At 41.9% G+C, this 68297-nt stretch overlaps 8 protein-coding genes, 2 long non-coding RNA genes and 1 pseudogene across 19 annotated transcripts; 7 read left to right on the top strand and 4 right to left on the bottom strand.

The window, feature by feature from the left end:
• Positions 1 to 13982: 13982 nt before the first annotated feature.
• On the bottom strand, positions 13983 to 18825 carry LOC139768096 (uncharacterized). The gene is made up of 8 exons (XM_071697934.1): positions 18683 to 18825; positions 18196 to 18359; positions 17097 to 17392; positions 15912 to 16637; positions 15069 to 15461; positions 14656 to 14830; positions 14268 to 14376; positions 13983 to 14074 (listed from the first exon to the last, which is right to left on the bottom strand). Exons 3-8 carry the CDS (start codon positions 17120 to 17122, stop codon positions 13998 to 14000), a joined length of 1506 nt encoding a protein of 501 aa, XP_071554035.1. The 5' UTR covers positions 17123 to 17392; positions 18196 to 18359; positions 18683 to 18825; the 3' UTR covers positions 13983 to 13997.
• LOC139768097 (uncharacterized) lies at positions 14083 to 15179 on the top strand. 2 transcript variants are annotated; one of them, XR_011717275.1, is made up of 4 exons: positions 14083 to 14204; positions 14276 to 14355; positions 14667 to 14803; positions 15093 to 15179. It is a non-coding gene; the product is annotated as an uncharacterized lncRNA (long non-coding RNA). The 2 variants fall into 2 exon arrangements; XR_011717276.1 differs by having other exon boundaries at positions 14276 to 14398.
• A 164-nt stretch (positions 18826 to 18989) lies between the features above and the next one.
• Positions 18990 to 20704, top strand: LOC139768094 (transmembrane protein 115). The gene is made up of 4 exons (XM_071697930.1): positions 18990 to 19573; positions 19867 to 20122; positions 20184 to 20360; positions 20476 to 20704. The coding sequence occupies exons 1-4, from the start codon at positions 19123 to 19125 to the stop codon at positions 20678 to 20680; spliced, it is 1089 nt and encodes a 362-aa protein (XP_071554031.1). The 5' UTR covers positions 18990 to 19122; the 3' UTR covers positions 20681 to 20704.
• A 626-nt stretch (positions 20705 to 21330) lies between these two features.
• Positions 21331 to 23643, top strand: LOC139768183 (uncharacterized; annotated as a pseudogene).
• Positions 22938 to 28314, bottom strand: Hakai (uncharacterized). 2 transcript variants are annotated; one of them, XM_071697929.1, is made up of 5 exons: positions 28163 to 28314; positions 27596 to 27699; positions 26657 to 26968; positions 26059 to 26247; positions 22938 to 25579 (listed from the first exon to the last, which is right to left on the bottom strand). In XM_071697929.1, the coding sequence occupies exons 2-5, from the start codon at positions 27695 to 27697 to the stop codon at positions 24788 to 24790; spliced, it is 1395 nt and encodes a 464-aa protein (XP_071554030.1). In that variant the 5' UTR covers positions 27698 to 27699; positions 28163 to 28314; the 3' UTR covers positions 22938 to 24787. The 2 variants fall into 2 exon arrangements, with proteins under 2 accessions (XP_071554030.1, XP_071554029.1); XM_071697928.1 differs by lacking the exon at positions 28163 to 28314 and adding an exon at positions 27965 to 28144.
• A 1366-nt stretch (positions 28315 to 29680) lies between these two features.
• Ctl1 (choline transporter-like protein 1) lies at positions 29681 to 35869 on the top strand. Its single transcript, XM_071697921.1, has 12 exons — positions 29681 to 29931; positions 30558 to 30700; positions 30793 to 31184; positions 31270 to 31359; positions 32042 to 32181; positions 32336 to 32522; positions 32598 to 32729; positions 32815 to 32959; positions 33048 to 33188; positions 33298 to 33457; positions 33620 to 33841; positions 33953 to 35869. The coding sequence occupies exons 1-12, from the start codon at positions 29821 to 29823 to the stop codon at positions 34106 to 34108; spliced, it is 2019 nt and encodes a 672-aa protein (XP_071554022.1). The 5' UTR covers positions 29681 to 29820; the 3' UTR covers positions 34109 to 35869.
• Positions 35870 to 36136: 267 nt separating this feature from the next.
• On the bottom strand, positions 36137 to 38112 carry LOC139768087 (ribosome biogenesis protein BRX1 homolog). Of its 2 annotated transcripts, none has more exons than XM_071697923.1 (4): positions 38003 to 38112; positions 37103 to 37379; positions 36611 to 36966; positions 36137 to 36505 (listed from the first exon to the last, which is right to left on the bottom strand). In XM_071697923.1, the coding sequence occupies exons 2-4, from the start codon at positions 37305 to 37307 to the stop codon at positions 36188 to 36190; spliced, it is 879 nt and encodes a 292-aa protein (XP_071554024.1). In that variant the 5' UTR covers positions 37308 to 37379; positions 38003 to 38112; the 3' UTR covers positions 36137 to 36187. The 2 variants fall into 2 exon arrangements, with proteins under 2 accessions (XP_071554024.1, XP_071554023.1); XM_071697922.1 differs by lacking the exon at positions 38003 to 38112 and adding an exon at positions 37641 to 37860.
• A 97-nt stretch (positions 38113 to 38209) lies between these two features.
• LOC139768084 (uncharacterized) lies at positions 38210 to 41525 on the top strand. Its single transcript, XM_071697919.1, has 4 exons — positions 38210 to 39070; positions 39151 to 39733; positions 39861 to 40181; positions 40290 to 41525. The coding sequence occupies exons 1-4, from the start codon at positions 38210 to 38212 to the stop codon at positions 41294 to 41296; spliced, it is 2772 nt and encodes a 923-aa protein (XP_071554020.1). The 3' UTR covers positions 41297 to 41525.
• Positions 41526 to 41994: 469 nt separating this feature from the next.
• Trio (trio Rho guanine nucleotide exchange factor) lies at positions 41995 to 62493 on the top strand. 6 transcript variants are annotated; one of them, XM_071697915.1, is made up of 28 exons: positions 42006 to 42236; positions 43732 to 44022; positions 44118 to 44231; positions 44335 to 44659; positions 44742 to 45400; positions 46051 to 46146; positions 46588 to 46766; positions 46832 to 46979; positions 47081 to 47272; positions 47392 to 49410; positions 49489 to 49680; positions 49767 to 50030; positions 50366 to 50722; positions 54083 to 54638; positions 54959 to 55031; positions 55144 to 55600; positions 55699 to 55794; positions 55865 to 56202; positions 56284 to 56443; positions 56521 to 56748; positions 56832 to 57020; positions 57138 to 57373; positions 59266 to 59527; positions 60309 to 60849; positions 60924 to 61467; positions 61533 to 61871; positions 61990 to 62182; positions 62297 to 62493. In XM_071697915.1, the coding sequence occupies exons 2-28, from the start codon at positions 43759 to 43761 to the stop codon at positions 62402 to 62404; spliced, it is 9129 nt and encodes a 3042-aa protein (XP_071554016.1). In that variant the 5' UTR covers positions 42006 to 42236; positions 43732 to 43758; the 3' UTR covers positions 62405 to 62493. The 6 variants fall into 6 exon arrangements, with proteins under 6 accessions (XP_071554019.1, XP_071554018.1, XP_071554016.1 ...); XM_071697913.1 differs by lacking the exon at positions 46051 to 46146 and adding an exon at positions 45577 to 45684; XM_071697914.1 differs by lacking the exons at positions 42006 to 42236; positions 46051 to 46146 and adding exons at positions 42938 to 43062; positions 45577 to 45684.
• LOC139768089 (uncharacterized) lies at positions 50341 to 52223 on the bottom strand. Its single transcript, XR_011717274.1, has 2 exons — positions 51717 to 52223; positions 50341 to 50714 (listed from the first exon to the last, which is right to left on the bottom strand). It is a non-coding gene; the product is annotated as an uncharacterized lncRNA (long non-coding RNA).
• Positions 62494 to 63088: 595 nt separating the features above from the next.
• On the top strand, positions 63089 to 64839 carry LOC139768088 (probable ATP-dependent RNA helicase DHX37). 2 transcript variants are annotated; one of them, XM_071697925.1, is made up of 5 exons: positions 63089 to 63309; positions 63386 to 63587; positions 63651 to 63862; positions 63942 to 64039; positions 64703 to 64839. In XM_071697925.1, the coding sequence occupies exons 3-5, from the start codon at positions 63660 to 63662 to the stop codon at positions 64765 to 64767; spliced, it is 366 nt and encodes a 121-aa protein (XP_071554026.1). In that variant the 5' UTR covers positions 63089 to 63309; positions 63386 to 63587; positions 63651 to 63659; the 3' UTR covers positions 64768 to 64839. The 2 variants fall into 2 exon arrangements, with proteins under 2 accessions (XP_071554026.1, XP_071554025.1); XM_071697924.1 differs by having other exon boundaries at positions 64688 to 64839.
• The last annotated feature ends 3458 nt before the right edge of the window (positions 64840 to 68297 follow it).

Below are 68297 nucleotides of genomic sequence, written 5' to 3'. Positions count from 1 at the left end.
TTATCGCTCACATCATTATTGTCCAATTAAATATTGCTTCCGCGTATAATCAATTACGTCGACGCTCATACATATAACAGTGTTACATGTGCAATTGCAAATATTGAACCTAAATGTCTTATCAATGTGTCTCGTTTTTTTTTTTTAACGATATATCTTTCGAATGAACGCGGAGGGCAAATCTCGGCGATCTTAAATCTTTATACCGCGCGCACCGAATATAATCCCCATAACAGTGGTACCCGCGTTTTTGCCGGAGGCGTCGGGGGTTACTAAAAGGCACACTCCAATGTTTGACCAAGCTGTGCAAATATAAACGAACATCGTGTACATCCGGACACAAGAGGAGCGCAATTCGGGAGCCCCGCGCGCTCCCAGCCTCACCCTCGGTTGGCAAACATTTTAACAGGATTAGAGCACACTTACGCGGGCTAATCTGGCCAAATAGTCCTTTGGGAAACCGCACGCTTTAAGTAGCTGTCACGGAGTTGTTGATCTAAATGTGATCTACGATCGATCGCGGACATTTCCCGAAATCCCGGCCCGGGCGACCGTTCTTAAGAAGTCCAAAGTTCCGAAATCAATTGTAAAATCCTGAAGAATCCGTCGATAAATTATCTTGATAAATAATTTATATATCAATTATTTCTATTTAGCGTTGCAATCGTTTAGCTTGAGAGCTAAGCTCGAAAAAAAATTCAAATATCTAGCTCGTCAGCCATATTCGTGCTTAACAAATACCGGCAATTTAAAATCCAGAGCCGATCTCGCGGATAATGTACGAATGTTACGATCGTATTACGTACCGCGCATTGCATAATGGATAATTAATTTACACGCATAATCACGCGAGTTACGTAACCCTTCCACCCGCGATACGGTTATAATTATGAAAGCCCCGTACGTACGTACGGGGCGTGCGCGCGATACCTACGTATCGCATTTTAATTAATGCAACGCAACGCACAACGCACCCCCGGTGACAGCTCCTATTAATTTTGTTCATTAATTTCGGAATATGTTTTTCCTCTTTCTCTCTGCCGCGCGCGCGCGCGCGCGCGCGTATTTATTTTCGTCGCCGAGGGAATTGGTCCTCTTGCCTCGACGTCGAACGCGAAAAATAATACGGTCCGCTCGACAACGCACACGCGCGCGTCTACAACGTAGCCCCCGGTCCGGTCTCCTCCCTCCCTCCTTCCCCCCTCCCCCCCGTACCCCCTCCGCACTAAACACACGCGAAAACGATACGCGCGTCGGGACGCTGACGAAAAACTGTTGTTGTAGATGGCCGTGTTGCGCGAATGCAAAATATGTAAATGGAACTTCTGCGGAATTGACAAGCCGCAACCTCTTGGACCTCCTGTCAGTATCCCACTCTCCCGGTTCGCGCACCGTTCATTATACATTCAAAATATTGTCTTTGCATACATGCGCTCGCCGTGCAACAGCGTGTCGCACGGAAGAGGAAAAAAAGAGAGGAGAGAGAGAGAGAGAGGGAGAGAGGGAGAGAGAGGGGAGAGGGAAAAAAGGAGAAAAAAGTCCGCGCCGCGACTACGTGTTTGCTTAGAGACGCGGTAGTGTCAGCTCTCGTGATATGCCCTTTTGTGACAGACGTCCCTACCGAAGGCGCGATTATATTTGCGTATATGCATACGAAAATATTTGCACTTTCTACGACACCAACTCTTGCCGGGGTTCATACGTCGTTTTATATGACTGTAAGTATGTATAGGAGGGTTTTTTTTATCGATTTTCAAACATGCGTACATTGGCAGACTTAAGAATAGTTCGTAAAATATCTAATTAAAAAACTTAGCGATTCGGATATTAATCATCTCGAGGAATTCGTCTTAACTCGTCCAACATTGTATCTAAACTGAATAATACAATGTTCCGTCAATCGTTTTGAAGTTGTAATTCTAAATTTCACTTTTCTACTTATTTATCATTCATCTTATTGCTGTATATTATTCACTGCATTTCACTGCTTCTACCCTTTTATTATTTATCACCGGGGAAAAGTGACGTTCTCGCAAGCTGTCGGGGGGTAGATTCACGCCGTGACACCGTACTATTACGCAACTGTGTTCGCGACCGTCTGCAACGTCATAAGAACCTCACGCATTGTCGCGTGATGAATATAATGGCTATTAATGGAATATCTCACCGCCATTCGCAGCTAACTCTCTCTCACCACGTCCCGTCTATCTCTTTCTCCTCGTGCTATTGGAGAACACACACACGCCCGCCGTCTCGCCGCACTCGTAGATGTCCATTAATCACGGACATAAGCAGGCGACTAATTGTCGGCTTTCGGGGCGAGAGGACTAGACAGCGGCGGATGCTAGATAGAGAGGCGTAAAATCGCGTCCTTTTATCGGACGGAGGGCGGCACGCACCCCTTGCGCGCACGCCAGGATTCTCTCTCTCCCTCCGATTGATTCAATCGCGTCGCATGATCACGCTGCGTGAAAGCGATCCCGTGGATCCCGCGAGCCTGCGGATGTGACTCGCCGGTTTTTCCTCCGATCGTTTGTTATTCCGTCGCCGTATGCGCTTCCCACCGATTTCGATCGTCACCGTTTATCCGCGCGTCAGTTGCTTTGTAGAGTTGTCTTGTATTATGTAAGAGTAACATATCCTGGCTTTATAATTGTCTTAATTTAACTGTCGAGTACCACGCAGCGCTGTTCGCTTTCCCTGTCGCAGCCAGAGCCTAAGGGTGCATTTATGTTGGAGCGCAGTGATAAACGATAAGAAGAGAGCGATACTAGTGAAGCAGCGAGAATAAATGCATTGATTTATATGTAATTTATATGTATGTTATATGTAATTCATATGTGATTTATATGTGTTTATATTATATTACATATAAATCAATGTATTTATTCTCGCTGCTTCGCTAGTATCGCCGCTCTTATTCTTTATCACTGCCCCAACATAAACGCACTCTAAGATACGCTTATAGCTTCTACCGCAATTCTCAAAACTTGATTAGGCTTTACAATCGCAGTATACTCTTTTTCCACTTATTAAAAATTGATTTAAAAAGTGTACATATAGTACATTTTATTTTTATTTATCATGCTTTATGATGGCACTTTCCGATGTGGAACAGGAAATGCGCGGATGCGCTGCTTGACACTTTTCGCACAGAGTTTTACGATCACCTTCGGTACTCAAACGGTTAAAGATGTTTCAGCAATACCTGCCTTACGATTTTTTCAAGATTTTATATGTAGAGAAGGTATGGCAAGCCGGATTTAAGTTAATGCATAAAATGTTAATGACAAACTCTCTATGTATCTGATTTTTATCAAATCTCACGTTCGCAATAGCCAAATGAAAATATTTGCTGAGAGCGGTCTCTCGTGCCGACTAAAGCGATTAAAAAAATCGCGCGACGGCTCGTGGTATTTCGCAGGGGAACGGTAACCCTGCGGCAACGATGCGACGATTCGCATCCGTAGCGAGTTGACATAAAGGCGCGACGTATCTATAGGCACGAATCAAACGACAGCGCGCGTAAGTCGGCTCCTCTGATAATCAATCATCGCACGCCTATTCGCGGGACAGAGAAACGATCTGTCATCCACTTTCGTCTCGTTAGGTCGGTCCATTCTGCCGGAATCGCTTCACGGCATCGTCCCAGCTCTATTTAGCCAGACGAGGAGAAAATTCGCACTTTTCCGATAATGCAGTTTTGAAACTTTGTCAAATTCCAATGTACGTAAACGCTTGCGTTTCTACAGTCTATACACGCATATCTGTATAAATAATGCTTCAGGAATTTATTAATGAAAGTTGAAATAATCTTTTCACATCGTAACTCTTGAATTTTTCATCTTAATACTTTGTCGAATTCAAGCGAGCATCTTCCTCGATATTGGAAACATATGTTAATGATGGCACAATTAAACATTGATCGCCAATGGCAGATCGCACATGTAGAGCTGTGGCTGGTCATTTGATGTTAAATTGTCACGTTGCTATTACAATATCTCCTTAAACTTAAAAAAAGCCTTAGAAATAAGAAATTAATTTTTTACATCAGTGGATATTGATGAAAAGATATAAAATTAAGGAAGCACTACAAGTTTAACAAATGGTGTAAGTGGTTTGAAAAAAATTCTGTCAAAATCTTTGAATCAAAGTGCATTGAAAATGAATCACTCGAATAATAGTGATAAATATATTATCAGAAAGTAATTGAGGAAAAATTAGCCCTACAAAATAAGAGATTTGTGCAATCGCGATCAAAGTATGATCGGCGACTGTGATTAGTGAAAGACTCGGCATTTAAAATTACGTCAGGAAATATCGTTTTAATAGAGGCGCGCTACATATATATGCAAAACACGACCGTGAACTCGCGCTGCGCGTGTATGCGAATGTATTGTCGATCAGGAAACGGCACCAGGATCTATGCACCATTATGCGACAAATTCACCGAGCGATTCGCCTGGTTGCACATCCCGACGCGTCCAATAGTGTATCGACGCTAATGACGTTGATTCGTTCTACTTCGCGCCGCTGGCACTATAGTTACGCATTATTATCCGCCCGGATTCTTCCCAGACATCGATCGATCTGCAGACGATCGTTGCTCGGCAGCTGGCGACGAAAATTTCGCAACCATTGAAGGAAGCGACAAGCGCCAGAAGGTGACGCATTCCGCGTCCAAATATAATCAATTTATTTACGAAGATGCTGACATTAGAAATATGTCGCACTCCCGCGGAAGTTTTCCCGTTTCTGCGGCGATCAGTCACAATTACGAATGTATGACTTTCGTATAAGCCGGGAGTATAAAATGTAGAAGAGAGAGATCAAAGTTAACCATCCAGCTTGCCAGACACATAAATTAAACGCGCGACAAGACAAATCTCTGTCGGAACAACTCTCGAAAATCTCGAGGCATCGTATTCTGCTGCTGCAATTGCAATAACTATCCATTATATATGTATAGAACAAGTTACTCTCGAACTCTCATGCGCACTGCATATATGTATACATATGCCGTACTCTCTAGATACAGTTGAAACATTTTGATTTTGATTTCGTAATCGCGCATATTAAACTCGCGACCTCGATCTCGGGACAATTCGCGAAGAAATATTCGCTCGAACGGCTGGCGAACGATAAGGAGGGATATCTCCCTAAATGGTCACGGTATAAAGAGGAGCACCATACGAATCCGATTTGTATAATACGGCGAGGGGGGCGGCAAACGTCGAGATCCCGTCCCACGTTGCCGGGTTAACCCCCGAAAAGTTCGCGCTTAATATTATTAAATTAAAGGACAATGGCTGGCTGCGCCACGCCGCGGCACGCGACATTTAAGCGATTTTAATAACATTTCACGGGGATTTTTTTAATAATATGATAATAAAGCGAAATGGAAGAAAACGCTCGACCGATTATTATCATCCTCTGTCATGGGGAATCTCCATCCACTCGCTCGCGCTTCTCCGCATCCATCTGCCTCTCCATTTGCCCCTTCCTCTCCCCCTCCCCCCCCTCGCCGCGTCCCTGTCCTTCTTTTACCCTCCTCGCCCCCGTTTATACATCGACCGAACCTGCCGTTCTGCTTTTCACCCCTACGAATGGCGGAAGTTTCTATTTCACTTTCGTTTTAATATCCAATGACGAGGAGACTTCGAATTGTATCCGTGATTATATATTGCTTATAGACGTGTACTTAATAAAACTAAATAATTATGTTTTTATTCTTCGTTCTCTCTCTTCCAATGAGTACCTAATAATAAGATAAAATTAACAAAACTAATAATTTTATGTGTCTTCTTATTTTTTTCAAAGATACAAATGTGCAAGAGAGCGCATTATTCAGATGTCAGATTGCAATTGTGATGAGAACATGATGGCGTATTCTTTCGAAATTGCTCGAGCGCGTTTTCTTCATCTGCTCTCCTCAATCACGGCGGCTCGCGTTTCATGGTTTCCCGACGCTTTGTACGACATAAAAGAGTGACACTTCGAGAGAGAGAGAGAGAGAGAGAGAGAGAGAGAGAGAGAGAGAGAGAGAGAGAGAGAGAGAGAGAGAAAATACGGCAACTATTATGGTTTAAAGAATAGGGATATTTCACGCTCGGTAAAGCACAGTCCATCGCGACCCCGAAACCCGCCCTTCCCAGTCCCCCGACAATAGGTTTGGTCCGACTAGGTGCCCCAAGTGTCAACTCGCTCTTGTTTCGTATGGGTGGTCTTGTCGTCTCGCCCGATACTTTCCACTACTTTTGTCGAGTAGGTTTACAGTCAACCCGAGAAAGGGTTGACTTCGGAGCTGCCAAGTAGCTGCCAAGTATTTTTGTAGCGCCCATTTTCACCCCGTTGCCACTGTCGCTCGTATTCTTCGCGAAACAAATTATTTGTAGTAAAATATGAATAAATAGATAAACGGCAAGCGATGCGATTTATGGTAACTGATATGAGAAAAAACACGATTCTCTCCCCTTTTATTTTAAATTTATAACGTTTGGAGAGAGCAAGATTCAAAAAAGAGAAACTCACGAAGGTTTAACACAAAATTACGTAACATATATTTATCTCATAAAGGCATCATTTTCCCGGTTATTAGGCAAGGAATTTCCGGATGGTGCTATGGGATGTAGATAGAACGTCGAACGCGCGCGAAGCCCATTATCATTAGCGGGGGCCGACGCGGGGCCCCGTCCGTGTGGGCCGTAGAATGCGCGATGTACAGTGCAGCGAAGCAGATAGAGCTGCAAAATATTAATCTCTCTTGTCGGGGCGAATGTATTTTTCAAAATTTCCGCGCGCCGTTCTATTAATGCTCCAATAGTTAATGCGGGACCATTAGTCAAACGTCGAGGCTCGTCGTGCACACGAAAAGAGAAATTTCGATTTTAAATCGCTACATTTATCATGCAAGCAGGCGCATATGACACCGTTCTGATTTTATTTTACTTCTCTCTTTCGTTCTCTCTCTCTCTCCCTCTCTTCCTCTCTTTCTGTTTGTAACCTTCACCGCGCAACCCCTTTTTTCGCAACGACTGCCGACATGTACCCGTTACCAGTTTACCGGGGCTATTTTCGCTTACCAGTCAGGTAATAATTTCGCATTACCATTATATATTTTCCGAGATTATGCCCGTTCATGAATAAAAATACGTTGTATTAATCATAAAATTAAAATAATTAAATCAAAATTTTGAAGTTAAATATTCAGAGCTGCGAGGTAAAAAATATTAAGAACATTAGAATATATAAAACGCAAAAAACAATTAAAAAACTCTCTTTAAAACAAAAAATGCGCTAAAATCAAAACAGTTCAACTTTCAACGTGTGTTCTTTATTATGTCCATTGACTATTCACTATTAACTGTAAAATTATAAATTGCAAAAGATAGATAGAGAGATAAGAAGAAATAAGAAACATTTAAAAAAATATTAAAATATATTAGACATAAAAAGAATTAATATAGAAAAAAATAATCCTTAAACTAAAAAAGAATTTAACACATTTAGCACATTTTAGCTTATATCTTCTATTTAGAATATTTTTTTATATTATGATTTTATAAGTAAATTTATTATATACATTTACTGTGAAATAAGAGAAATGAAATATGGCAATCAATTTGATATTTCGGGTTGATGTGAATTTATCGAACGGTTAAAATGTAAGTCACAAACAAGTATCTAAGTGGTGCCTGCTAAAAGTTTGCCAAACCATAAAGAGGGACCATTTCGTATATATATAAAGGTATATATATTTTGCAAAAGCGTCAAAGCTACCTAATCTAAAACCCATACTTGTCCCATAAAATACGCTTCCATTGATCTATCCTCGTAAACACGCTATCAGAAAATAATAAAAACGCGGAGGAAAATGGGTCCGACTCCGAACCCGAAGCCGTAACACTGCCGCTCGGGTCCGCTCGTAAATTTCGAATCACGAAGTCGTAATCGTCTATTTATTTCGGCTTTGGAGAGACGATTGAAATATGACGAGCGAGTATTCGTCTAGGACCTAGGAGAGTCTCTTTGCTGAGATGAGAAATTTGTACGAGATATCATTTCGCATTTGCAGCAAGCTAACTGAATCATACTCAAAATTGAGTTTGTATCGCAAGAAAAATAAGGAAAATAAGGCAAACGATGATAAATCTTGTGTATTTTTCTGAGAAATAAATTATGGCGATGGCGGATGAATTTAATGAAAGTTAAAATTTCTGACAGACAAATCTGGCAAGCTGGAGAACGAGCAGGATCAATTGTTAGAAATATGTCGAGTTGTCACTGATAATGACGACGCTAAACAGCGAAGGATCTGGATGATACCTTCATAATAACGTAATAGACGTGCTTATGATTCGACAATGAGAATCAATTGATCTGTTACGTTATAATTTGCACATATCGAAATTTAGCGGCGCGTGCAAGCGCGCCGTGAATATTCATGATTCGCGTGCGGATCATGAAACGTATAAACGAAATCAAGAACGCTAAACGGGAACACCCGGGCGCGTAAACGCATCGGCGTGCGTTAGCGTGTGCTAGAACGGAACGCAGAGGAGAGAGAGTTTAACCGAAAAGAAGGGAGGCAGGGCCGAGCTACCCTTCGGCGGCGGTCCGACGATAGTAACCGTGCGTTGTTTAACTGGGCGTAACCCCCAAAAGATCATCTTACAAGTGTGCGCGAGCGTATATAGTGGCACAACAAGACGGGGTACGCGGCAAGGAAGGAAGAACGGGAGGAAAACGGGCAAGGGGAGCGGAGGGAGAAACGAAACGGCGCTGATTTATTTATCGAATCATAAATTAGCGGGGTCACACAATGCGACACGACGCGAGAGCGCGACTATCTTTCTCTCGTCGGTCCGAGGAGGGATCCGAGGGCCGAGGGCGTAAACGTAACGCGTGTTTGCGTTGCGTGCTCGACCGGAAACGCGATTTATACCATGCAAATTAAACGCGCGCACGCTGCACGTATATCCGGGGCCCCCGTCCTGCGCGCTTCGTCATATTATTATAAACCTTTCTGTTATTATACCGTATCGCTCGTCGATCGCTTCAGCGAGAAGATCGGGAACGGCGAACGGTGGCCCGGTGCAAATATCGTGGTGGCTCGACCGATTCTGATTTTCATCGACGGCATCAGCTTCCTCTCTCGAAGCCCCCTCGCTTCGTAATTTAATCCTAAAATACGCAAAAGTGTTTCCGAGAAATTGTGCGTGCGATTTGTTTGGTATTTGATTTAACCGTCAGCCGCGTGGAATCGTCGCGATCCTATTTGTTATTCACGATCGCTAAATTGAAAATCGATAGTCTCACATGGTTCCTGATCTTGTATAATCCGATTCTAAATTTTACTTTATCGAATACTGCTGAAAAAGAGCGTTAAATAAAATTTTGTTTTATTTAGCACGTAAAATGGCAATAGTACTGTAGTATAAATAGCAATAATGCATTTCTTGTTGCACCTTCCTCTCGCATGTATAAATCAGGGCGTTAAATAAATTAACGTGACCAAGGCAGGCGTGATTCTCCCCGGGCTCGTTATTAATTCGATTTAAATACCGCCGATTCGACAAGCGTCGTTTCGTAGATTGAAATTCGCTACCCCTTCAGCACTGTCCCGAACGGATGGCAATGTATTCTAAATGCACGCGGGAGATTCTTTACGGTAGCGTCCACGTGTCAGTGCAATTAGACACACGGGATAAGATCACCGCGCCACCCTCCACCACGTACGCCATCCCACGAGATCTGGCCGGAGCCGGTTCACTTTTCTAACCGCAAACAGACTGCCATTTCGCACAGTTTTAACTCTAGCTTTATTCTATTGCGCGATAGCATCTTGTTTATTTTGCACTACGATACTTTTCTTTTTATTGATTTTAATAATAAATTGCATAAAAAAGCATTGAACGTTTTGGATCTTCGAACAGACAAAAATATCGCGGAACGTTGACGCAAGCGGGAAGCTGCAAAATAGCTGGTCCATATAGCGACGTCGCTACAATTGACGGCAAGTCCTGGTCACACGGAGAATGTTGCAAGACGATCGTTAGTCTTTCAGAATCGAGTTGTTGTAAACGCGAAAGAGCTGCGGTAAAACATTATTTCAACGGTTTATTATATCAAAGAGCACAGCGATACACTGTTAAATATTAAAGGATGAAATTTAAACCAATATCTTGAGTTAAATAACATTTCGTTATTTTTAACTACCATGCATGTATAGAAATTTATTACTTTAACAGTATTATTTTAAAACAAAACAATATTATTTTAATTTCATTGGTTTAATTAAATTAACGACGAAATTAATATTGAATAGGAGCAATGGCGACCTATAGAAATGGCTAAAATGATTCAAATTGAGTATAATTCGACACTATGAATTTAACAGTGTACGCAAAGACATATCGCGTACCACTCGGTACGGACGTCAATGCGGACGATCGCAGTATATCTTCCCGTGGAGAAAATTTATATCAGTTTTTTTTTCTTTCTTCCTCTAAGTTGCGCGCATATTTGCGTTGTGCGTCGATTTTATGAGGCCCGAAACATGCCCACTTTCCCCGCCAATCGAAAACGTATCATGGGAATACACGACGGCTCGTCTACCTGCCGTTCCACACAAAAATGGCTAATTCATAACGCGCTATTAATAACGCGCCGCTTTTAACACATCGTCGAAGAATGCCCCGTTTACCGTAGGTATGTTGTGACAGCGTTTGGGGCCCCGCTTTGGGGTCCGGCGTTTGTTCGGCGCTCGTTCTCCCCTAAAAAGGTACTCTCCGTCACAGAGAGACGCCGAAAGACGACCGACGCGTCCTACTTTGACAAATGAGACGATATCAATCTCGGACGTTATACGCCACCGAGATCCACACAGAAGCGAGATACTCGCGTATCGTTGCCGCCGCGATTTTACTGCTGTTACGCGCATGTCCAAATGCGCGGTAATTAATTATACACTCGCCCCGCGACGTAGAGACTGGAACTCATATCACGCATCAACTGTACCGTGTTTTATTCGCGCTGTACGTTAATTAGGAGCAGTCAGACGCATTGCAATAAATTAAAGTTACTTTTGCATATGGAGCGACCAAATTAAGGGAACTTTTATACATATGAAACGAGCGAGCGTTACACATGTTATAGAAACAATATTAGATTTAATATTAAATGACTCTCATGTAAAAAAATTATAAAACGTGATATTTTCATAGAATTATACAAAGACGTTAAATTTTACAAAATATATGCCGCCTTTATTTTAATTAATTTTAAAAATATTTGTTACATTAATACGAAGTAAATCTCAATTTCGAATCATTTCGCGTAATTTTATATTATATAAAAAGAGTAAAAATGCTAAAAAGTAATTCCTCCCTCATTTGTAAAAAATCCTGACAGATATTGCGGCCGATTGCATGGTGAAAACGCTATACAATTTTTTTCAAGCTGCAGGATGCCATCGATTGAAGACCATTTCAAAGGTCAATATCGAATTATTGAATTTGCAATTTATTGATTATTTCTCCGCGTAGATGCTTATTGATATTGACTTATTAATGATGCAAGTGAAATTAATGAGGCAGAAATTTAATTAAATTACGCTTAACACCGACCGATTTATCTAGTTTTAAAACACATGAATTCACATGTAACTCAATTTTGAAGTTTACAAAGCTGTGTTGGGGGTTACAAGAATAATTTTTAATTCTTTAAAATAGAATTCCAACTACCTGAGTCATCTCGGGTAGTAAATTTTAAAATATCTCTGAATTTAAGTAAAAATACAGCAATTCAAGACTTAGAGAACTTAAGAGACAATCGTGGACTCAAAATCGTGGACTCAAAATCGAAAGAGAGGAAGAGAGAAGGAAAGAGAGAGAGAGAGAATATATAAAGATAAGGCCGCCGGGAACGACAAAACGGGACGGAAATACGCGAAAGGCGGGGGCGACATCGGGAATTGAAAAATAGCGCCTTGGGCCGCTGTCGCTCACAGTGATGGCCCCGTGACAGCCAATGTAACGCACGAATTAACGAAATAATTGATTTTCATACCGGTTCGAAATAAGCGCGCCACGCGGCGCACAAAAGACCCGGGCCGAATCGGCGGCCGTCAAACGGAAAGAGATATTTTGCCGATTTCGGGGTGCACCGAGTGGTGGTGCATCGCCTGCACCGTCGCCGCGGTGGCGGAAAAAAAATTGCGGCTAGCGTTTTTTTAAATTCCCGTTGGTCCCGTCGGCCCCACACGGCCCGGGGCCAATTTAAATACACCGGTTTACATTGGTAAATTGGCATAGACTCCCGGGTGACGCGCGGCGAAAAAAATCGGGAATTGTTCCGGATTGTAGTGTAAATATTCTTGTAGTGTAAATATTCGGCGGTCCCGTGTAATCGTCGGACGAACGTCCTGGTGACGTATCTCTCCGAAAGGAAACTGACTGGGAAATCAAAATCGCTCGCACAAAAGAATCTTTATGATACCATAAACGAATTTTTATGACATCATAAGTGAATCTTTATGATATTGAATAAATCATATATGAAAAAGCAACATGAGAAAAGCAAATCGTTAATTTTTCCCGAAAAGACGCATGAAGACTTTATCCGGCCCGGAACGAGGTCGATAAATAAATTTGTGGCTTGCCTTGAAAAAAGTCGACGCGAAAATTTGGGTCGCACGTCAAACGTGCTTCTCATAAATTTTATAGAAGGCAATATTTGACGCACAATCCAGCTCTGTAGATTCTACAAGAAAGGCTGGTAAAAAGATTATAGTATTCGCTATATCTGTCACAGTAAAAAAGAAAGAGATCACTTATGCTACTTATACACTTTTCTTCAGACTTAACGTGTTATTGTTCCCATAATTGTACCTATATCGAAAACGTAGGGCGACAAAGCGGTGTTCGCCGGTTGGACGGCGCGCCGCGTAAGTCGTTGTGTCTCGTAATGTTAATGGGAAAAGCGAAAAACATTATTCGTAGCCGGGCGAGGTATAATGTAAGCGCGGCGCGTTCTATGCGGATAGGAAGGGCGCCGGCAGCGCGCGCGCGCTCGCGCGCGCGGCAGATAGAAGGAAAAGAGCGCGAGGACTGCGAGGAGAGAAAGAGAGCGGGACAGAGACGAGAGCGGAGAGAGAACAGATTTATATTTGAAATTAGATTAAGCTTCTGCGCCTGAAAGCTATATAAACGCCCCTCCGCCTGCGCCTTCCTCCGCGCACAAATCCACCGCGCCGGAGAGAGACTCAATAAACCAACCACTCACTCTTTCCTCCTCCTTCCTCGTCTCCTGCCTCGTTCTCTGTTTTGCAAACCCGCGAACGTACCCTTCGTTGCCCGCCTCCTGTCGTCCTTTTTCTTCCAAAACGCGCGGCCTCTCTCAGCCTCTACTCCTTCCGCGCGTCGCGAATCTTTTCCTGCTTCCCGCTTTTCCTGCCCCGAGAAACCCCCTTCCTTATTTTCACATGTATCCAGTTTAACTCCGCAATCGGTCCCTGACGAGTCATTTTGTGCAATTCACTCTGGCAGAGAGGCTCAATAAACCGAGTACATTATTCTCTTTTCTTCTTGGCATAAAGAGCAACCGTTTCACTCTTCCTCCCACTTCTTTCCGACCTCCTTGTTTCTCTCTTGACTCGCAACTCGGTTCCTCTCGCACGGTTCAGATTTTATACTTTCCTCTCGCGACTTATTACCGAATAAACGGATTGAATATCAAGAACAATGACGTCGCTTTGAGTATTCGACCACAAAGTTTATTCGCCAAAAACGCTCACCAAAAAATATCGTGTGCGTGCGAAGAAATGTACAAAATGTTACGGCGCCACACAAAGGTGAACGTCTTAATACGCATTAAGCTCCCCCACGCATGACTTTATAACTGTCGTAAAGAAATAGAAGCGCATAAAGAAACGTCATAACTATACTTGAATGCCTTCACATGTGTACGACCGATATTCGACAGTCGAGCTCACGGGCTCACAAGGGAGTCTGCAGTACGCCGGCTCCCACGCCATAACCGTATCCTTGCGGTCCGAAATTACGGACGTAACATTCTGTGCAATTCATGGAAAAAGCTCAATTAACATGGGCACAATCTTAACTGGCCATGATAATATTATTCAATTGAAGAGAGTCAAGCAAAAAGGGTACGAAAAGCATAAAACATAAAAAGCTCGAGAAAAGGTATTTATCTCTCCTCAACAATCTCGGAATCTCTGTACTTTTCTATAATTTGATAATACCAACGTTTACAGTAAATTTCGCCGCTATTCTCCTGATAAGTCAACGGTTCCAGCGGCTTTCGGCAACAAAAGCAACTGAAGCAAATGTTATGGTACGGTACTCCGGAGGCGATCTTGGAAAGGAATAAATTACACGTAAAAATATCTAATATTCCCCCTTAAAATCTTTTTCTGTTTTCTGTTACACATCGCAACTTATTGTGTCACAGTAAAACTATTTCTTTTACATTTCTATCCATTGGATAAACAATATCACAGTAGTAGTATACATTTTCGTGTATGTTTTGTATACATGTGTTGGCCCAAATATTTTTTGAACGATATAACTTGACGATATAAAATGACATGATCTCGATTTCAAAGCGCTGTCTCTTTAACAATATTGTACTTACCTGCATCTCAGCCTGGTAGACCTTTCTTCCGCATCGCCGACAGTCAAGGCCGCCACCGAGGCACTCACATGGCAATCTTAGCCGGCAGCAGGCTCCGTTGGTACCGCATTTCGCTCCGTCATTGACGCCGCAGCATCCGCTACTTATGGTAGACAGATATCTTGGGCCACACGACCTGTAACATAAATCAAAATCAATCTTAGCATAATCAAAACACGATGACAAATTCTTATCAACAGCGTAATTCTTGTTCTTATTTTTCTCATCCTCTTTCTGTTTTTATCATCATCCAACAAATTGCAATTTAAGTTATGACATAAAAAGTACCAAAGAGTTAAGGACAATTTAAGAAAAAAACTTTGGTCGAAAAAATATTGTGAGACACCCTGTATAGAAGCCTACAACATTCGCACCTTCTACAGTTATTGGGTCCGCAGGTGCAGCAGCAGCCTCTATAGTCGCTGATCGAACAAGGGAACGGCGACGGATAACGCGGAGCGCAAGGTGATCTCCCGCGCGAGGAATGAGCCGGCGAGTTACAGATCCTCGGCGACGGCGTGCAGATCTGACCGGGTTTCCCGCAGCCGCCGCAACAACCGCCACCGCCACAACTTCGGACATCCGTCGTGCACGGAGGCGGCTCGCACCTGGCCGCCTTCTTGCAGACTCGGGGACAACGACAACAGGAACGCGATGGCACAACGCACCCTATTCTGGCTCTGTCCGGACTAGGCGCGCATGATTCATTCGGCTCCGGTGCGAGTCTTCCGCAACAGCAACCGTAATCCTGCGAACTCCTCCAGACCCTGCACCGCGTGGAAATGTTATACTGTCAATCTCGGTTAAAAGAAATCTTTATAATAATGTTCGATATGCGACGTTTACCTGAATACTTTCAATATAGTTATTAAATATAGTTATTAAATTATTTCAATATAGTTATTAAGGCTGCGGTCCACTTGACGCTACAAATTCTTTGGAGCATTTTTCTTCTCCTTCTTTCTTCATTGGAAGAAAAGAGAAGAGGAATGCTTCGAAGTATTTGTAGCGTCAAGTGGACCGCAGCCTAAATTGACCTATGTGTGCTGCAAGTTCTTTTTCAAATGCCACATAAATATTTGCAAGTTCAATCTATTGACTCGTCGTAACTCTTTTTTTGACTGGCGGTATTAATCTAGCAAAACGCTCGCAGAGAGATTATGAGTAACGAATATCGAAATTTCGATGTTCTAGCACAACAATGATAGTTCACCCACTTTTCGCGTGCTCCGCAGCAGCATCCGCCGCAGCCTCCTCGCATGCGATACTCGTCACGGCCGAGCAAGTCTACATTCTTGTGGATGGAGTTTGATAGATTCTCGTTCCACACGGTATCGTCTTCGTCGTTTCTTGCTTTACTTCCGGCAAGGCGATCCGTCGGACAGACGTCACCATTGCCGACCCATTCCCCCCGCGTGCGTTCATCGCTCTCGACTGTCTGCTCGCCGATATTTCCCGACTGCGAACTCTGGCCTTTGTCGCTGTTGAAAGTGCAACCCGATACTCCGCAACGGTCCTCCGCGTAATTGTCGATCCTCGGTGTGCTTTCCGAGTATCCGTCGTCGCTCTTGCAAGTTGACGCGTCGTCTGCCTGCCAAATGTCGTAGAACGTCTCTCGCTCCGCCTTATTCTCGATCTCTCTGTCGTTATCGCGACACGTGCTCGTTAGATCGTCATCCTGCATGACTGTCGTGCGGTGACAACGATCATCGTCGCAGTCGGTCCCGATGACGGTGGCGTCGCTGAAGGAGACCCGTCTGCGAAAAGGCGCGCAGCGATTTGCCGTTAACGGCCGCGACGGGCACAAGCACTTCCGTCTCGACGAGGACGCGATATCCGGAGTATCAGCGACGGCGGCGGCGGCGGCGGTCCTAGACTCGCGGCAAGAGGAAGAGGACTCGCAGGCGGATACGATCACCCTCGTCCGATTCTCGCCCGTGGTACTAGAAATATCTGTGCTCACAATCCTCAATTCTATCTCATTCGGCCGCCCACCACGATTGTGATGCGAGCAGTTACGTATATAGATACTACGCACAGGTGTGAATGACAATCAGGCGCAATCGATTAAAATTATTCTCGCAACGTTATATAAATGAAGTAGCATTCAAAAAGTTAACGCATGGAAAAACGATAACGAGGACATATACCTTCAACACCTTGTCCATTCTTTTTATTCCTTTTTATAGTCGTGTTCGATGCAAATTATAATTTTATTTGAGAAATAAAAGTAAAAACTACCCTTGTTCGGTTAAAAGCTCTATCTCGAATGCTGCAGGGTGTCTCATAATTTATAATCTTAATTCAATCGTCACGAATATCTCCGTTCAATGGAATATCGTACATTCAATCAATCCAAATACTATCTTGAGATAATTAAGACTGCAAACTTAACTTTTTACCTCAATTGATTTCGAGGACTGCTCATTCCTCTGGTGAAATCCGTATTTTGCGGTCAATCGTGCGTCATTCTGCGATCGTTCCCGTCGCTGCTGTCCTCCGTAGGAATCATTTACTTCAATTTACTCCAAATTTTCTTGCTACGTTCCCGATCTCTGCTCCGGTTTCCGGATAACTCTCGTCGATTATCTCGCAGTTGTTCACGTTATTATTCGCGGTAGCTGGTAGTGACTCCGCAGACGGGCCGGTTTAAAGCCGGCATAACTTTTGCCTCATAGATGATTGACGATTAAACGACCTGTGCATAAAGAAGCATATTCTATTTTAACCTTGCATAAATTACTTTGCCAAAAGAATCGTTTTATTTACTCTGTTTTTTCTCCTTATCTTAACATATTTTTAAATAGAGAAGGAATGGTTAATATATTTCTAATATTCTTCTAATAATTATATGTTTTGTTGTATTTTTTAGAGATTTTAATTTGGCTCGTGTACACGAATTGAGTTTTTTATAAACGTGGAATACTGGATGATTGTAACAAACATTACAGCTGAAAATAGCATTACACGTTGCCGTTGTTGCGTTACTCTTTATATTCGATACAATTCTTCGTTTTCTATTTCATATTTCATATATAATTTAAATTTTGTGCGTATAAATTATACAATACATTTTATATAATTTACTTAAATTACAGCTTCTACCTTTCTGCTTTCATATTTAATTATTTGATCACAGTAAGTGAAAAATAAATAATCTGGTATATAAAATTTAATGTAAATAGATTTATATAACAATCTAATATTAAAATTTACTCTACCAGATTGTGTGCCGCTAATTAACTAATTTTCTACAAATACAAATCGGTAGCGTTTATTATCGCGACACACAATGCATTCTGTATTATACCTGTACGTCGTTCGTTCCCAACATTGTCCCCGGGAAATGTACTGCTTTTGCAACAATCGTTTTTCTCTCGAGATGACTTTCGTGCATCACATTAAGTATCTCGAGCGCGACGATCCGATAGTCACGACAGTGACTCGCGAATTCGAACTGTTGTTTGCGCGCGGACGGATTCCGAGATGGCGATAACTTACGGAGCAAATCGACGAATCCAGGAGGATGACGTCACGGTGAGAAAATGCGCGCAATATTTTTTGCGAAAGGAACACCCCGCCGTGAGTCGCCACCCTACGGCTGTGGACAAGCTTCCGGCATTTACCTACGGGCGGTCATATTCATTTGCGATGATTAATCCAGCCTAGATAGTGATATAATCAAATTATACTAACAACAAGATGTTATAAACTGAATTAAATAAACATATCAAATAAGTTATGCCCAAACATGTAAAAGTTATAAATATGTGAGAGGCTCAGAATAATCAAATATTTGACGTTTGATATTAATTATATACATATATTTATAGCGTATGTATGTTTGTTTGTATTATAATACTCATAGTTCATTTCTTATAATGACAATTCGTCAAAAACGAATTTAAGGGTTAAGTTAATCGCGCAAAATCATTGCTCTATCAAAACTTCAACATTGAAATGGCATAATTAGACGAAAAGAACTTACTACAACCGTGCTTACTCGATACCTCCCGCGATTTTAGCAAAATCCCCAATTTCGGGCGCGATCAAGCGTCAACGCGTCTCCGTGCAACAAAATGCGGCTCTGTACAAATCATGGCTGATTGGCGCGGGGCTATTACCGCTATTACAATTTTTGAACTTTGAACTCCTTCGCTGTCCTTTGATTCGTGCGTTTCTCTCGATCTCGACGGTGGTAGATATCGAGTGATCGATATCGTGCGCGAGAGATGCACGGACAGTTTTCCGAGTTGTCGTCGTCACGCGCGACCTAATCGGGCCTATCGGGCCAATGTCAGTTTGGTGTGGACAGCGACGCGAGCGGCGGACTGGCCGAGTCGAGTGGCAGCTTTTCTCCTCTCTTCCAGGGGGGAGGCGCGAGAAAAGAGAGGTTAGGGCGGTTAGGCTTGCTGCTTGCTCGCGGCGATGGCGGCGATAACGGGCCTGGGTAGGAACATCCCCTACTTGCGGCAACAGGCCGCGGCCCTGCTCGGCAACACCAGCACCAGCGTGAAGTTCATCTGCGTGGTGGTGCTGTTCTCCTACTGCCTGTCCTTCTCCGCGGAGGCGGTGCGCATCCTGAGCGTGACGCCAGGTTACCTGCTGCCGCCGGTCTTCTGGTTCTGGACGGCCTTCACCTTCTGCTTCCTCGAGATACACTTCTGGGAGGTATGCGTCGACGTCGTCACCGTTGGCCTCTGCGGCAAGCTGATCGAGCCCCTATGGGGCGCCTTCGAGATGATGACGTTCTTCGCCGTCGTAAACTTCGGCGTCGCCGTCCTCTCGGCGCTCTTCTACCTGTTTCTCTACATGTGCACCAACAACCCGGACCTGCTCTTCAACATACACATACACGGCTTGACCGGCTACATCGCAGGTACTCTTCTCCTTTTGGCTGATTACATAAAAATCGTGGTTGACTTGGTTCGTCGTTCGGTACATTGTTATAAGCGAGTTATGGAACAGAGTTTTTGTTGATTAATTCATACCATTGATACAATTTGGTTTTTGAGATATTTTTTTTATCATTTGTGCGTGTAAAATATTCCCGAATCGTGTCCTTTCTGAAAAGATCTTCTTTGCGAGGAGATTTCTCTTTAAAAATAGAATTTCTTGGACATACAGCTTTGATACAGCTTTAGTCGTACAAAGAATTGTTTTATTTCGCAGGAGTCGCAGTGGCGGTGAAGCAAATAATGCCAGATCATATCTTAATCAAGACACCTATTGGAAAGATCACAAATAGAAATATACCCTTAATGGTATGGATCGTGGGATTGATATTGTGGCTCGTTGGGTTACTAGAAGGCACTCATCCCACCATGTTTCTCAGCGGATTGTTGATATCTTGGACATATCTGAGATTTTATCAAAAGCACAACAATGGTACTCGAGGAGACATGGCGGACAATTTTACATTTGCAAGGTGCGATTTCCGTAATTTGGATTATCTTATCCGATCATCTTATTTGGGACTTCTCTTGCAGTTTTTTTCCAAATGTCTTGCAACCACCGATAGCAGTAGTGAGTAACACCATACACGGATTTTTCGTGCGTACCGGAATATGCCGGAAAGTAGTTAGAAGATTCGACATGTCCAACACACCGCCTGGCTTGGTTATCAATCTTCCTGGTATCGATCCTCACGATAGCGAACGACGCCGGTGAGTACAGTTACGTTATTAGATAAAACGTGAATGTCGGAGCTCGATTTTCAATGAGTAACATTTTGCAAGTCGTATGCTACTCTCATCTTTCCGTTCGATGTCTACTTTACAGGCAAATAGCGTTGAAAGCACTGAGCGAGAGATTAAGCAGAGATCACGCGAAACCTTGGCAACCGGACAGGGCTAAGAAACACTCGCCAGTGCCTCCCGCGGTTTCCATACCGATACCCGAGTCCACCACACCCAAACCGCTCGCATCTCCACTCATTCCACAAGTCAATGTCAATATACATAATCATCCCTCTAGCAGTACGTGATTATACGAGACTGACTGATTTCAATAGGTTTATAAATTACACTGAAAAGCTTCTAAACACAACTGTAAGACGCAGGCTTTAATATGGCTATAGTCAATAATGGGTGCAACTCCTATTTTTTTTATCATATATCTGTAAATAGAATGTTATCACTATGATTTAAGCACTAAAATTGATCTTTTTTTTGTGGAGTGAAAACTAATGTAGGATTCAATTCATTAACTATTTATTTATACACAGTAAATTATTTATTTATTCTTATGATAATGACACATGTTAAAATTTCATTGAAAACTTTCATGTTATAACAAAATATCACAGAAAAAAACTTCTACATTAAATAGCTTATATTATCTGAAAAGGAGACTTCAATGCCAGCAATTACTATTTGTATGCAAGTGTGAATTGCAAGTTTCATCTTTTGTTACTCCTACTCAGAAAGAGTTGATTTTAATTTTAACTTATTGAACAATAAGTGGGGTAACCGCGGCCAATAGCAAATTAGAAGCCAAACAGAAACAGTTAATCGACGAATCTCTAAATGTGAAGCGAAAGAAAAACTTAAGGAGCGAGAAAAGAGCCATCAAAAGAAAGCGAATATTAGAAGATAAGGATAATGAATGGGAAACCGAATCGGAAGAGTCAATTAACGAACCCTTAATAGGTTCGCGAGGATCCTCCTCATCGACGATGAGTGCATAAAACTATTTCAGGATCCTCCGTGTACACCGGAGAAAATTCGAGACCGGCCAGTCTCGAATTGCTTATGAAGAAATTCTTCACAACTACGAATCACCGATTATAGGTTCCTACAGAAGAAAAAGATCGCATTTAATATCAAAAAAGAATGATATCATACTGCAAGATACACTGCTGCCGGTAAATTCACTAACAACGGAAGTACGAAGTTTAGAAGAGACAGGCGAAGATGAAACAATATTCCAAAACAATGCACAAACACATGTTTCATTACGGAATCCAGAAAAAATCTCGAAACAAAAACCTGAAAACTTTAGTTCTCATATACAATTGTCGACAACAACGAACAATTTGCGTCGGGATCAACCTGTCAAAACATATCCTGGGAAAACATCTCGGCATTCAGTATCTTTTCCGTGGTCACCAATTAACGATTTTAACCGAAAACTTCCTAACTTGCTTTCTAATCTTCCTAGGAAGACTCCTCCTAGATCGATTCCTCCAGGAATGACATGCATCAGTGGATATTGGGACAAAACTTTACGAAAATGGATAAGGTATGAAGAAAGTTCTTCTCAGAATAAAAATGGCAAATGCAAAACAAAGATCAACAAAAGAAACACGAAAAAAATTACACGGAAACAAAAATATAATGTATATAATACAACTAAAGACGAAATAGACCAGGAGTTCGAAACCGGTGGTCGAGATGGTAAGCGAATGACTTTTCGTGAATTTTGTCGCAAATAAAAAAAATGTCATGCATCAGTGGATCGTGTCGGCCTAGTGCCTCCGATTGGAAAGAAATTAATATACTGCTCTAATAAAGTGTCTTTTGCTATAAAATATCGTTGCACGTAACAAATTATGGGATATTGTACTCTTTATTGATTAGCATGCCATATTAATGCCAGTTTAAAAAGAATAATCTTTAAAAGATCTTTAAAAGATTTTTAACAACATGTGGGAAAGAGAAAAATCAAGATTAATATCTTATGATGCTATTTTCCAAGAAACGGAATAATTCTTTGTTACACTAAAGATTAGGTATGTAAAAATTAATGACATGAGAATTTTAATATCTCCAAAAAGACAACCTCATAGGTTTGTAGTGCCATATGATTAGAGCACACTGTTCCATCAAAAAGTCCGATAATGATTTAATAGTAACATGTAATAATTAGATGCTTTCAGTGTAGTACATACAGCGACATAATTCAGAAAAACATTGAAATTGAAGAAAGTGAAAATTTATAATCTTAATTTAAAATAAATTTTGTACTAAATACTTGAAAATACGGAAGAGATAGGGGATTATCTCAATGTTTAACTTATACATATATATATATTGAAATCAGCTAGTTATAAAGATATGCAGAGAAAGTTCTGTATCTTTACATTTCAATTAAAACATATATACATATATATATTTTTCCAATAAAATGTTCTAAATCGTTATAATCGACATAGAATGTAACATTCGTTTACTTTCTTATATCAGCTCTATTTTTTTTTTTTTTTAGTTTTTGGTGTTATACATGATGTATAAAAATTTCAGTTTATGTTGCATAATTTTATTTTGTACAGGATCATTTATTTTATGTAAATTGCGTATTTAATGTTATAAAATGTATAACATTCTTCATTCATTCATAGATACATTCGTATATACATAAACGGGAGTGCGTGACGAGGGTGGAAGATAGTTTTAATAATAGTAATTGTAACGAATAACGAGGTATCTTGTATATAAAATTTCACGATTACACAGACGAATGTAAATATAATAAAGATTGATGTAAAACGTAAAGGGAACAAGATATTAAAAAGGGGGCAGTGATTATATGTATAGCAATATTGCTATATATAATCATTCCATTATATATATAATGGAATGATATTAAGAGCTATTTTTATGTATGATGTGAATAAAATTTTGGAAGTATGTGGTTGTATGTGTTTTGAGCAATTTTGGCCGTCTATTTAACGCAATGTTATTGACGAATCTTTTAAGTACTTTTAAGTACTTTTATTATGAGTATTTAGTCAATTAATATTTATTACTGTCTGAAAAATGGAAGGCCAAAATTAGTTTAGTGTGAGAATGAGTATTTGTTGAATTCACAGGAAGTATGTTTTAAGAATCTAATGTAATTATTACATGCATATGTACATGTTATATATATATATATATATATCATTAATTTTGTACATAAGTTACAATCGTTACAATCTGTACAATATTAAATTCTACCGACAAAATACCTCTATTGGCTTCATTACCAATACACTTTACAATTAATATAGTCGAAAGGAAAAAACTCAGAGGTTTGAGAAATTTTTAATAATCTGTAAATATATTCCAAATATTGGAACAATTAAAACACTTCAAAACAATTCATAAATCTTTTATCAAGAGATATGATCTCATTATTAACGTCTTGTATCAAATATACAAATATATTATAAACTTCTTTCAATAATTTTCTTAAAATGATAAATGGGTGTATTTTTCGTTTATCTTTATGATGAAAAAGGCCAGCAGATAGAACGTAATAAATACCGATGTGTCTAGTTATATTAGCAAAATATCCAGAAATCCCGATAAAGTTATGATAAAAAACTAAATCAGTTTTATTGCAAAATTAAAATAATGTCGTTTACCATAAAACGCATAAAACAAATTGATAATTATATAATACATATAAAATAATATAGAACATATGTTGTATAAGCATCTGATGCTTGAGCTATATCGTTGTATCATTGAAGCTGCATATATATGTATATATGTATACACATCTGCGAAAAATTGTAGATTCTCGAAATTTTTAAATGACACAATTATAGCTTTAAGTTTAAACACTTATATAACATATGCTCTATGATAAGAGACATTTCAATTTTGCAATATATTTATAATGTAGAGTCATTCAAATAATATATAATGATATAAATATTGAAATACAAAAATAACTGATATTGTCTATATGTATATACACACACACACATAGGCGTGATAATAGAAAAAATGTCATTTCTATAATTCAATATTCACCGTTATCTATAAATCATTGTACATTATAAATATATTAGGAAATTACATACATTTCTATATAATTTCCAAATTTTTCTTCATAAAGGAATTATTAAAGCTCAAAGCACGTTTATTATAAATATAACTGTTCTTTTTTTTTCTTTTTTCTTTCCACTTTATTGGGATTATCAGATCCCTTTAAAAGAGCACAGCATTAACAAAATCAAATCAATATTGAGTTTATTTTTGAAACCTATTACTTATTTCAACGGGAACATATTTTTCCACTTAGAAATATATATGAGACAGGATTGAGAATCAAACTCACGTCTTTCACGTCTTTACCACTGAGCCAGCGACACTCGTCTTTTTTATCTATAAAACTGCTGTTGATGTTGTGACCATTGTGGCTGCGGCGGCGGTGGCGGTTGTTGCTGAGAATGCTGAGACGGTGGTGGACCGTATTGAGGGTCCTGTATATAACCAGTAGGCGATGGTCGTATGGAGGTCGGTGCCGACGATACGTACTGTTGCTGCTGCGGCGGCGGCGGTGGCGGCACATAGGACACCTGAGTGGGATGCTGCGGCTGTGGATAGTACTGTTGTGTCGGCTGTGACACCGGTGGTGGCACATTATAACCGCCGTAATTGACTGGCGGTGGTGGCGGCGGAGGCGGGGGCGGTGGCGTCGAATAATAATGATGACTCTGTTGCGCGTGAAGATCGTGCGTGGCTAGAGACGCCGTATCCTGGATCGGCACAGTGATGAGATTGGTCCGCATCGGGGCGTTACTCGAAGGCGGCGGTGGCGGCGCAGTACTTTGCGTGTAACTTTGCATTGACATCATCGCTTGCTGCTGCTGCTGCTGCTGCTGCTGCTGCTGCTGCTGCTGTTGCTGCTGTTGCTGCTGCCTGTGCTGTTGCCGATGTTGCTCTAACGTTGGCTGACTCACCAGTGAATTCACACGAGGATCGTTACCCATGATCGGTTGAACCATGTGAGATTGCACGGATTTAAGCCGCGTGTTCTGCATCTGAACGGAGGACACCTTTGTTAGCTGCGACTCCATCTCTGATTTGGTGTGTACATATTGCGGAGGATCGACCTGCATCCCTTGGACCGGTTGGGGTGGTGCCGATATATGCCGATGATTAATATGAGCCTATACAACAAATTAAATTTTAATTACACTTCTTCTGATATAACATTATTATATCTAATATAACATTATTATTAAAAATATAACATTCTTGTTATACGAAGAAAGATTGTTTCTAGAGCTGCGGTCCACTTGATACAATAAATGCTTCGCAAATTGACCGTAGCCTAAGATAGTTAAATGATAAATAAAGAATCATCTTTTTGGAGTTTGAATTGATTCAGCGCGACTTTCGGATTTGCTACGAGCAGCTCTAATAATTTACCTATTAATTCTCGTATTTTGTTTCGAGTTACAAATAGTGCTCTGCTGTGTTACAAAGATTGTTGATTCTTTGAATCTTCTTCGTCGCGAGTAAATACAAAAAATTTTGAATGTAACAATATTTTCAAGTTCAAATTTTACATCGTTAATTATTAATTATGTATTATATACAAACATTCCTGTGCGTTTAATGTGCAATTTTATCGATATTCATTTACCTGTAAATCCCGTTGGCTAAGATACGTCCTCCTGCATCCAGCATTTCCGTATCTTGTTCCGCCATGTGTACACATGAATACAGTACCCAGACCGGTTTGCTCCACTCTAGATACCTTCTCCATGCAACGAGGACAGACTTTGTCCTCTCTCTTAGCACAAGACAGGCAGAAAACATGTTTGCAAGGTATCTGAAAAGTATATTAAATACAGATGCATTAGGACCAATAATTAGGAACTATTAGGGGTTAATTTAACGAGAAATATGGGATGGTTCCGCGTGAGAGCGATCGACTCATAATTGACGGCTTCCGGATTTGATCCCGATCCTCATCCCATATAACTCGGTGTGAAGATTGCAAGTAAAGGAGTAGCGAATGGTTATTTTATTAGGGAACACATCCGTTAAGCCCCTTGCACAATAGGCGATAGCGATAGCGACAGCGACAAGGTTGCCGATAAAGCTATACCTTTGTCGGCAACTTTATCCCTGTCGCTATCGCCTATTGTGCAAGGGGCTTTAATCATATTTCAATAAGATTTAATGCAAGAAATATAAATTCCTTAGTAATATAAATACCACTTTAATGACAAACATACCATACGGCCATAGATGAGAATAGGCTTCAAACATTTGTCACAGCAATGTATCATAGGATTTAATACTTTCTCTCCTATAAGATTCACTCGATGGTCCCATCTCAGACGCAGCATCGGCTCAGGTGGACCACGGTTGATAGTCGTGAAAGTCGGTGCTTCCAGCTGTGATATATCAGCCTCCAAGTCAAACTGTTGCTCGAGAGAGGGTTGCTGAGCCACGGGAGGTTCATGTTCGTCCTGCTCGCCACCAACTGTTTCCACGGAGTTGTCCTCTGCTTGCTGTGGAGTGTCTTCATCATCGCTTTCGATAACCTACAAGTAATTTCAATGCATCAATATTATACAATATCGAATTATTGTTGGTACAACATTGAATTTGATTGAAAACGTAATGCCTATTATTTATTATGTAAATCCATTTAAAAAAGTCGGCTGTATGGAAAAACAATATCGACAAGAGAAAAGAGACCTATTCCTTGAACAAGAAACTCAATTCTGTAAGCAAAGAAATCTGTTTTGCGACTGGCTCCGTGATATTATCATTTGTATAATTTTTTGAAGTCATTACGTTGACATGTACTGATCTTTGGGAGAGCGAGCGTGGCGTAGCAGACAGCGCACTGGTCTGCTAAACCAAAGATCTCAGGTTCGAATCCAGTCCTGGTAGAACCAAAATAAACAAATTGTGTATCGCTCGTCTCTCCTCCTCGACGGAATGGCAGCCCGTCAGGAGTATCCCTAACCCCCTCTATCTTGCCGTTCGGATTCGGCGTTCAACTGTAGGTCCCATGTGCTTGTGTACAACTTGTGTGCGCACCACAAGCACACTGACTTTGGGGGAGGCCTAGGTCCGACTCGGACTGTTGCGCCATTGAAATGAATGAATACTGATCTTTGGGCGCAACATATTTTTTACAGTATATTTTAAGACTGATTTACCTTAACTGGCTTCTTGGATCTTCCTCTGGTCCGACCCCGGGTACGTCCACGAGCTCGACCGCGAGATCTGCCCCTCATTCTCTTACTTCCATTCTCTTCCATCGCTGAAATCAATATATTATACTTGATTCCATTGTTATCAGATTGCTATATGCTTTAATATCACAACGGATCAATTTTTTTTTTTTACAAATACAATGTTCAACTTCCATAAAAATTCATCGTTAGAAATAGAAGGGGATAGTCACTAATAATTTATTCGTGCATCATTTATAGCTAATCAACGAAACGCAAGTAATCTACACACACAAATTTTCAACGATTAGAAGTAACGCTTGGAAATTTTAAATTGAGAACGATGGAATGTACATTCGGAATCTGAGTCAGAAATAATTTTCATGTCGCCGATCTAGCTTCTCCTCGGAAAAGAATCGAATTCCTGGGCACGGTAATCGTGCCTCGAGCGAAACGTTTAGGTTACGTTCCAGACGGTTATCCGGGCGCTTCTCGAGGACAAAGGCGACGTTTCGTGGTAGGGCGAGACCGACTGTAAATGGCGATACTCACAACTGGAGTTTGACGATTAAACGGGTGGGTTTGTTTCGCCTAGAGCCGCCAAATAACAATGTTTTCACAACATGCCGTCGGCGATCCGTGCGGCCGAACGGCGCGATCAGTGTTGATAGATTGGGCCGCCTTTCTCGCGCATGAGCATCGAACGTGACGAACGGCACCGAAGTACTTTAATTCAAAATATAACAGCCACCCTCATTGTTAGAAAGTAATAGTGCATTACTAACAACGTATCGATTTCCATTTTCTGACAAAAATATACTTTGCGTTTTTGGAATTTCCATTACATTAATAAAATATTTAAAAAATATACATGATTAATTACGTTATTATTGTTAAACTAAAATATCATTATTACTATTAAATTAAAACCAATGTTATTTATAACATAAATCAACAATGTGGTGATTAGTCAAGTCAATGCTTATTTTGTTCAATATACATTTGTTGGGATAATCACCAAGCAAATTAATTAACTGCCTCCTTCCTCTTCTTCCTTGGATATCTGTCTCTGGTCGGGACGTGCGGCATTACACGCTTTCCTCTAATCCTTTCAACTTTTATTCTTCAATTAACCTTTCATAAGCGTTGTAAATTAAAAAAAAACAATGTTATTTATAACATAAATTAACAAACAAAGAATTAGTGATACTTAATTAAGTCAATACTTATTTTGTTTAATATATGTACATTCGTTCGGCGAGAACCGGCAAGCAAATTAGCTGCCTTCTTCCTCTTCTACCTTGAATATCTGTCTCTGATGGGACATATAGTATTACGTTTATTCCTAATCCTTTTGACGCTTATTCTTCAATCAACCTCTTTTAAAAACGTGAGAATAAATCTGCCGATTATGTCAGCTTCGCTTCTACAAGAAGCCCAAGTCTCAATAATTATCTCCTTTAAAAACCCATTACAATCATTACATCGTTGCGCCTGTCAGCCCGTCACCGTTGCGTCGCGCATGCGCAAGACAGAGAAAACTCCGACAATCAAACTGACAGCGACGGCCATTCATTGAAATGTTTATCCCCATGTGACGTGTGCGTTCGTTGCCGTGGAAACGATACTACGCCGGAACGCGGCCCGCAGGGCCGTCCGCGGCGACTACGGCGCCCGCCACAAGGAGATAATAAAACTGGAGTTTTCCACTTCCGATCTTATATTCTTTACGCGTTGTTCAATTCAGCTTTGCGGCGAACTCCGATTAATCTAATCGGCGATTAACTCGTCCAGTTACACTTGCAATACTTAATTAGTTAATAAAATTATTAATTCTTTGACGCATGAAAGAAGAAATTAGATTAAACTAGGAACTCCCAGCCCTTTTTTATCAAGAGGGCCGCTATTATAATATTAAAATCTTTATAATGACCGTGGGAACTCCTAGATTAGACGGACAGCGAACTATATATATATATATATATTCAGAAATTTCGCCGATTTCTGCCGGTCGAATCAGCCGGATTCAGCCGCAGTCTTGGGAGGGGCTCCTTTACGACCGACGCCTAACGGCTACGGCACTGGGCGTTGTACTCCACGGTCACGGTGAATCAAAAGGGACGCGCGGCGGCAACAATAACCGACTCCGCGGGGACAAGTGCCTTAGCTGCTCGAACGTGGTGGTGCAGTGGTGGTAACAGACGGAAAGGATGTCCTGCTGCGCCGGTAGCAAGAACGAGGAGCGGGCCGAGCCGACGCGAGTGCGGGGATGCACGGACGTCGTTTGGCTCTGCCTCTTCATAGCGTTCTGGTTTCTCATGGTACACAGTTGACGCTACATACGCCTAATATGCCACGCATTCGTTTCTGCTTCTTTTCTTCTTCACGTAGAGGAGACGCATCTGCAGCCTGAGCCTTCTGATTTGTTTTTTTTAGACCAGCTAGGTCTATCGAGACTAGATTCTGCAAAGCGTTTATTACAAATTTATCAACGGAAATGCAGAATTTTTGACATATAAGATAGCAGAGTGCTGGCAGAAATTTGCCAACAAAATAGGACAGTGGAAATCAAGTAGATTTTAACGTATATTTGCTTAACAGATCAGAAAATCTGCATTCAACAGATTCTGTTGTCAGTCTGCTGTTACATTATGTCAACAATGCCCGTCATTGGAACACAAGCTTCCTGTAAACAGTCTGAGCCTAATTTGCTGCAATTTCTGCTTGAATTTGCTGGCAAACTGCTGACGTTAATGTTTACTCATTGGATGTAGTTGTCATCAAAATCAGAGATAATTGAAAGTGACTTTTGATGATGTGTGACAGTTTAGCATTCTTAAATTGTAGTTTCATTTAGAAAGAGGCACTTTTCTTATTGCGATTTTTGGCTTTTATAAATAAACCTTTTGGAGTTCACAATTTAACGCGATAATTTATTTACCTACAGATCTTGATTGCTGCCTTTGCTATAGTCTACGGCAATCCTTTGCGGCTCATAAATGGATACGACAGTTTCGGGAACACATGCGGCATGAAGAATCCAAAGTTTGGCAGCATGGAGCTTTCCGGGCAAGACACCAGCGACAAGCCGTCAGTGTCTCATACATTTCCTCCTAATTTATCCAGAGCATCTATTCCTGCAACAATACCTCTGAAAATGCATATTATGTCACATTCCACAGATACTTATTCTTCCTGGATATAAAGAATGTCACGCAGTCATTGAAGATTTGCGTGAAGAAATGCCCCGACAGAATTTTGTCCAAAATGGAGGACATCTGTAAATTTTACAAAGAGACGGGATCGCAGCTGTGCCACGATAGGCCGGGCAGTAATTTCAGCGCGTGCAACAGCGAGAGTAGTATATTCAAGAACGGATCTTGCCCTGAGCGACCGGTTTATCCCAGCACGCCCGTTTTGAATCGGTGTATCCCTAGGGCGGTGAAGGAAATGAGCGAGACGGTAATCTCAAATTTATACGGCTTAATCAACTCGTGGGATGTTATCGAACAGGTTTTGGGAGACATATATAAAACCTGGAGGCAAATTCTGGCGTTATCTTTTCTCGCCTGTGGTAGGAATCTAGCATATTATTGCATGACAATGGATATATACAAACTGTATACAGGGTATATACTTACTTAATCTTTTTCTTCCAGTTTTATCTCTCTTTACAATAGCCATCTTTCATTTATTGGCAAGTATTGTAACGTGGATTATAATCGTACTTGTAACCATTGCTAGCATAGGTGAGTTACATTTTAGAAAAATATTAATATAATCTGACTCTCTCTTTCTTTTCGATAAATATATATACATTCATAAATTAAGCATGTAAATGAATAATGCTTGCAGCAACAATGTTGTGAATAAATACATCAATAGATAATATGTGCGCTTTTCGCAGAAAGGAATTGAAGAATTAAAGCGAGAAAGAGGTTTATCAAGATAATATTTTTACAAATTATTATAAAATTTTATAGTAAATTGCTTAAATATTGTATACCTATTGCTGATTGTTGGTTAAACAAATATAGAAGTAAATTTAGCTATCCACTTAAACTTGGAAATTCACATGTAGTGCTTAGAGAATTTGATACTTTGCAATAGCTTTGATTACAATATAACGTTATTAATTTTACTATTCTCTAGTTTGGAGAATGTACACATAGATGCTACATATATATATATATATATATATATATATATATATATAGACATATTTATATCTGTATCTTTATAATGTAAAAAATTAGTTTGTGGAATATAAATTGATGTAAAACTTAGTTTACAAATTATGAGATTATTGTAAAAATAGCTATTTATGTATTTACCTTTTTTTAGATTACTTATATATTTACACACATGTAAATTATCATGTACATAAAAATTGTCATACAAATTTTATTACAAAAAAGTATTATATTATAGCTGGCACGATTCTTTTATGGCTGACATATGTTGATATTAAGAAAACCTTGGACAAAACTGATCCAAATGAACTTCTCGAAGAAGCTGTCAGAAATGAAAGAGCATTTCTCGCATTTTCCATTATCGCTACTATTATCACTGTAAGTGTGACATTTTATAATAAAAAAAGAAAGATATATATGTATGTAAGATATACATATTTATTTATATTTTATTGTAAATAATAATAAAATAATAGAATTTTCTCTCTCTCTCTCTCTCTCTCTGTTATAATAATCTTTTTTTATTTTGCAGGTTATTTTATTATTTCTTTCATGTATATTACGCAAACGCATCAGCTTTATGGCGGTACTATTTAAAGAAAGTGCAAAATGTTTAAAAGAATTACCTGGTTTATTTTTCCAACCAATCTTAACATTTATATCTTTGATACTATTTTTTGCCTTCTGGGTATTTGTAATTCTTTGTCTTGCAACAGCAAGTAGGTATTTTATAGTATTTAAAGGAAACAAGCTTATTTTATGACCAAAAATAAATTCTCTATGCTTTTTTATAGATTATCCTGAGACAAAATCAGTGCAAATGTACAAAAATACTATATTTGATCCTGTAAACTTAAGCCTGATTGGTGACAAGGCTCCATTAATTGAGGAGAAAAAAATTGATTTTTCTCTTGACTCTTTCAAAAGTAATGTGTCTTGACATATATACACATGTATGTGTTTTATAATTTACACAGATAGTCAAATAAAATAGATTATTAAACATTTCAGCTTTTACTCTCGTGGAATACGTTGATGCGACTTGGGTGAAATACATGTGGTGGGTGTATCTTATAGGGCTAATATGGATATCAGAATTTATTGTTGGATGTCAAGTCATGGTAATATCGGGTTCTGTTGCCCACTGGTATTTTAGGTAATATTTTACAACATATTGATGTAGAATTATGTAAGACTCTTTTTTTTTTACTTACACTTTAATAATGATCAATTTCTTTTATTAGAGGTAAAAACAGCAGCTCATATCCAGTATGTTCATCCATAGGACATTTAGTCTGCTATCATATGGGCTCTGTGGCGTGTGGGTCACTTTTGATAACCATTTTTAAATTGCCAAGATTGATTTTAACGTATCTGCACGCCAAGTAAGTTTCTCCATAAAAAAAGATCCAAGTAATGATGCTCTTGCTTCCCACCAAGGATCTTTCGATCATTGATTAGATTCTTGAGTACACACCATCTTTTATTTTACAGATTCGAAAAAACTAAGGAAACGTCCCCATGCGCTCAGTGTGGTTTAAAAGCCTGTATTTGCTGTTTCTACTGTCTAGAGAAATTCATTCGATATATGAATCACAATGCGTACACCGTTGTTGCTATAGAGGGTACCCACTTTTGTAATGCGGCCAGAATAGTACGTTCTAGTATTAAAGATTTTATATTTATAGAGAGTAGAAAGAAATTAACAGATATAATACTCTCTTTATAATAGAATAATATACACATTTTATCAATATAATGAGATGTTTATAAATTTTTTTATATTTGTAAATTTATTTATTTATTTTTTTTCCAGGCTTTTACAACACTCGTCAGTAATGCTCTTCAAATAGCAGTGATCAATGGATTCGGCGATTTTATATTGTTCCTGGGAAAGTGTTTCGTTACAGCTGCAACCGGAAGCGTCGCATTACTTTTCATGAGACAAGATCCTGAGCTACATTTTTACGCTATTCCGATTTTTATCGTTTGCGTTTTTTCATTTTTCATTGCTCATTGTATAATTTCCCTTTACGAGGTGAGTCAAATACATACATAAACATGATATGTTTGTCGACACATTTTCTTATGTATACGAGAATAATTTATCAACTAAGATCTTTTATAATAAATTAATTTGTTATTGTAGACTGTTATCGACACGCTGTTCTTATGTGTATGCGAGGATAAGAATTTAAACGGTGAAAATGGAAAGTGGCGTCAGTCTGCGTTAGCACAAATCGGAGCCTCTAGCAGCAATACAAACGGACAACAGTCTCACGAAATGACACCGATGAACGAATAAGTATCTGATACTTTAGACGTATCTTTTTTATACACATTTTTTTTAATATGATAGAATACTTTTGCATTTTATCACTCGTATACATCTAATAAGGACTAATAAGAGTACATTCCTTTCGACATTCACGCGTGCAATATTTATATTGCTATACAAATAACTTTACAAAAATCTGTCTCGAAAGTTATTTTTATAATGCTTAGAGATATTTAAATCATGTGAAGATATGATCGTTCATAACATATTTTTAATATATCACGAAATATATATGGATAACAATAATATAAAGCGAAATATATCTAATACTTTCATCAAATTGTGCATAATTTCATAATATTGTAATTTGTATTATAATATTTTCTTCTCATGATGTTTAAAGTATGAACGTTCATCTCTTAAGACTACAGGTCTTCTTTTGCGACAAGCCAGAATTTTCTGAATTATTGTTATACTTTTGCTATCTCAAAGATGTTTAGGCAATCTTGATTCGCACGCAAAAATCGTGCGTGCGAATCAATAGTAAATGACTTACTATTTGATAATGTGAATGAGTTATGCTTATAAAATGAGGACTAATACGGCGTCAATTAGTTGCTCACTTTGAGATTTCCAATCAGCTTGTACTTAGCGCCAACTTTTGATTTAACTGCCAGACTTTAAGATACTAAATAATATCTTATAATAATCACTAGAATCATTGAAAAAGAGATTAGACTACGATTATATTTTATAAGAATTTTTCACTTTATGGAATGTATGTTTCATTCGATACTGAATATCGAATTGATGAACAAAGTATAGATTAGATTTATATCTTTTCTAAACTTTGTATCATCAAAGTGCCATTGCACAAGCTGAAAACTCTGTGTCTTAAGAATAATTGTTGTAATAAGAAAATAAGAACTAATATTTTTAGATTTTAAGTGCACATACAAAAGAAGCAAGTGCAAGTCAATGTTATAAAGAAAGTACAATTATTACAAGGCAATATGCATTTGAATGCACCTAACAATAAGTGCAATTATGTGTAGTTCAAGGAATTTTCTACATGTAAGATGTGGATTATCCATCATGCTGATGAAAGCAAAATTGCTCATCTGCTCATCGCAAATGGAAAATCTATTTTCGAAACTTTACACAACTATCATTCCTTCCAGACATTTTTTAAAAATAAAGAAATTTACAAAAATAAAAAAAATTCACACCTAGATAATAAGAGGCTTTCATATTTTGATGTACAAAATATTTTAAGCTATTTTAATAAAATGTATTAAGCAGGTACTTGTATGAGATAAACTAAAAATATATATGTATATCACTAAGTTTCTAAGATATATTTAAAATACTTTAGATTCATACATGAATTTGTGTTAATAAACATGGTATATTAATAACAAAGTACAAAATAATATGATTCAACATATTCTAAATATTCAACGGTATTAATATTTTACATCATCGATATTAAGCAACTGTACTAATACTCTCTCTCTCTGAGGAAGTTTATTTTTCTCCAATATTATACATAAGATACATGGTCGTGATTGAAGAAAAATTTTTAGTTTTGAATTGTTTAATTATCAAGTATCTGAAGGATTTGCGGGAACAGTACTTTTCAAGAAGAGAAAATTTAAAGTTTATTATATTTTACAATACTTAATAATTTTGTGTGTGTGTGTGTGAATAATATACTACAAAATTTTTCAGTTAATCTTCATGAAATTATACAATATTATATGAATAAAGTAAAAACTGGGAAAATTTTTCATTTGTATTATTCTCTTATAATGAATAACAAGACATAGAGATAGACCTAAGACATTATTTCTTCCTTCATAACAGAAATTTTAACAGATATCAATATTTCGCAATTAATATTAAACACATTTGTTTCATAAATAGATCTTACATAAAATTAATTAAAAATAAGATTTCTGTTATTTTAAAATTATTTTAAATTTTACTTAATTCATTTAATTATAGATATTAAATAATTCCGCAATATATTCAAGAAAACGCAATACATTCTCATTTATTTTATCATATATGTACTTTATTAGCAATATTACAAAATCATAACATTTATTTCATTTTCTTTTTTTTCAAGCCTTTTGATTTTACAGATTTTGCTTTTTTAACTTTTTTAACTTTTTTAGCTACCACAGGCTTCTTTTTTATCTTTTTTACCTTGTTTTTTACAGGCTTTTCCAAGTTCTCATTTTTATCATCCTCAAATTTTTCTTCCATTTCTATTGCTTTCTCCATTATATCACCCTTAAATATCTCATCTGTGGGATTAAATGCGTATGATAACTCAGGTTTAGTTGCCTGTTGTACCATTTTCTGCTCAACTCTGTTTTTATACTTATTAGCAGCCTTTTTTGTCAATGATTGTCGAAACTGAAAATGTTCAAATTATAAAAAGATATAATATTTTACAGGTAATAATAAAAACAAGTCAATCATAATGCATTCAACAAATATAAAATATAAATGTTGAATTACCTTGGCAGGGGAAATATAATGAGGATTATCCCACAAAGTGTCACTGCCGAAACTTCCACTAAATATCTTGACTGGATTCAAGACAAACCTTGGGCCAATTTCGGCTAATGCACCGTCCTCTGTTAAAATTTGAAAATTTCGGAACCATATCCTGTTATCCAGAATGCTGAACGTGTATACATGATCGAAGAACGGTTGACTTTTAGGGTGATGATTCGGCACACCAAAGATCTGCGTCAGCAACTCTTTCAAGAGACAGTATTGCGCGTGTGTGGTAAAATTTTCATCAAATGACAATAACGGCCGAGTCCCTTTCAAACAGTTTCCTGTCATCTTCAGCTCTCCCATTGTATAAACTGCAAACAAAAAATGAGTCAAGTACAATTATCATACAATATTCTTTAAAATCTATCTACACACATTTCAGTAATGCTAACAATTCATACACAATATTTAAGTAACTTAAATAATAATAAGTTATACATAATTTACCATTTTCTACAAGAAATTTTGCGCTTGGGCCAGTGGGAACATTAGCGAACCACACATAAAGATCTCGCTTCATTCGACCTTCAAACAGGACAGCCTTATTGCAATTCTTCACCTCGCACATTTCGTTCACCACCTGCAAGTTCTTGGTACGTTCCATCTTGCATTCTGGACGGTGATGCGGCATCAGTCTCTTCAAGTCCTCCATTAGATGTCGATGCCTATGATTGATACCCCGAGTGGCGAACACCAATACCCGTTGTCTGTTGACCCATTTCGCCTGTAGGAAAAAATTATTATTTAAATTTTCTTCGTCATTGATAAACCAATCTGTACAAGTTTACACAAATATAATAAAGATTGTAGAAAACAAGAGACAAATTGCAAATCTTAAATTGTTCCTTTTGAACCGTAATTCAACAGATTTGATTGAACATGCTGCTTAAAAGAATTGTTGATATATTTTACAAGATATAATTTTGTTCATTTAAAAGCGCACAATGTTAAAATTATATTGAAAAATAACGTATAGGTTAAGAACCTTTTTAGTGGCAGGTTCATCTGACATTATCTTTTTCGGTTTTTTAGCTTCTTTCTCCACATTTTCCTTCTGCTTCCTCTTTAACGTTTTCGTCATTATAAGAATGAACGAAATAAATAGCAACGAGCACAATAAAATAAAATAATGGTTACTTGACTGCAAAATGAGGGGATTCAAAAGTACAGCTACGCGCTACACGTGTTTCGTGAGTTTCGTCATGTTGCACAGAGCCGCCAACCGTTTAACAAAAAAAAGCGGCTCGGTGATGCTTTAAAATGATTGGTTCTTGCCTTCAGTTCTTCGCTGGATCCAAGCGAAGAAACCAATAAAATAACAAAGAAATGGAATTTCTAACCTCCTACCTCCTATTTGGCCCGTGTATCTTCGCTAAATGCGACTGTTGACCACTCGCTCGTTTTTCTTCGCTCAACATCATTTTGTCTGGTTTTGCCCTGTGCAATTAATCCCGCCACTGCCCGCAGCTGTAATAAATGTGAATATTAATATAAGACATATACGATATTGCAAAACAGATGGTAAACAATGTACTTGTCGTTTTAGGTTAGATTATGGGTAGACACTGCTGCGTCTTAGGATGTTCCACGGGGGTGAATCTACCCTCTCACACCTTCCCCAAAGACGTCATTATGATGAACAAGTGGAAAAGGGCGGTTTATTCTGAGAGAATACGAGATTTGACCAACGAGCAATTAAGAAAGTGCGTCGTATGCTACAGGCACTTTGCCGATACCGATTACGAGGCGATGTACAGATTGCGAAGGTTGAAACCTGGCGTTGTACCGTCCTTACACCTGCCAAATAGTAGTAGTAATAACACTGAAACAAATAATAATAATGGCACTGAGATAAATAATGATAATAATATTGAGATTACTGTGAGTACGATAAAATCCGAGAGCTTAATGGATACGAGCGTGACTGATCAAGTTGAAGAAATTGAGATAATAGAAATAATAGAAGAGCATCCCGTGGTAGAAGTTAAAGTAGAACAAAGTACTCCAATAAATAATAGTACTCCAATAGACAATAGTACTTCAATAAGTAATAGTGCTCCAATAATCAATAGTACTCCAATAAATAATAGTACTCCGACAAATGAAGATTCTTTAGAATCGGAGCCTTCCTCGCCGAAAAATTCAACGCCCAGTTTGTTAGACCTGCATACTTTACTGCACGGAAAGTACTTTCATAAATTTACGCCAAAAATGTGGAAGTTGTACAAGTTGTCATGTATATTAAGAAAGAAGCAAGAGGTCGTTATAAAGAGGCAGTTGTCGTTTCGTGAACGTATAAAGCAAGCTAAGCAATATAGCAAAAGTGCCGCTATAGAGAAGCTACTGTCTTCATTAACACCGGTCCAACAAACGTTTCTTCAAATGCAAATAAGAGCAACAAAATATGCCCCTAGGGTACGTAAGTAGAATATTATATTATAGTGTAATGAGACGATATATAAACTTATGACTGATTGATCTAATTTTATCTGCAGGATAGACATTTCACGCTGGACGAAAAGATTGCAGCTTTGTCTATCATGAAACAATCTAGTAAATGTTACCAATACTTGACGCAAGTTTTCAATCTGCCCAGCGTACAAACATTACGATCTATACTTCAGAAAGTTAACGTTCATCCGGGCCGAATTAACTTTATAAATCGACAACTGAAAAGACAAGTAGGACTGATGAAGGAGAGAGACAAAGTGTGTCTTTTAATGTGGGACGAGATGCTGTTGCAACTCCATGTGGACTACGACACGAAGAAGAAGCATATTGTTGGTTTTGAAGATTTCGGCATGAAGAGGAGAGCGCGATTCGCCGATCATGCGTTAATTTTTATGGTACGCGGCGTGCAAAGTGGATGGAAGTTCCCGCTGGCGTATTACTTTTGTGACGGTGCGACAAAAGCTGATCAACTCGCCGAATGGATCAAAGATGTTGCCAAAATTGTACTTGACAGTGGATTGCATTTAGTCGCCTTTATGTGCAATGACGGAAAGAGGAATCTCATGGCTATAAATAAGCTGAAATTGGAATCGGCGAGGCTAAAAAAGAAACGAAAACAATTATATTGTAAGTGCGCTTTTTATCAAATGATTATTACCTACGAAGATTATAGCTACATTTCTTATGCAATTACTATTTTATTAAATTATGTATATAATTACTATATTAAATATAATATCCTACATCTCTTTAGATGGTTATATAACAATAAAAAAGCAAGACATAATCCCATTATTTGATCCGCCACATCTCATCAAAGGCATACGCAACAATTTATTAAATAATGATCTCGAGTTTGACTGTGAGGAAGGAGAAGAACGAAAATTTGCGTCGTGGGAGATCATCGAACAAGCGTATCACATGGACTTGACTCACAGCATGTATCGATTAATGCCGAAAATTACTGCGGAGCACATAATAAAAAGTAAAATGAAGAAAAAGAAAGTTAAGAACGCCGCGCAGGTCTTAAGTACGACGATGGGTGGTTTCATACACCACCATACCAAATTAGAAGGTATTTGTGCAAACTTAATATTAAGACTAGAGCCCAATGTAATTATTACGTACTTGATTATATGATTATTAAGACTATTGAGTTATTTTTTTATATATTCTTTTGTAGGATACGTGAATACGATCTACGGACCATTAAAGATGCCGGAAAAGAAGGGACGGGATACGGCGGAGATAATACTTTTCTTCGACCGATTGTTCGATTCTGTAAACGGGCACACGTTGAAGCCGGAGAAACCGTTAAGAGTTGCCATTTCGCACAACAGTCCGCACTTTCCGTTTTGGGAGAGGGCGGTAAAGCGGCTGCAGAGAATGCGGTTTGTCGATCGAAGGAACAAGAATCAATTGAGAGATTCGGATATTTTGAAAAATTGGGTCTCCACCATCAGGGGATTGCGCAAATTGTGGATAATTTTGAAAGCGTACGAATTCAAATGCTTGAAGCCGCGAATTTTGAACCAGGACTGCCTTCGACATTTCTTCGGGCAGATCAGGTCCTTCGGCATGAGGAATACCAATCCCACGTGCATGGAGTTCGAGAGTTCCTTTAAAACGCTGTTAATCAACAATCTGACGTCACCTCGCACCGTGGAGAATACCAGCGAGAATAAAATAGACGGGTCGTTGTTGTTCACGTTGAAAGAGTTTATCTGCAAGGAGGGCGAATGCAACGACAATTCGTCGGAAGATCTGCGAACGTTAGACCTGGAGAGGCCTTCGGACGCGACGCGCGAATACCTGAGCATCTGCAATTCTATCGCAGCGAAAATCCTACACGATTCACGTATCGAAGGATGCGACACGTGCAAAAATCTCCTGACAGACGTCACGAAGTCTGAATTAGTTAGCAGCGATGATTTGACGAGGACGTTTGAAAGTGCCGACGACATATTAAGGCCAAATATGAGCAACGTTTGTTACGCGCATCACACGGCGCTGATGTTGGAAACCGAATTGTATACGCAATTGGATTTACGCTGGTTGAACTGTCCGCGGCACGGTGCCCTGCTCAAAAAGTTGTTAGTATCGTTTGCAGTTGTATTTTACATCGAGAAGTGGTGCAATAGTATAAATGACATTTTAACGGAGAAAGACCATGACGATTCGTCGAAATAGGGAAACAGAACAAAATGTGCCTATGTAAAATATAAAATCAAAGTGGTATTCATATTCATATTCGTAGTCAGATCTTATACTTTAAGATCGTCTCAAGTTTACCTTCAGACGCTGTACGACTCGTTTTATCGGCTACAAAGTATCTAAAAAAAAATGAAGATCTTATATATAAGATCTGATTATGAATACCGGCCAAAGTGGATTTTAATATAATAAAATATAATTTATATCTGTTTTGTGTTTTCGATTGTACCGTTATCATAATAATATATCTTTTGTAGAAATCTGTGCTTCGATCAAATTTAAATTCAGAAAATCGCGCTTTTTTTTTATCTCTCGATTTTTACCCCTATATGAAATTTCATATATGGAATTTCAAATTGCATTAACTCCGACCAATCGGGTATCAACGATTCCAACTAAGTTTGGAAGTGAGCTTACACCTTATCAAGTCGTAAAGATACGTATGTATTTATATAAATTATAAAATTAATATTATGTTATGAATTAAATTCTAAAAATCACGCAATGATAAGGCCAATAATCACCCTGTTGGTGAAAAAAAAATCCAAGTTTGTTCGCGTTCGTTCGCGCTCGTTCGCGCGATCCGGATTCGCCTTAACGTGGCGTGCAAATCTTGCGGACGCGTCGTAAAGTCTAGTAACGCCTCGCGGAGAGTCGCGCGACTCGTGCCGTCACTGCCGTCCCCCTCAGTCCCCCTCGGGCCAGTATTGGTGAGCGAAGCTGTTGGAGACTCGTGTCGTTCGAACATGGCAGCGGTGATCTCGGAACTCGACTCGCGTGACGGTCGCCCGTGATTCATCGGACGCCGATGAAACGACAATATGAACGGTAGGCCGGCGCGGCGGAGTGATACGTGCCCGCTGACACGGAACCGACGGGGAACAAGGACGCCGGGGTCGGCGAGCTTTTCGCCGAGGTGAGTCCCCCCTCGCTTTTTGCACGAGTTTCTTCCGTTTACCACGCGCCGCGGAAAAAAAGTTCTCGCGAGTCGCGAGACTTGGCGATTCGCTCAAGCGGTCAAATATAAAAAAGCGAAACGGCTAAAAGTTAGCGTAAAGGCGCGAGTTAAACGTCAATTCGCCGCGGCGTGTCGACCGCGGTCGCCGGGACGTCGGCGTCGGGAGAGCGACGGGGATCGAAAACGCCTCGAGTCGCGCGCGGAGTGAGTGCCGATATATCCATGACAGGCCGCTATATCTCCGATGGGGTGAGACGACGATTGATTGTCCACTTCTCACTCTCTCTCCCCCGTGACGTTCCATTGTCGGTCGCGCGCCCGTCACGCGGGGCTCGTTCGCCGCCTTCCCCTCCGTGCTCCGTACCGTTAGCCTTCCCACGGGTGGTGGGTGCGAGTCACACGAGGAGAAGCGCCGTCCGAGAACGATAGTATTTTGACAGAGGGGCAGAGGGGAGAGAGAGGAGGAAGAAAAGAAGAGTAGAAAGGGGTTCGCGCGAGGAGGAGGTGGAGGAAAAGGTGGGGGGGGGGAGGACGGGAGGGGGAAGACGACTCGCGAGGGATGGATACGCGGTTACGTGCTTATTCCGATACGCGTGTATCAACGTCGCGTGCGCAACTCCCACGCCGCAAACAACGGTTTTTCTCTCTCTCTCTCTCTCTCTCTCTCTCTCTCTCTCTCGCGTCTCGCATTCCGCTCTCGTGTCGGTCGGGCCGGACTCCGGCGAGCTTCCCGATTAGGGAGCAGTCGCCAGTGACCGGGAATGGGATGCGGCGACCCTAATCGGTACCATTATATTTATATGCGCGCGCGTACGTGCGTGTGCTGGCGTGTATATTTATGTCCGTGCACGCGGAAGTGTGTATGCGTGCGTGCGTATGCGCGCGCGCATGCACACACACGTGCACTTGTGTATATGTGTGTGTATGCGTGTGTATATAATGACCTTGAATTTGACTATTTCATTGAATGCATTTATGGAGCGGAGTCACCCCTTCCTCGCATTGTCTCCTTAGGAGGCTAAATGCAGACGAATTTATTCGAGTCTCTCTCTCTCTCTCTCTTTACGATATCTGAAGCCGAGCCAGACTTTATAATTGTACTGTTACATCTACTGTTATTTTTATCAAGGCGTGTAAATTTAAAACTGTTTAAAAACAATTACAATATTTTCACATTGGCCACGTTCAGCAGAACGTTTATTTTACAACCTTTGGAAGTTTTCTGAGCTCAGATTGGATTATTCTTTAGATCTAGAGGAATAATCCAATCTGGGAAAACTTCCAACAGTTGCAAATTAAACGTTCTGCTGAACGTGGCCATTGTCTTGCATTATTGATCAATTTGTCCGTGTGATACTCTTAATTTGCAATGCGATCGTTGCATCGTACGTTACGAGGATGATAATGGGAGCCTGTCTCACAAACTGTCTGTTTTGTTTCTTGACGGAAGCAGATCATGATCATTTAATGAAAAGCGAGGATGATGGATGGTACACGAGCGGCAGAGGTATTGCCGTTGCTGCAAGAACGTTTGGCAATACTACCGGGCGGACGGGATCGCAGGGGGGGACCTGTGCTCCTGTTTCCGAGCACGCCGAGGCGCGAGCGTGCGAAACCCGAGGATTACAGACGTCTCCTGCAGTATCTGTTTGCCATTCCGAGCGATGAGGCCAGGGGTCTGCGGTTCACCGTGATAGTGGATATGCGTGGTACAACATGGGACTCAGTCAAGCCTATTTTGAAGGTAACACCCTTTTCTCGATGTTCTCGCTTAAATGTCGCTTGCCTCTTAATACGCGAATATCGGGCACAAAATTAATCTGCATTAATATCCTTCAGGTGTTACACGAGCATTTTCATCGTACAGTTCACGTAGCTTTTCTTATTAAACCGGAGAACTTTTGGCAGAAACAGAGGACCTCGTTGGGTAAGCAGAAGAAATATAATTTTGAGGTGAGTGGATTATAGAAATTTATGTTTGTATCTAATTCTAATTATGCTTGGACTAACTTAGATGTTTGCAAAGTTATCAATCTGTGAAATACATTAATTTCAGATTAATACAATCAGCTTAGAGGCTCTTGTAAAAGTTATAGATCCTTCTCAGCTCACGGCAGATTTAGATGGATCCTTACAATACGATCATGCTCAATGGATCGATACCAGATTAGTTGTAGAGGATTTTACGTGGCAGGCGGCGGATCTTCTCGATCGATTGGACGACTTGCAAGAGGATCTCAGTCGAAATGACTTTGCTGACGATGTTGCGGGTGCTAAGCACGGAATTGATCTGCATAACGAGATGAAAAAGAAAATCATGAAAGTCCCGGTGGAGGATATCGAAGTTGTTGGGCAACGCCTGCTTCAGCGATTTAACAATAGTTAGCTAACACTTGCCTAACGCTAAACTTTCTTTATTATGTAATATAAACGTATTGTAAATGCGTGTAAACGTGTTTCCAGGTGCAACGGCAACCGGCGGGGAAGGAGGAAGTATTGACAATGGCGCGGCAAGTTGCACAGACTCCGACGGACGAGCCCTGGCTACCCTGGTTATTCAGCATTTGGATTCCGTGCATGCCGCGCAACAGCATCTGTTACAACTGTGGCACATCAAGAAGATGAAATTGGATCAGTGCTTTCAGCTGCGACTGTTCGAACAGGATTGCGAGAAGATGTTCGATTGGATTTGTCACAACCGAGAGGCGTTTCTCGCCAGCTACGTGGAGATCGGCCGCTCGTATCAATTGGCCAAGAATCTGCAGGAGGAACACAAACATTTTACAATGAGCTCGATGAACGTTTACGTGAACATAAATAAGATCCTCACGATGGCTGGCAAATTGCTGGAGACGCAGCATTACGCGGCTGGGCACGTGCGAGCGGTGGCGGGACGTCTGGATCGAGCTTGGAAGGAGTTCGCCGCGGGTCTCGATGAACGTACCGCGGTACTTAGTTTAAGTGTAGTGTTTCACCATAAAGCGGAACAGTATGTCGATAACGTGGCTGGTTGGAGTCAAGCGTGCGAGATTAGCAATCTGCCCAGTGAAATTCCAGCGCTTGAAACTCACATTCGCCAACATCAGACTCTTTACGAAGCCATGTGTCAGGCGTATACGGAGGTAAATTTTGTCCTATTCGTAGCCATAAGCTTTTACCATCATTCAACACGACCGATTTCATCGTGATATGTTTGGAATGGACAATATTGTTTTTGCGTTATTGTAAATCAATCCGACTTTCATTTCTTCATACATTTCTTTTCATTTACACTGTAAGTATATCTGATATTTAACAGGTTTACAATGCATATCAAGCGTTATTGAGCGGCCTGGGTTCAATGCTGCAAGTATGTCATAATGTGAGCGCCCATTCTTCAGGGTCGGATACATTCCGCGTCGATTATGTACGAGAAATTCAATTTTTAAAAGCTTTTTGGCGATGGAATCCGTTGCTCGCTTGGTACTTGGGTGCTATTGGAAATATCTATCCGCAAATTTTCTGCCAATGATTAACATTTAAAGTAATTTCCTTATAACCCAGGCGTCTCAGTATTCTCGAACAGATTTTTTTTGTATAGTCGCACGTTTATTTGTCCGTTACCGATATTTGTTACTTTACCAGTATTCGTCATCCTATTGTTGTTTTCTCGACTTTGATTCAAAGTTAATTTACGTTAGGTATCCCATCATACATATAAAGCCATATATTCGAAATGAACGTTGTATATACGAATGTTTCTTAAGCGGGATTGGGGAAAATTCTTATTTAGGTGCATAGTACCAGTAAGAAGCTTCTTTACCAACTGGATCATCTTGTGCAAGTCTGTAATCAACCGCAAGGAATTGACCATGTCGCCAGAAAACATGTACGTTAATTGGTGTTTAAAGGAACCGTTATTGTTGTTTTTCCTTTTTGTCAAAGCCTTCCTCGTGATTACATCCCTGTGTTTAATTTTTTTTAGAAAACAAAGCTTAATTTATATGTATTAAGCTTTTCAAAAAAATGTTTATAATTGAGCGAGATAGTAAGTGCTTTTATCATCCTTTTTTTCCAACTGTTCTTTGCATGGGATAAAAAGGAGGGATTATTCTGTACATGCTATTCAGAGGGAATAAGAATGATATAGAGAAACATGCTTGCTTGTGCTGTAATGATATTATATAACTTTGTATAAAAAGCTCATTAAAATAATGATATCTAGTGATACTGATCGGGATGCATGCAGCATTGTTCAATTAACTAATAATTTATCTTTCAGACCGATTTCCGTATCGTTAATTCACGTTTTGATATCTGATTTATACAGAGCCAAGATGGACACAGTATTGACAGTCATACCGGCACGAGTGGTAATCCAGCAGCTGATTACAGCGAAGGTGCATCTCACGTATTAGCCGTCATTCATCAGATTCTCGGTCATCATAGAGCATTAGAAGCCCGTTGGCACGCTCGCAAAGTCAAGTTGCATCAACGGCTCGCATTAAAGTACGAAAGTAGCAAAGCTCGCGTACGGTTGTATCGATAATAACGCATGTAATTATGATTTCCAGATTATTTCAAGAAGATGTGAAACAAGTTCTCGACTGGCTGACGAACCACGGCGAAGTCTTCATTAGGAAAAACACAGGCGTAGGTCGTAATCTGCAGAAAGCACGCGTCTATCAAAAAAGCCACGAACATTTTGAAAATGTTGCTCAGGTGATTTTTTAATACATTTATATACATTTAATATATAATCTGTTACTTTACACATAGTTATATGTTTTCATGAATGTACTTAACGCTTCTTTCGTTTGCAGAACACTTACACAAATGCGACGAAACTTTTGACTGCCGCTGAAGAACTTGCTCACACGGGGGAATGCGCGGCTGACGAAATATATGCAGTGGCACAAGAGTTGGAGGCTCACGTTAGTAGCTTCGCAGCGAGGGTCGAGCAACGGCGTCGTAGATTAGATTTGGCAGTAGTGTTTTATACTCACGAAAAAGAGGTATTTTTATACAAGTTTATTATTTACATCAAATAATAATCTGTAAAACGCGTAGATATTTATATGTCTGCGTATGCGTGCACGTACGGTGTTATTTTCAATGTGGTTTTGTTTCACAGCTTACCGGTTGGGTAGACGAGTTACGTCAGGAATTGCAGCAGGATGAGGTTGCAGAAAACCTGGAGACAGCGGAAAGACTGTTGGAACAGTGCGCGCAGCATAGATCGTCCTGTCTCGAGGCGTGTGCTTCGACAATAGCCCAGGGCGAAGCTCTGCTGCAAGAACTCCGCGAGGCAACCGATGCGCCCGACACAACCGGCTCAATATCGGCGGTGGAGTCGGCCTTGGACAGATTGGCAAGCTTGAGACAAGAATTGGAAGACCTGTGGGCCACCAAGAAGCTGAGACTGGAACTGTGCCTGCGATTACGCGTCTTCGAGCGCGACGCGCTGGAGGCTAGTGGCCAGCTGGAGATGTGGGCGCAGGAGCTGCAGGGACCACCGCGAGAGGGTTCACCCGAGCAGTTGCTGCGCGTGCACAACGACGGAGTCGCCCACATGCAGAATACCGCTTTTCAAATTCTGCATCGTGGCCAAGAATTGGCGCAAGTCTTGGAGGAGGCGGGGGTATGTATTATGGCGGACGGTCAACATAGCGCGGCGGCGCGGGTGCAAGTGCTTCTCGAGTTTCTGAACGAGAGAGAGTTAGACGCGGAGGACCTCGCGGAAATGCGAAGGGTACGGCTGGAGCAAGCGTCTCAATTACTGCAACTGCAGACAGACGCTTCTCATGTGATTAAGTGGATACGAAATGGCGAGTCGATATTACTGGCCTCACTCAGGATACCGGACGATTTCGAAGACGCCGACCAATTAGGGAAGGAACACTATCATTTTCAACTAGCGATAACAAACACTCACGCATCCGCCGTGCAAGTGAAACACAAAGCGGACGCTCTGATAAGCGGGAATCATTACGATCCCAAAAGTATCAGGGAGGTCGCGGAGGATGTTACCAAACGTTGGCAGCAGCTAGTGACCTGTGCGGAAGAACGACATAAATTAATTACTGCCAGTTTAAACTTTTACAAAACGGTGGACTCGGTACGTTCGGTTCTCGACAGTTTAGAACTGCAATACAATGTAGACGACGATTGGTGTGCCGACGGAGAAAAGGCTGCCGGCATACCGGCGAACATTACCAGACATCAGGAGCAAAAAGAGGCCTTTCTGAAGGCGTGCACGCTGGTACGACGAACCGGTGAAACGTTCTTAAAGTACATCAATCGTAGTTTGCAATTTTATAGCTATCACGCCAATAGCGCCGGTTCCGCGAATAAAGTCAAAAATATTTTGGAGGAGTTAGTCGGTAAGGAGAACAAAGTGCTCGAATACTGGACGCAGCGAAAGAAACGTTTAGATCAATGCCATCAGTATGTTCTGTTCGAACGTAGTGCGAAGCAGGCTCTCGAATGGATAAAAGAAACCGGTGAATTGTATTTAGCGACGCATACCAACGTCGGTAAGAATCGCATCGAGAACGAACAACTGTTGCAAGAGCACATCGAGTTCAAAGGTGCAGCGAAGGAGACGAGAGAAAGGGTGAAATTGTTGATTCAACTCGCTGACAATTTAGTCGAGAGGGGTCATGCTCATGCCGCGGCGATCAAGCAGGCCGTTGCCGAGGTCGATCAGCGATACAAGGACTTCAGCGCGCGAATGGATTGCTACAAAACGCAAATCGAAGGCGATCTGGGTATCCAGCCCGACGAGGGTCTGCACAGAGATCTGTCTATCGACCGGAATTCGGATCCGTTGCTGGAAGAGAAGATCAAGGGTAAAGATCTGAAGGAACTGAACGAGGAGAAGAGAAGATCTGCACGAAGGAAAGAGTTCATTATGGCTGAACTCTTGCAAACCGAACGTACGTACGTAAAAGACTTGGAAACCTGCATCCGTTGCTTCCTGGACGAGACACGATGCGGGAAGGGAAACGTTCCACCGGGTTTACAAAGTCGGGAATCGATCATTTTTAGCAATATAGAGGAGATACATCAGTTTCACAGCAATGTATTTCTACGCGAGCTAGAAAAGTACGAAACCATGCCGGAGGATGTGGGACATTGTTTTGTGGTGTGGGTGAGTACTATGCGGGTATTAAATCAATATTAGGAGCGCAATTTTACGTATATCGTTGCAACATTCGTTTCATTCCAGGCACCTAAATTTGACATGTATGTAACTTACTGTAAGAATAAACCCGAGAGCAATCAACTATTAATAACGCACAGTGGAACGTGGTTTGAGGAATTGCAGAGAAAGCATAGAGTAGAACATCCTATCGCTGCATATCTAATCAAGCCGGTTCAGAGAATTACTAAGTATCAGCTGCTACTTAAGGACTTGCAGGTATTCAGTATTACACGTACATCTCACAAGCTTGCGATGTTAATTTTAAATCGATCGAGTACATATTATCCTCGTTTTTTTTTCAGGCTTGTTGCCAAGAGGGACAGGGCGAAATAAAAGAGGGATTAGAAGTGATGTTAAATGTGCCTAAAAAAGCTAACGATGCCTTACACTTAAGTCTACTGGAAGGTTGCGACGTTAGTATAGATGCGCTCGGTGATGTTGTGTTACAAGATTCATTCACAGTATGGGACCCAAAACAGTTGATCAGGAAAGGAAGAGATCGTCACATATTTCTTTTCGAATTGTATCTTCTCTTTACAAAGGAAGTGAAGGATTCCGCAGGAAAGGTACGCTGCACGCAACAGCTTTGTGTCTTTAGCGTTAAATAAAATTTATCATGTCGCTCATTTGCTACAACAACGACATAACTAAAAAATTGTCAGTGAATTGTTTGCAATAGAATGGTGAGAATTCAATATACCGAATGAAAGAGCTATAATATATAGCTAGATACTTTTGTTCGTCTATAATCAGTTATTACATCAAAATCACATTTATAACATTACAAAATTTCAAATGATTCAAAACATTCAAACTTATTTTCTGGAAAACTTTGTTTTTTGAGTTATGTTATTGTTGTGGCAAATGAGCTATATATCAATACCATGTCGTGTCTTTCTAGGTGAAATATGTTTACAAAAATCGCCTGTTGACCTCCGAATTGGGCGTGACCGAGCATATCGAAGGCGACGAATGCAAATTCGCGGTGTGGACAGGACGGGCACCGACTAGCGACACGCGCGTAGTGCTGCGAGCGAACTCGATGGACGCGAAGCAGCTGTGGGTGATGCGGTTACGCGAGGTGATACAGGAGACCTTCTTGGGCAAGAATATGCCCAAGAGCCCCGCTAAAAAGAGCTCCAGTCAACGCTCCAGTAGGGATCTGGAGGAATGCGCATCCTTGGACGAGAGCGTGGAGAATCTCGACCGAAACTCCTTGGCTTCCTTCGGTTCGACTAATACCACCGATTCTGATAAGGTAAAGTACGATTTCTTAAATATCAAGCTCTTTATACGATTCGTTAGAACTTATGAGATATATAGCAATAAAGAGATATATCAGATTTTTACCTAAAAATAGAGTTTGACGAAAACTGTAAGCAATTTTTACTATCGCACGAGAAAGATTAAATCGATAAAATTACATGTTATTTAAATATGACGTAGAAGCATGCTTTTTATGGTGATGTAATTAATTTTTGACACAACAGTGTTACTTTCTTATTTGATAAGAAAAAATCGAACAGTCTACAATTACTCTACAATTCTTATTCCTTGAAATCAAAATTTTTTATATAACTTTAAAGATCATTAGATATACCTTTATATGTTTACCTAATATAAAATCCGGTCTTCATTATTATCAATTATCGTGCAGCAGTGTTCTGCATATTTTTTGATAAATTTTTAGAATGTTGCACGGGTAATGACCGCTACATCATTTTTACCTCGAAGAACTATTTATAGAACTGCTTCGCTGCAAACCAAGCTAGAAGTTCAAAACGATGATTCATCAAAGATTACTACATTACTCCAATCTCGAATAATATTTGTTTCGTCTTGAGTTTATCGCTTTTCGATGATATTTTTATGACAATAGCTTCAAACTTACTTTTTCTAACTACTACTATGTATTAGGAAATAACATTAAAAAATTATATAGTGATCTTTCAAGTTATATAAAAAATTTTAAAGCAAAAGCATAAAAAATTATGCTTTTTGCAATTAAATTCCTCTTTTATCCTCAATTACATTTGCTTGTGTAAAGATAGCTTTGACCGGCTTAAAGACGTGCAAAGTATAAAATTTCTAAATATCTAATTATCTAAAACTATTGAACTATTTCTGCCTCGATATCTCTCTTTTTCAAGCAAAATCGAAGTAATCCGCGAATAACAGAGAGTCTACGGATCCATAGGAACATCCTATGCGAAGGGCACGGTCGCTAATCATTTCTCACCCACCCTTCGTACCTCCGACCTTTACACGCCTCGACACCTCCTCTTCAAGATCCAGAATTGTAAACATCTTCCTTCGACGCTCGTAAAAATTCAGCTCACGTTCTCGGAACGATCCGCTTCCGAATCGGCGCCTGTTATCGGTCCCGAATGTGCCATACGAGTCCACCTGGTTCTTCGTGAGTTCTCGCCCCCCTGCGACAGGGGATGGCGACACGACGCGACACGGGGAGAAGGCCGCGGCAGGCCAGTACTCGCGCAGGGCTGGGTGGGGCGCGAGTTGGGTTGGGTTAGTTATAATCTCGTCACTCTCCGCACGGTCGCGGGAGGCCGACGGATCAGTACGGGCGCGACTCCCGGGTCAGATGGATCCACTTAAGGGCCCACCGCTGATCGCGCGTAGCTGGACGAATCGGTAAAAGCCCTGACCTTCTTGCCGGAGGACGGGGAGAAGTGGAAAGAAGGCAGGAACAACAAGAGAGAAAAGGAAAATAACGAAAACGGGCCAGCGCACTGTCGACGATGGCGGGCGCGCCGCGCGTCGTCGCGCGCTCCAGGATGTGCCCCGTGAACGATAGCGCGCCGTCCACCACGTCGTTCCTGCCCTCCTGCGCGCCGCGGTCGCGCTCGCGCGTCTGAAGACCGTAAACCCGCAAGGGGGCCGATCGCAGGGGTCCCCGGAGGGGTCCCCCGAGACCCCTTTCTATCATGACGTCACCGGCCGGGAAACCGGCGACGATCGCCCAGAAGGCGCGCCGAAAGATCTCCCTGCCGTGGTTCCGCCAGGGCTCCGCGGCACCGCCGCACGTGACCCTCTCCAGGCAGCACACCATCGATACGCCGAGCTCGTTCCAGGCCCGACTTCTGCGCCGTCAACCCTCCCTGGCCCAGGTACCCCGCGAGCCCTTGGACAATCCTCTCGGAGAGATGATCCAGTCTCCTCTTTCTTTTTCTTCCTTCGCGGGACTCATCCCTTCGACCGCTCATCCCTTCGGCCGGCAAACGTCTTTTCCTGGAAGATCGTGTCTCTCCTCGCAGAAGAGATCATTACGACGGAACTTCGATAAACTTTGCGCGCTCCTCCTTCGGAACCACAAAAATAGATACCGGACGTTGAGACTCGAATCCGCGAATCGTCGCGATCGAGTGAAATCCTGGGAATTCGCACGAAGAGGGATGGACAGTGCAGAGTTTCCTCGAGCGGGTATCTGGGAATCTCGAAGCGTCGGCCGTGGGCGATAACGTAATCTTTCCCGCGTTCCTTTATCGCCTCTATATTTTTTCTCTCCCCCTTTTTTCACCTTGGTCGCTCCGCGCCGCGCCGCGCCGCGCGCGGAGCGGCGCGGCGCAGCGCGGCGCGAGTTAACGGCGGAGAGCGAGGAGAGAACTTGGCACGTGGAAAATTCTATTTCGGATCGCGGAATGTACGAAAATTGGGCGGACCATCGGGCGGGACCATTCGGTCGGCCCACGTCGGGCGAACAATTGCGCGTCTCTCGCGCGCGACGAAAGAGGAAAAGGAAGAGAGGGAGCCGAGAGAGCGCGGGAGGGACAGTGTTGTTGATTGAAAACGCGGTAAACGTGCACGCTCGGTCAATATAATACACGCACACGAGGTGGTATTTATAGCAACGTCAAAGTACCGCGGTGTCGTGACATTAGCTATTTTCAAAACGCCGGAATCCGCGTGCGATTTAAAAGCGTCGTCGCGGAAGGGCGGCCGCGCGCGCGCCCGCGCGTATAAGGGATGAAGAGCGAGGCTGATGAGCGAGCGAGCGAGCGAGTGACACCCGGGTGACACTGATCCGACGATCAGAATCACCCGGGCGTCAGTAATCGGATCTCTAGAATCTCGCTCCGTCGATCCGCAAATTCAAAGACAATCGGTCTCTCGCGCAGCGAGCGAGCGAGCGAACGAGGGAGAGAGCGAGAGTGAGAGGGCGGGAGCGAGAGGGCGAGAGCGTGCCCCACGGTCGCGCGACGGAGAAGGACGGATCGTATCGACCCGTCTACGCTTGCGTAAGCACGAGAGGGCAGGCTCTCTTTCTCTTCCTCTTCGCTTTGCTTCCCTGCTTTCGGTTTGTCCCGCACCCACCCTTCTTCACCCTCGCCCGCTCCGCCCCCCCCTCCCCCGGCCTCCCGTCGCGGTCGCATCACCGCCGCTTTCACGCACGCGCGCACACAGACACATCGCACTCCGCTAATTATCCCATTTCTATATTCGCCCCCTCCCTCCCCCCTCTTAACCCTCTCCCCCTCACCCTCTTCTTCCCTGCCCCGGTATTCGCGCGAACATCCAACGTACGTCGACCGTGAATCGCGCGACCCCGCCGCGCAATGTGCCGCGGAATCTATTGAGAATTCCCGATGCGTGCTTTCAGACCGGAGTCGTCGAGATGACGTGGGTGGTCGCCGATCATATGGCCGCGCCGGGTTCGAGGGAGCTGAGCGTGACGAAAGGGCAGCAGGTCGAGGTGTTGGAGAACGGTAGCGCGACCACCGGCACCACCAGCGTGACCAACGCCGGCGAATGGACCCTGGTACGTCTGCCGCTCACGCCTGGACAGGCCGAGCCGGCCGCGGAGGGTCTGGTGCCCACCAGCGCCCTGAAGCAGCCACCGGCCGCCTCCTGCAAAACTTCGCCGTCCAGAAAAGCGTCCACGCAGCAGCAGCAGCAGCAACAGCAACAGCAACCGCAACAATCGCATCACCATCACCAGCAACAGCAGCCGCATCATCATCCGTACCACCAGCAGCAGATCAATCAAGCAATCGTCCAAGCGCAGCAGCAAACTGCCGTCGCGTCGTCGACCACCGCAAGCACGTTGCCGCCGACCTGCTGCGTCGCCGGCGTCCCGCCGACGACGCAGCAGGCGTCCTCGTTGACCGCGGCGCTGCCGTCCGCGGTGCTGTCGCCGATGCTGTCGGAGGACGCGGGTAAGCGGACGCGAAGAAAAGAGAGAGAGAGAGGTAGAGCTGGTCAGTCTGAGGCCCTTGCGCTCAGGTTTCTTATTTCTCGCGAATACACATGACGCTGTAAAAAATAGCGGTGTATCGTTGCGCGGTTTCTGCGAAGAAATGCAGAAATCGGAGCGACACCGGACCGAACTGCCGGAAGTCGGTGAACCGCAAACAGGCGCAAAGGCTCGATGACGCGATCGCGCGCTCGCCTCTTATCAATTCCGATAACTGTAAGATAAGTTGGAGCGGAATTCTAGGGATGTCTTAGAGTAAACAATTGGTCTTTTGATTAACAGAGAACACCGGAAGCGACGGCAGCGGGTCAACTAGTACAAATTCACCCGGCAACAAGAGACGGGTTTTCAGCGGGTGAGCATTTCATTAGAAACTCCGTCGTCTAATAAGTGCGCCTCGCGCTTATCTCGAAATGTCATACGTGCAACGATAATCATGTACCACGGTCGGGCGTTTCTGTTTATAGACGGAAGTGGCTCCCACCTTCTTTACGCAAACTTAGCCAAGGTAAAGTCGAGAAAACCAATACGGCCGCGCCGACGTCATCGCCTCCTTTGATTGGGCCGTCTTTAAAGAAAAGCGGCTCGGACAAACGCTTTAAATTACCGAGCGGCGTCGAGCACAATCGGCCGGGCAAGGCGGCGTTCGAGGCCGAGGCCGAGGTGCAAGAGGGCGAGGAGGTCAGCAAGGAGGAGGAGGGCGAGGAGCAGCAGGAGGTCGAGGTGGACGTGGACGTGGATGCGGACGTTACGGAGAGCGACGACACGGCGGTGACGAGTTTACAGGAGCAGAATGGTGGGGAAGATGCCGACGACGATCTTGAACTTCCGCCACCGATGAAACCTATAACCGAACCGATACTCGTAGCTACCGCGAATGGTCCATCTGGGTCCACGATACCGAGCGAATTGCCCGGGAAACGAGTGAGTAGTCGATCATACCTCGTTTTTGGAGAGTAGTTACTCGATCGCGCTTTCTCGCGTTCTTCGCCGTGTAACCGCTTGCGCTTTGTTTTATACAGTCCGCCAGTCTGTCGGAACGTACGACGAAAATTCTCGATGGCGGCGCGACAACAGCCGATCTCTCGGAGATCGAACAGATCGTCAAGGAGCGAATGGTAAGTCCGTTCACGTTATTACATGCACAAGTTTGTGCATTGCACAAAGTACTACGCGTATCATTAACAGGAGCAACATACAGAAAATCAGGAGAGGCATAGTCTCATGCGAACCCCGAACGGAAAGTCGTTGAGCAACGAGGAGGAGTATTGTAGCGCGGCTATTAACGCGGTCGCTTCCGAGGAGGCAGATCCGGAGAGTACCGCGATCGCGAAGCGGCAGTTTGTTATTCGCGAGCTGGTGGAAACCGAGAGAGATTACGTCAATGACTTAAAGCTGATAGTCGAAGGTTACATGGCACTAATGCGAAATCCCGACTGCGAGATCCCCTTGCCGGAAGATCTGCGCGCCGGGAAAGATAAGATGGTTTTCGGTAACATAGAGGCTATTTACGAGTGGCACAGAGAGTGAGTCGGACCGACCGTTGAAACTTTTTAGCGATGATCGCACCGTCGAAACTGTTTACGATCGATGTTTCCTGCTTTCAGCTTTTTCCTCAAAGCTTTGGAACGTTGTTTGGAACGTCCTGAAGAGCTCGGACCGCTCTTCAAACGTTACGAGCGAAAGTTGCACATGTACGTGGTTTATTGTCAGAACAAGCCCGTCTCGGAATACATCGTGTCCGAACATATAGACACTTACTTCGAGGTAATTATTAAAATCGATGAAGCCGGCTACGCGCAAAACGGAAACATTTAAACAAAGAGGCGTATGTGTTGTTGTAGGAACTTAGGCAAAAACTTGGGCATCGTTTGCAACTCTGCGACTTGCTGATCAAGCCCGTACAAAGGATTACAAAATATCAACTTCTTCTACGGGAGGCACTGCGCCTCACTGAGCGAACTCAAAGGTTATCGGAAATCGAAGGCCTCAGAGCGGCGGCTCATGTCATGCGAGTTATTCCTAAAGCTGCAAACGATATGATGGACGTTGGGAGATTACAAGGTTTCGACGTGAGTATTGCCCTTTTTTCACTCCCTCTCGTTTTACATGGTAAAAACATTCTCGAAAATCCGTCACGTTTAACTTTCTTCAGGGTAAAATAACGGCGCAGGGCAAGCTGTTGTTGCACGGCCCGCTTCTGGTGTCGGAAATATCAAACGTATCGACGAGAGGAAGGGAATGGCAAGTCTTTCTTTTCGAGCAAAATATCATCTTCAGCGAAACTGTCGGCAAGAAAACGCAATTCACCAATCCTGTCTACATATATAAAGCACATATTCAGGTAAGATTACTTGTTAATTGGTTCTCACTTATATCCGCCTATCCTTGTTTCCGGAGGAGGGAAATATATATATCATTAGTATCATTACATTATCGGATCGATGTACACTGTATGTAGGTAAACAAAATGAGTCTCGAAGATTCGAACGACGATCCAGAGAAGTTTATCATCCGGTCGACGGATCCCCGGAACCCTGGGCTAGGATTCTCTTGTAGCATAGCTGAAGAAAGTAGTGGACCGCGCAGGCAGGAGTGGGTAGATACCATCACTGCCATCCTGCAAACTCAGCGCGACTTCCTGAAGGCGATACAATCACCGATTGCCTACCAGAAGGAACTTACCAAAGACCCACTGTAAGCGTCTCTAACACATTGAATTACACACTGACTCTCTTTTAATATCCGATCTGTGAATATTCGTTCCGACATATTTTTGTATATTTTATATAAAAAGAAGATACAATCGCCGTAAGAGCTAGATAATCGTTAGTCGTATCCTAAAAAAAGAAAAAAAAACCATCGCCTGCTTTCCTCTGCGCCCTGCAGCTCCATTTTTCACCTTTGTCGAAAATTAACTACTTTCCACCGTTTCGATATATCTTGGCGCCTTACATTGTTATTAATATCACACGCTAAAAGATATTTGCACGTATCCAATCATTTTTCTCACATTCCTTTTCTGGATTAAACCTTTATATCCGATGAAGATATATTGCTTTCGTAGTACAGAGGAAACGATAACGATGCAGTATTCAACTATATTCCGCGCAGGAGCTTAAAGAGTATCTACACACATACACACACACACAACACAGTACTTACACTTCAAAACTTACATTTCTCTATCGGCTTAGTAAGAAATAAAAATACACTTTATACCAGAAGAGTATATGTGCAGGGTGTCTCAAAAGTGATGCATTTATTTTTTAATGACTTATCGCTAGACGGATTTGAAAGTGATATCTTCTTAGCGAGAGGCGACTGAGGAGCGACAAAATTAAATTTCCGATATTAAATATCTACACGTGACTGGATATTTTTAAAAATTAACCGTTAAGGTGATGTCGCTTTTAAATTTTTGCAAAAGGCCGTCATTAAAAAAACGATGCGATAGCTTTGGAACATACAAATATAATAAATATATATCTTTTCATATTCGATGACGTCTCGGAACGATTGTAAACTTCAGCTATCGCTCTGTATCAGATATATACGGAAGTATATATACTTTAGTGTTTTAGATTGCCACGGGCATGCGAGAGTTAACGCTCTTTTTATCGTTTAATGGATCAAAATCTACTCACCCTGTTCCTTAACGTATACTACTCTTCTAGACTCGACTATCTGGTCCCAGGAGCCTATAAACGTGTATTAATCCGTTCCAATGCGCATGCATTATGCGTGCATGTATTGTATGCATATACATATGCACCAAGAATGGGGGCGTATTTTGTTGTTTACGTGCGTTTACATCTCTACACACATGCGGACTTATAAACGATATGACGATATACAGAAGGACGCGCTACGAGTGCGATGTATTAATAACGTAATAATATATGAAGATATGCAATATATATATTTATAATAATTTTAATAACGTTTACAAAAACATGCGCGCGCGCACGAGTCTACATGGACAGATTTGTGGCGTAACAGTATACTGTGTATATATTTAATGCGCGACACTGGAGGACAGTCCGAAGCAAAGCTATAATTGACCCGCGAATCGTAAGAATTTTGTCTAGAATAAATTGTAAATTGATGATTAAGACCGTGTGATTGTGATATGCATCCCCTTATCCTCATCTACTATCTAATACACGCCCGACCCGACTAACCAGCTTCTTTTCTTATAATTTCATCAAGAACACAGTACTGCGGGAAGCAAGTCCAAGTGTATCTACCACGTTCACAACCAACCAACCAACCACCTACCTACCTTGCCGCCATGCGTTGCTATATTAAGCACACACTCATCTATTCTTCGACACGTCCGAAAGATCCAAGTTGCTGGCGACGTCGGTTTCCTCCGTATATCCTGGCTAATGTCGAGACTCGTTCCTATCGATCGCTTCGAGATTCCATTCCGTTCGGAAGTCCATTCGACGAGATACCCTGAAAGGATGTTTTTTCTTTATTTTTTTTAAATCGTTTAAACGGCTACCTGCGGGCGTATCGAAGTGCGCGAGTCTCGACGCGTAGTACTGTGTCTTGGATTTCATTTATGATTTGCTGGCGTACAGCCGTGCCACCGTCACCGCCACCACTACCACCACGTCCGAACCTGTACGAGCAACCGTGTCGGTTCCTCCGACGCTGATCGTCTCCGGAACGACGAACAAGGGTAACGAGCATAGGAGTCAACCGTTGCAGCGCTCGCAAACTGGAGGATTGGAATGCGCGCAACCACGTACGCCCAGCCCGACAAAGAGTAGGCTAACCTTCCTGGAGGGATTTAAGAATACTCTACGCACACGCTCGCCGATTCGCAACAATTCCATCCCGGTGAGCCAATCCTGTTTAACATGGGCTTTACCAAAATTTTAGCTGGCGTATGCATACGTTGTCACCCGTGTCAATTGGAATTCTTGATGATTGCAGCAACGGGGCTCTTCCTCTTCTTGATGCCTGTCGCTATCTACCGCTATCTATCGCATTATCTTCTATCGGTGCGACGATTGTTATACCTCTATCATTAAACAACTCTGTCGACTATGAACGATCCACGAACGCCATTACGTATCTTCTTAATCTTGTGTAACGAGACCTCATACAGACGTAAAGCAAAAAGCATACGTACACACCTGCGAGGGATAATCGCTAGAAAAATGGAAAGAAAACTCCGAAACCTCTTGTAAACGAAATGACTTTTGATTCTGCAAACCCCGTTATCGCTTCTAACACCTTTTTACTCACTATATACTGTGTACTACACTACACCGCTGGTTTCTACCGCTCGTCACCAAACGTTATCGCTAGCACTCCACAGAATCGTCGCAATCGATACCGCCTCTGTAACAACTACTCTACCGCTGCTATACTGCTGATTCTGTCAAAACCACTGCTACTACTACTGCTGTTATTTCTTCCTTTACCGGGATCGCTACTATCGTTATTGCCGCTACCATCCGCCGCACTACGGTGCTGGAAGCTCTTCCTGGGGTCGAACTTCCATGTCGCATTCTGGGTGAACGCAGAACGGGGCGTAGCGACGCAAGTTGCATGAAAGCTTAACAACGTGACGAACGTTCAAGAAGACACGCTTGTAACGAAGGGACTGCCTTAGGTCGTTCCAGGTGCACGCGTAAGATTGGCCGCGGATTGGGGAAAGTTACATGCCGGAGACGAGCTCGTTGTCTCGCACCTCGACGGTCCGGGCTTAGTGGTATCCCCCGTGAATACCAAGGACGAGTTGTGGATACCGGCGAGTCTCATTCCGAACTCGGCGATCAGCCGTGCGTGGTCGTTTCGACCGCGGAAGATCGATCTCGCGCGATGTCACGCCGCCGATCCCCGGGAGTCAGCGACGACGGCCGAGGATAAAACGCCGGCTATTCTGAGCAGTCCGACGTCGATTCGCGCGACCGTCGGCGAGGTCGTTAGATTCTCCGTCGAGACGCACAACGCGGACAGTGCGACCGTCACCTGGAGGAAGGAGGGCGAGGGTCAGTGTATAAGAGAGAACGATCGGTACCAGTTCCAGCGAAGCGCGGGCTTCGTATACCTGCAGATCACCGGTTGCCGAACTTCGGACTCCGGGATATATCACTGTCACCTAAAAGGCGAAACGGGCTCCTGCTCCGTGGGAATTTCTCTCTTCGTCGTAGGTATGTTGATCAGGGATCTCGATATAAGAAGTATCACGATAGTCATAGATGATTTAATATCGATCGTGTTTCAGGTGGGAAGAGCGGCACCTCCGCGCGCGTTTTAGGATGCTCGAAAGTGGAGATCGATTGGGGCAGGCAGGAGATCGGCGGCGCGTCATGCAGCATAGAATGCAGAACTCTACCGTCGCAGCAATGGGTGCCGATCTCGAGGCAGGCTAACGAGCCGCCCGTTCTACTGGACGTGTCGATGGACGCTTCGTGTAGCTTCCGGGTGGTGGGCGAGGATGGGCGGACGACCTCGCCGTCGATGGTAGTGACCCTGTCGCGGTCGGACACGGGTGGCGGCGCGGAATGGGAGAGCAAGCAGTTCGTCGGCAGGTACCTGGAGCTGGACGAGCTGGGTAACGGTAGATTCGGCACCGTCCGTCGCGCCAGAGACAAGGGCACCGGTCAGGAGGTGGCACTCAAGCAAATTCCGCGACACAAACAGTCGAGAATGCTGACGCGCGCGGAATACGACGTGCTGGCCTCGACTCATCACGCCAACATCGTCAGGGCGTTCGCCTTGTTCGAGAATGCGCCTCGACCCGGAGTGGACACCATCGTCCTGGAGCTGTAAGTATTCAGCGACGAACACCTCGATAACAAACGTATTAACAAACTCTCTCTCCTCTCCGCAGGGTCAGAGGCCCGATGCTGTTTGCATATCTGAGTGAGAAGACGGAATACACCGAAGCGACGGCGACGCGATACACTTGCCAGCTGTTGTCCGCGTTGCGCTGGTTGCATCGTCGCGGCCGGGCGCATTTGGACGTGAAACCGGAGAACGTCCTCGTTGACCACGAGACGGACCAGGTGAAGGTGATAGATCTGGGGGAAGCGGTCAGAGCTCCCATCGACGAGATTGTGCCGCCACCCGCCGATCTGGAATTCGCAGCGCCGGAGTCGGTGCTAGGTAGACCGACCGGTCCTTACACGGATATGTGGGCCGTTGGAGTTTTTATTTATGTTTTGTTAAGGTATTCTCTCCTGAAATATTGTTTTATTTGTTGCTTGAACCTACTATTATTATTAATTTTTTTTATTGCACCCTGCTTATCCTATTATCCGTGTCTTATCCATCTCCGAATATCTTAGTGGATTGTCGCCGTTTTTGGACGATTCCGTCGAAGAAACCACCGCCAACATTCTCAAATGCGATTTCTGTTTTCCCGACGAATATTTCGAGACGATATCCAGCGACGCGAAGGAACTCCTCGGGAGATTATTGTGCCTGCGTGGTGAGGATCGAGTGAACGCAGAGATCTGTCTTGGTTCGCCATGGTTAAAGGTAATAAACTTATACTTTCATAGTTTCCTCTATTTTAAATAATAATTTACCATTATATGGCGTCAATATTGCATTGAAATTTAATAAGATATCGTTGTTCTTTCTTCTTGTTAGATATCAACTGGCGCTACCATACCGTCCACTAGAATGGCCGCATTTATAGAACGTCGTGCACACTGTCTTAAACTGCGTCAAGATCATAATGACAGTTTTTATTCTTAAGATTAACAATATGCAGTAAGCATGTTACTTAAAATACATGACAAATTTATATATGTAAATAGCAAAATATACTTAAATGTTTAACTGTTGATGCCTCCTTTAAATTCCGATTGATTTATAAGAACATTTTCTGTCTTTCTTTATTTCATAAAAATTCTCTTTCCACTACAAAAGTTATTATTAGCACTAAAATTTGAGGTTTGTTCCTAAAAGCTGCTCTCTATTGTTAAACTGGTGTACATACGCTTTCTGTATCTAAAGTGAAATGGGTATATGTTTGAAATATATGGCAAAAGCGAGAAAGCAGATTCTAGTGCAACCTAATACAGAAATAAAATAATAAGTCTATTAGCTGTGTTCAGCGGAAAAAAATAGCTCAGTAAGCGCTCGATCATTTATTACGAATTGTTCCTATAAGTATATACATCAAGCACATCCAGCAAAGAATTATGTCCATTTCTACCAATGTAGATTAATTTTAATTTCCCTAAGAGCACAGTTGACGGAAAGTCGACGGCAAGTCGACTTTTATAAGTCGACTTCTAGTCGACTTCTAAAAATGGTGGAAAGTCGACTAAAAGTCGACTTCTAAATAGTCGACTTCTAAAAATGGCGGAAAGTCGACTAAAAGTCGACTTCTAAATAGTCGACTTATAAAAAGACGGAAAACAGTCAAGCAGCGCGTCATGCATCATCAATATGGCGGCGAATCTCGAGGAGGCTGGAGGACCAGATGAGTGGACCAGAGTTTACGCGAGTGCGAGGAATACGTGCCGCGAGACAGGACACGATAAGACGCCAGATAGTTCTTGCAGGTATGGCGGATCAAGTCGCGAGAAAGGTTTTGCCCGACGAGGTAAAAGAGGATCAGGATAAGGCCAAGTGGAAACATGCTTACAGGTTAGGTATGGTGTGTTATTAATTATCATCGATAATTAAGACCTATTGAATGCGACCTCTCCATTCTGTATCATCTTTCAGAACACCAGAAATGAAGGAACCTGTGTTCATGCATTCTTCGTGCGTTCTACGGAAAATCAGTCCGGAATAGGTGGATTATAAAGAGGTGTACGAAACAAATAAGATGTACATGCGAGGTGTCACGGTGATAGAACCCGAATGATTGCCGAAATTCGCCCATGCTATGCCATCTTAGTGAACCATTGGTTGATCCACCGCCAAGGTATTTTTATCACAATTGTTGCTTTATAATGTTTTTCCTACTTATTTATAAATATATTTATAGATATAATCAATGAACCGGGAAGATCATTTGCCGCGTGTCTGGTACATTCGGAAAGGCCGAATGGGCACTACCATCGATGGATATAGAGCATCCGTGGACGGTGTCAAGTGGTTAGCGTATTTCTTCTTGGAGGGTCAAGTGTGCCCTAAGCTGAAACGATTTGTCCCGTCGCTGCTGACGACACCTGGGAGCATCACCAAGTCATGGGCCAGGTAAATCGTTATTCTATCTCCTTTTGATTTCACGTTGATTCATCAAATAGATTACATCAATTCAATACGATTTTTTCAGGTTGATACCACGCACTCAAGCAATAGTACAAACGCTGCAGTCGCAGGGAGTCGTGTCCAAACACACACTGCTAGAAATCTGGGGTTCGGATAAAAAATGTGAGATTTTAATTTATAAAATAATATTTAGATATTATCATAGACTTCTATACAATACTAGACCGCTGACAGACATCTCGGCCGTGATGCTTGCCGCCATGTTGATTTTAGTCAAGATATGCTATACTACTATTCTATACAAGTGGTTTTATACAAGATTTCTATACAATAGTCTGGCATATACAGAATGTCCAAAAGAAAGGTTTTAATACTACAGGAGTAGTGGTTTAATTTCGGCATCCAAGTACGCTACACGTCGAAGGCATGACTTACAAACTTATTGATAACATGTACCAATATTTAACACAAAAACATTCGCCTGCTTCGTTATGTACTGTAATAACGAATGCAGATAAACGCACATCATGAGCAACTGAACACCCGATAGTGACTTATTGTTAATTCAATATGGCCGCACCCTTCACTAACACCTGCACCTTGCACTCGCATCAGCTTTTCGGCAGTGCGTCCATAGATGTTAGTGGTCTAGTATAAAAGTCTGTGGATATTATGTATTTATAATAATATATATATATATAAAACAATATTATTATATATTTACAACATTATGATAATAATATGATATATATTTATATAGCTAATTTTGCATATTGTTTCGCGATTAACGCTGGAATGTTTTAATTTTAGTTCTGTTATTGTCAGCTTACCAGAAGTGGCTGCCGGAATCCGCGCACGCAGAAGTGGCACAGATATGGCCGCCTTTGTAATTAAGAATAAAACATTAGGATTGTAATTATACAGTTTTTTAGATAATTAAATTATTTTATATATGAAAAAAATCGAAATGCATCAGTTTTAGCCCTCCAGCAAGGGGTCGATTGTGTATCTTGAAATAATGAGGTAAAAATTACAAAAGTGAGAAAATTCATTAGCGCATCTACGATTTTATTTATCAAAATCTAATAAAATCTGTTAACTTTTGTTATTTTTACCTCGTTTCAAAATACACAATCGACCTCCAGACGTACGCGGCGGTTTATTTTATCGACTTTAAAAGTTGGCGGGAAGTCGACTTTTCGTCATGACGGGAAGTCGACTTTTCATCATGACGGGAAGTCGACTTTAAGTCGGTGGTTTTTGCGACATTCGCCGACTTCAAGTCGACTTCAAGTCGACTTTCGTCCTTAAAAATGTCGACTTCTCTGCCAAGTCAGTTTCGGTAGAAGTCGACTTCAAGTCGACTTAAAGTCGACTTTTTGCTCTTAGGGTTGCTTTTTATCTTTTTCTTGTTCTCAGAATTTTTTGTTTATTTCTATCAGTTAGCAGATTAACTTTCATCTCGGTTTAACTTACTTTTTATTTTTTTCTAGTTCTAAGAATATAAATATAAAAAAAGGTAATAAATTAAAGTGAGATTAAAGTTAATCTGCATTAAAAAAATAAACATTAGAAAAACGATAAAAAGTAAGTTAAACGAGATTAAAATTAATTCGAATTAAATTGGCATTGATAGAAGAATCTGCATTGATTTTAAATTAAATCTACATTGATCGCAATTAGGAATGTTTGGTGTAAAACTCGGGGCAGATGGCGCCATGGCGTCCAGTCCTGTCATGGCGGCGTCACCAACACTAACTCAATATACATGTGTGTGTTGGTGTATCTGCGAGCACATCCGTGAGATATAAGGTCTGTTTTCTGTTGCTGCACTGCTGAACTAGTGCACTCTAGTACAGAGTTCTGTACTACAGAGTTCTGTACTAGAGTGCACTAGTTCAGCAGTGCAGCAACAGAAAACAGACCTTATATCTAACGGATGTGCTCGCAGATACACCAACACACACATGTATATTGAGTTAGTGTTGGTGACGCCGCCATGACAGGACTGGACGCCATGGCGCCATCTGCCCCGAGTTTTACACCAAACATTCCTAATTGGCTGTGTGGCTTCACAGAAGATAGCCAATGGCCCCTCAAAAGTCGAGACCAGCATTTCCGTGCTTTGATTACCGACAGACTTTGCCCCTTACCGACAGACTTTGCCCCTAGGATTGAGTCCGGACTAACCAGAGAGAAGGATGAGAGGCGCAATGACGGCGATTTTCTTGGGACGCTTTTGCTAGGCCGTACAGTAGCGCCACACATCCACTTTCAGGAATTGGAACTACGAGTCACATCCACTTTTCGATAGTGTCGATGAATTTGGTTCAAGTCCGTGCTATGTATACATCCACTTTTCGATATTGTCGGTCTTTGATGGTTCGTGTACGAAATACCCAGCTGGAGGGGATATGCTGCCGCAGCGGCGGCACGCGCCGGCTATGCGACGTTGCCACGATGCCACGCATTTTGGGTATCGTGTCTCGTGCCTCGCCGACTGCCAAGTCGACGATGCGCTACGTCATATTTATAAATATTTATTTAATCATATTTACAATTTTTATATTTATAACTTTTAAATATGCATATATATATATGGAGGGGTTAAAGCCATAGTGATGGTGTAAGTCACTTTTTTTAACCTATCGAGTTAAGTTCATAGATGCAGTCTACACATGCAGATATGTTGAAAAAAGAAGAAAAAAAAGTGGTCAAAAAAATTGACTTACACCACTATGGCTTTAACCCCTCCATATATATATATGCATATTAAAAAAAATATATATATATTTATTTATAAATGTAAAAATTATAAATAAAATGAAATAAATATTTATAAACACTAATTCAGGAAGGCAAAAATTTAGGAGTTAGCTTTAGGAGTAGAGAGAGCTATGTATAAATGAAATATATATTAATTGTTACTTTATTATTTATTGAAGATTATTTTTGGTAATAATATGTTGATGCCCGATATATTTTTTTCTTCACCAGCTCCGCCTCTTCCTATTCTTCTGCCTCTGCCTCTTTCTCGGCCTCTACCTCTCCCTCGCATCGCGATAAAACAAGACAAAAAGAAAAAGAAAAGGAAATATGTGTGTGTGTGTGTGTGTGTGTGTGTGTATGTGTGTGCAGCGTTACAGCGTAACATATGTCTTAGATCTTAGATTGTTACCTATACTAATTTATTTTGTAAATATACATATACATAAAAAAAATATGTTTTACGCTGTTATATATTATTTATCATATATATAGAATATTTAAAAAATATTAAAAAATGTACAAAAGTAAATACGAAACGCACATATTTATTTTATTTTAAAAATTTATTGAAGCAAAAACATTTTAGTAAACAGTTTATACGAATTATTTATTCAAATTGTTTGTTATTATCTAATAATTTTTGATAGTATATAATCTTGATAAGACTTTCTTGCCTTGCCCCCTTGCCTTGACATGCCCCTTGCCAAGCCTTGCCATGCCCCCTTGCCGTGCCATGCCGCTCCCTCGCTCCCACGCTCCTCGCTCACTATCTCTCTCTCTCTCTCTCTCTCTCTCTCTCTCTCTCTCTCTCTCTCTCTCTCTCTCTCTCTCTATCTATCTCGCTCTTTCTCGCTCTGCTCCTCGGGCGGTTTATTCGTGGCCGCTCCTTCGCAGGCCATCCTCCGGCATGCGTTTAATCCATCGGCCATCCACCAGCCATCCTCCGGCGTGCGTTTAATCCACCGGCCATTCTCCGCCGAGCGTTTAATCCATCGGCCATCCACCAGCCATCCTCCGGCGTGCGTTTAATCCATCGGCCTTCCACCAGCCATCGTCCGGCGTGCGTTTAATCCACCGGCCATCCTCCGGCGTGCGTTGAATCCATCGGCCATCCACCAGCCATCCTCCGGCGTGCGTTTAATCCACCGGCCATCCTCCGCCGAGCGTTTAATCCATCGGCCATCCACCAGCCATCCTCCGGCGTGCGTTTAATCCACCGGCCATCTCCGGCGTGCGTTTAATCCATCGGCCATCCACCAGCCATCCTCCGGCGTGCGTTTAATCCATCGGCCATCCACCAGCCATCCTCCGGCGTGCGTTTAATCCACCGGCCATCCTCCGGCGTGCGTTGAATCCATCGGCCATCCACCAGCCATCCTCCGGCGTGCGTTTAATCCACCGGCCATCCTCCGCCGTGCGTTTAATCCATCGGCCATCCACCAGCCATCCTCAGGCGTGCGGTTAATCCACCGGCCATCACCAGCCATCTCCGGCGGTGCGCTTAATCCACCGGCCATCCTCCGGCGTGCGTTTAATCATCGGCAATCCACCAGCCAGTCCTCCGGCGTGCGTTAATCATCGGGCAGTCCACCAGCCATCTCCGGCGTGGCGTTTAAATCACCGTCCATCCTCCGGCGTGCGTTGAATCCAT

Source organism: Temnothorax nylanderi, unplaced genomic scaffold (genome assembly GCF_030848795.1).
Source record: "Temnothorax nylanderi isolate EJ_2023f unplaced genomic scaffold, tnyl_v1.0 TNYL_tig0014_pilon, whole genome shotgun sequence".
In the NCBI taxonomy this organism is placed as follows: Eukaryota; Metazoa; Arthropoda; class Insecta; order Hymenoptera; family Formicidae; genus Temnothorax; species Temnothorax nylanderi.
The sequence above is the reverse complement of the archived record's forward strand: the minus strand, read 5'-3'. Positions and strand labels throughout refer to the sequence as shown.

What these genes read in the sequence shown, in the direction of transcription:
- LOC139768096 (XM_071697934.1), bottom strand. Translation starts at nt 17,122, where the DNA reads ATGAGCAGTCCTCGAAATCAATTGAG. An exon ending in AGTCCTCGAAATCAATTGAG is followed by an intron (nt 16,638 to 17,096) that starts GTAAAAAGTTAA and finishes AGATATTTCTAG; the next exon opens with TACCACGGGCGAGAATCGGA. An exon ending in CGGCGAAATTTACTGTAAAC is followed by an intron (nt 14,075 to 14,267) that starts GTTGGTATTATC and finishes TGAATTGCACAG; the next exon opens with AATGTTACGTCCGTAATTTC.
- LOC139768094 (XM_071697930.1), top strand. Translation starts at nt 19,123, where the DNA reads ATGGCGGCGATAACGGGCCTGGGTAGGAACATCCCCTACTTGCGGCAA. An exon ending in CTTGACCGGCTACATCGCAG is followed by an intron (nt 19,574 to 19,866) that starts GTACTCTTCTCC and finishes TTTATTTCGCAG; the next exon opens with GAGTCGCAGTGGCGGTGAAG. An exon ending in CACGATAGCGAACGACGCCG is followed by an intron (nt 20,361 to 20,475) that starts GTGAGTACAGTT and finishes TCTACTTTACAG; the next exon opens with GCAAATAGCGTTGAAAGCAC.
- Hakai (XM_071697928.1), bottom strand. Translation starts at nt 27,995, where the DNA reads ATGAAAATTATTTCTGACTCAGATTCCGAAT. An exon ending in GATCCAAGAAGCCAGTTAAG is followed by an intron (nt 26,969 to 27,595) that starts GTAAATCAGTCT and finishes AATTACTTGTAG; the next exon opens with GTTATCGAAAGCGATGATGA. An exon ending in TTCTCATCTATGGCCGTATG is followed by an intron (nt 26,248 to 26,656) that starts GTATGTTTGTCA and finishes TATACTTTTCAG; the next exon opens with ATACCTTGCAAACATGTTTT.
- Ctl1 (XM_071697921.1), top strand. Translation starts at nt 29,821, where the DNA reads ATGTCCTGCTGCGCCGGTAGCAAGAACGAGGAGCGGGCCGAGCCGACG. An exon ending in TTCTCTTGACTCTTTCAAAA is followed by an intron (nt 32,730 to 32,814) that starts GTAATGTGTCTT and finishes TAAACATTTCAG; the next exon opens with CTTTTACTCTCGTGGAATAC. An exon ending in GTTGCCCACTGGTATTTTAG is followed by an intron (nt 32,960 to 33,047) that starts GTAATATTTTAC and finishes TTCTTTTATTAG; the next exon opens with AGGTAAAAACAGCAGCTCAT.
- LOC139768087 (XM_071697922.1), bottom strand. Translation starts at nt 37,736, where the DNA reads ATGACGAAAACGTTAAAGAGGAAGCAGAAGGAAAATGTGGAGAAAGAA. An exon ending in ATGAACCTGCCACTAAAAAG is followed by an intron (nt 37,380 to 37,640) that starts GTTCTTAACCTA and finishes TTTTTCCTACAG; the next exon opens with GCGAAATGGGTCAACAGACA. An exon ending in AAAATTTCTTGTAGAAAATG is followed by an intron (nt 36,967 to 37,102) that starts GTAAATTATGTA and finishes TTTTGTTTGCAG; the next exon opens with TTTATACAATGGGAGAGCTG.
- LOC139768084 (XM_071697919.1), top strand. Translation starts at nt 38,210, where the DNA reads ATGGGTAGACACTGCTGCGTCTTAGGATGTTCCACGGGGGTGAATCTA. An exon ending in GAAACGAAAACAATTATATT is followed by an intron (nt 39,734 to 39,860) that starts GTAAGTGCGCTT and finishes ACATCTCTTTAG; the next exon opens with ATGGTTATATAACAATAAAA. An exon ending in CCACCATACCAAATTAGAAG is followed by an intron (nt 40,182 to 40,289) that starts GTATTTGTGCAA and finishes ATTCTTTTGTAG; the next exon opens with GATACGTGAATACGATCTAC.
- Trio (XM_071697913.1), top strand. Translation starts at nt 43,759, where the DNA reads ATGATGGATGGTACACGAGCGGCAGAGGTATTGCCGTTGCTGCAAGAA. An exon ending in AGAAGAAATATAATTTTGAG is followed by an intron (nt 44,232 to 44,334) that starts GTGAGTGGATTA and finishes CATTAATTTCAG; the next exon opens with ATTAATACAATCAGCTTAGA. An exon ending in ATTTACGAGTGGCACAGAGA is followed by an intron (nt 56,203 to 56,283) that starts GTGAGTCGGACC and finishes TCCTGCTTTCAG; the next exon opens with CTTTTTCCTCAAAGCTTTGG.
- LOC139768088 (XM_071697924.1), top strand. Translation starts at nt 63,660, where the DNA reads ATGAACCGGGAAGATCATTTGCCGCGTGTCTGGTACATTCGGAAAGGC. An exon ending in ATCACCAAGTCATGGGCCAG is followed by an intron (nt 63,863 to 63,941) that starts GTAAATCGTTAT and finishes CGATTTTTTCAG; the next exon opens with GTTGATACCACGCACTCAAG. An exon ending in CTGGGGTTCGGATAAAAAAT is followed by an intron (nt 64,040 to 64,687) that starts GTGAGATTTTAA and finishes TTTTAATTTTAG; the next exon opens with TTCTGTTATTGTCAGCTTAC.